The sequence below is a fragment of the Leucoraja erinacea genome, unplaced genomic scaffold, assembly GCF_028641065.1.
Source record: "Leucoraja erinacea ecotype New England unplaced genomic scaffold, Leri_hhj_1 Leri_681S, whole genome shotgun sequence".
NCBI classification, from domain to species: Eukaryota; Metazoa; Chordata; class Chondrichthyes; order Rajiformes; family Rajidae; genus Leucoraja; species Leucoraja erinaceus.
The window spans coordinates 1-72089 of record NW_026576599.1 but is presented as its reverse complement, the minus strand read 5'-3'; the positions used below and the strand labels follow the sequence as shown (position 1 = coordinate 72089).

Here is a 72089-nt window from a genome sequence, read left to right as displayed (position 1 = left end):
AGAAACGTCCTGGTGCAGGCCACCCTTCTGGACCAATCACAAGCATGCATTAAGCGTCAGTGTTCTGGAGCTCCTGCAAAAGCCCAGACTTTGTGGCAACCAGTGGGTCACAGGTGCAGAAGCTTCCTGAAACTTCTGCAAAGTTCCAGACTTAGTGGAGCAGGTCCAGCACCTTGCGAAGTTATGCCATCAGCCCATTCTCACAGACACCCACTTGCCATTTCCCAAGAACCCAAATCCCTGCATATCTACATGTGCACCGGTGAACCAATATGGTGGCGCGTTGAATGGCACTAACACACTTAACATTTTGGAAAGATATCAAGGAAAAAGAAACGCTGTGGTGAAACCCATCAAGGCAAAAGAGTCTTTGCTCCTGCTGTCTTTGTTCTTCCCATGAATTTCTGCAGAAGATTTGATTCTCATCTTTTCTCTGATCTGCAATAAACGTTTTGGACAAGGACCTCGACCCACTACAGTTCGCCTACCGCCACAACAGGTCAACGGAGGATGCGCTCTCCACTCTGCATTGGACCACTTGGACAATAAAAACATTTACATCAGGCTGCTGTTTATAGGCTACAGCTCGGCGATCAATACCATCATGCCCTTGAAGCTGGTTACCAAGCTCACGGAATTGGGTCTCTGCGGATCCCTCTGCAATTGGATCCTCGACTTCCTCATCCACAGACCACAGTCAGTTCGAATTGGCAGAAATACTTCATCCTCAGTAACAATCAGCACGGGAGCACCTCAAGGCAGCGTGCTCAGCCTCCTGCTGTACTCACTCTTTACCCATGACTGCGTAGCCAACCACAGCGCGAACTCCATCATCAAGTTCGCTGACGACACCACTGTTGTTGGATGAATCACAGATGGTGATCAGTCAGTGTATAGAAGTGAGAGATCGACCGATTGACCAAATGGTGCCAGCACAATAACCTGGCTCTCAACACCAGCAACACCAAGGAACTGATTGTGGACTTTGGTAGGGGAAGGATGAGGACTCACAATCCTGTTTACATCAATGGGACAATGGTGGAGAGGATCAAGAACTTCTAATTCCTGGGCGTGCATATTTCCGAAGACCTTCCTGGACCCAGCACACTGATGCAATTACTAAGAAGGCACATAAGCGACTCTACTTCCTGAGAAGATTTCAGAGAATCAGCATTTCAAAGAGGATTCTCCTGAACTTCTACAGGATAGAGCACGGGTAGAAAGCAAACTGACTGGCTGCATCTTGGCTTGGTTCGGCAACTTGAACGTCCAGGAGCGGAAAAGACTGCAAAAAAGTTGTGACCACTGCCCAGTCCATCACCAGCTTTGACCTCCCCACCATCGAAGGGATCTATTGAAGTCGCTGCCTCAAAAAGGCAGCCAACATCATCAAAGACCCACAACATCCTGGCCTAACTATCTTGTGGGTCACCATTGATTAAAACCTCAACTGGTTAGAAACGCTGTGACTACCAAAGCTGGTCCGCGGCAGGATATTCTGGAGCAAGAGATTCACCTCCTGATATCCCACGGCCGTGGTCATCTATAAAACACGCTGGGAGGGTGATGGAATGAATACTCTTCACTTGCCTGGATGAGTGCAATGCAGCAACTTCCAAGAAACTGAATAACATGCTGGATAGTTCATTTAAGCTTTCTTGGCTGTGGCTCCAGCACAAATCTTTAGTGACATTTCACTTCTGGTAATGGCATGTAAAGGCATTAACACACTTGACATTTTAGAAAGGCATCAGGGGAGAAAAAAAACTCTGTGGTGAAACCCATCAAGGCAAAAGAGTCTTTGCTCCTGCTGTCTTTGTTCTTCCCATGAATTTCTGCAGAAGATTTGATTCTCATCTTTTCTCTGATCTGCAATAATTGGTTATTGAAGGTTTAAAGAAAAAAGTATTAATCATAGTTCAGGTGCTTAGAGCTCATTGGGTCTTGATATGTCTTCATCTCCGTGAGAATTGCACAACACCAGGTTACACTTGCAATATCAGATGCAAGAATTAATGTCCTGAAATTGAGATTATTTTACAGAGGCAATACATTTTCCAACTGTTTTTCAATGAGTAGGTTTGGAAAGGGAGTTAAAGACATGGCTTGAACAATAAGAAGAGTTAAAGAATGATTTAAACACTGGCGATGAAGATAGAGACTGGGTTATATCTAAAGGACATCTGGAATTGTTGGATTGGATCAACGTCGAGGAGCTATAGAGCATGGAGCCAGGACCTTCAGCCCAACATGTCCATGCCGGCCAAGTTTCCTGCTTGAGCTGGTCCTACTTACCTGTGCCTGGTCCATATCCCCCCAAATATAGAATAGGATAGCACAGGAACAGTCCCTTCGTCCCTCAATGCCTATGCTGAACATGATGACAAGTTCAACTATTCAATTATGCCTGCATGTGATCCATAACCCTCCATTTCCCACATATCCAAGTGCCTATCTAAAATCCTTTTAAATGTCACCATCAGATTGGCTTCCACCACCACCCTGGCAATAAGTTCCAGACAACCAACGGTCTCTTTCTGAATACCACTGGCCACAGAGCTCCATCCACAATAACACCCTTCCACCACCACCTTCACTCTTCAATGGCTAAGCCAGTTCTGAATCCAAACTAACAAGCCACCCTTGGTGCCATGCATCTTAATTTTCTGGATCAGATGTGTTAATTGTATGTGACACTGCCCTTTCCTCTGGCAGCTCGTTCCATACATGCACCATCTTTGTATGGAAAAAGCTGCCCCGAAAAGTTCCATAAAGGTTTTGGAAAAGTTGGGTCTCTTTTAAAACTTTCCCCTCTCACCTTAAATCTAAGCCCTCTAATTTTGGACTCCCCCACCCTGGGGAAAAGGCTGTAACTATCCACTTTACTTACTTCCCTCATGGTGTTTTAAACCTCTGTATGGCCATTCCACAGCACACCAGGGATAAAGACAAGCCTTCTCAGCCTTTCATTATAACTTAAACCGGTCAGACAAGGTAACATCCTTGTAGCCCCATTCTGTCTCCTTTCCAACTAGATGACGTCTTTCCTATAGTTGGGCAATGAGACTTCATGTGTGGTCTCACCAATGACTTCACATTTGCAACATAATGCCTGAACGCCTGAGCTCAGTGCCTTGACCAATGAAGGTAAGTGCGGCAAATGCCTCATTCACCACCGTCCACCTGTGTTGCTGCTTTTGTATAAATATATGTACGTGCCCCCCCCCCCCCCCCCCAGGTCTCTCTGTTCTGCCCCACTCCCCAGAGTCCAACGTTTTGTTTTCCCTGAAGTGCAAGAGATAAAAATCAGAGGCGAAGACAGATGAGATTTAGTAAAACCCAAGCCTGAGGCATGACAAACGGCACATCCGTTCCATTGCGAAACCTCCTCAAGGTAGGTCTACTTTGAGGAAGTTCTCCTCCTCTCACCGACGAGAGTTCTGCAACATCCTCTCTCGCTGCTCCGCCTCTGTGATGTGCCTCTTGCTGTTTGACCCTACGACCACATTTTAACCCAAACTGGCTACCACAGCCACGTTTCTCGATGTTTGCCTGCGCCTCCATCTTCTACCTCGGGGGATTCCATATAACCATATAACCATATAACAATTACAGCACGGAAACTGGCCATCTCGGCCCTACAAGTCCGTGCCGAACAAATTTTTTTTTTTTTTCCCCTTAGTCCCACCTGCCTGCACTCACACCATAACCCTCCATTCCCTTCTCATCCATATGCCTATCCAATTTATTTTTAAATGATACCAATGAACCTGCCTCCACCACTTCCACTGGAAGCTCATTCCACACCGCTACCACTCTCTGAGTAAAGAAGTTCCCCCTCATATTACCCCTAAACTTCTGTCCCTTAATTCTGAAGTCATGTCCTCTTGTTTTAATCTTCCCTATTCTCAAAGGGAAAAGCTTATCCACATCAACTCTGTCTATCCCTCTCATCATTTTAAAGACCTCTATCAAGTCCCCTCTTAACCTTCTGCGCTCCAGAGAATAAAGACCTAACTTATTCAACCTCAATGGTTCCAGTTCTGGTTCCGGTCGAACTGCCGCTTTTCGCAAAGGTTCTCCTTCCGTGCCACCGTTCTACACTGACTGCGATGCGCCAGCACCAGCAGACTCGCGCTCTGACTCTCCCGTAGCTCCGGGCCTCACTCACTCACACCTGCAAAGGACCGCAACTGTACTTCATTCAACGCCAGATCCACGCCTTCAACAAACGCTTCCTCGCCTACCTGGAGTCTACTAAGTATCACAAGCTTGCCCGCCCCCAGACCGGTCCCCGAACTCTATCTCCGTTACATTGATGACTACATCAGTGTTACCTCCTGCATCCATGTGGAATGCAGAAAGGGGTGGAGATGGGAAGATGTGACTAGTGGTGGGATCCCCTTGGTGGCGAGGAAAATGTTGTATGCAACGGCTGATGGGGTGAAAGGGAGGGCTAGGAAGACTATGTCTCTGTTGCAACTAGAGGATAGGAGAGCATAGGGAGAACTGCGAGGTGTCGAGGAGACATGAGTGAGGGCCTCATCTATGATGGGAGAGGGGAACCCCTGTTCCCTAAAGAATGAGCACATCTCGGATGTCCTGGTATGGAACACCTCATCTTGGGCGCAGACGGAGGAATTGGGAGTAGGAGATAGAGTCTTTGCAGGAAGCAGGGTGGGTAGAAGTGTGGTCGAGATAATTGTGGGAGTGGGTTTGTAATAGACGTCAGTCGATATTCTATTTTATATGATGGAGATTGTGAGATCAAGAAAGGGGGGGAGAAGTGTCAGAGATGGTCCACGTAAATTTGAGTGCAGGATGGAAATTGATGGTGAAATTGATGAGGTGCGCCCAAGAAGAGGTGTTCCATATCAGGACATCCGAGATGTCCTCATTCTTTAGGGAACAGGGGTTCTCCTCTCCCATCATAAATGAGGCCCTCACTCATGTCTCCTCGACACCCCGCAGTTCTGCCCAAGCTCCCCCATCTTCCAGTTGCAACAGAGACAGAGTCCCCCTAGTCCTTCCTTTCACCCCATCAACCGTCGCATACAACACATAATCATCCAAAATTTTCACCACCTCCAACGGGATCCCACCACTAGTCACATCTTCCCATCTCCACCCCTTTCTGCCTTCCACAGAGACCATTCCCTCCGCATCTCCCTGGTTAACTAATCCCTGCCCACACAAAACCACCCCCTCTCCAGGTAACCGCAGAAGATGCAACACCTGTCGCTATCCCTCCTCCCTCGACTCTGTCCAAGGGACCCCGACAGTCCTTTCAAGTTCGGCATAGCTTCACTTGCATCTCCTCCAACCTCATCTACTGTTTCCGTTGTTCAAGATGTGGACTCTTATACATCGGCGAGACCAAACGCAGACTGGGCGATCGTTTCGCTGACAACCTTCGCACAGTCCGCCTGAAACTATCTGATCTCCCGTTTGCTGGACACTTTAATTCTCCTTCCCATTCCCACGCAGACCTTCCTGTCCCAGGTCTCCTCTATTGTCAGATCGAGGCTAAACTCAAATTGGAGGACCAGCAACTCATATTTCGCTTGGGCAGATTACAGACCAAAGGTATGAATATTGAGTTCTCTAACTTCAAGTAACCCCGACATTCCCTCTCTCTCCATCCCTCCCCCACCCAAGTCGCACCAGCTTCTCATTTACACCCAACAAAGCTAACAACGGCCTGTTTCCTTTATAACCATATAATAATTACAGCACGGAAACAGGCCATCTCGGCCCTACAAGTCCGTGCCGAACAACTTTTTTCCCCTTAGTCCCACCTGCCTGCACTCATACCATAACCCTCCATTCCCTTCTCATCCATATGCCTATCCAATTTATTTTTAAATGATACCAACGAACCTGCCGACACCACTTCCACTGGAAGCTCATTCCACACCGCTACCACTCTCTGAGTAAAGAAGTTCCCCCTCATATTACCCTTAAACTTCTGTCCCTTAATTCTGAAGTCATGTCCTCTTGTTTGAATCTTCCCTATTCTCAAAGGGAAAAGCTTGTCCACGTCAACTCTGTCTATCCCTCTCATCATTTTAAAGACCTTTATCAAGTCCCCCCTTAACCTTCTGCGCTCCAGAGAATAAAGACCTAACGTATGCAACCTATCTCTGTAACTTAGTTGTTGAAAACCCAGGCAACATTCTAGTAAATCTCCTCTGTACTCTCTCTATTTTGTTGACATCCTTCCTATAATTGGGCGACCAAAATTGTACACCATACTCCAGATTTGGTCTCACCAATGCCCTGTACAATTTTAACATTACATCCCAGCTTCTATACTCAATGCTCTGATTTATAAAGGCTAGCATACCAAAAGCTTTCTTTACCACCCTATCTATATGAGATTCCACCTTCAAGGAACTATGCACGGTTATTCCGAGATCCCTCTGTTCAACTGTATTCTTCAATTCCCTAACAATTATCATCGTCACGTTTTTGCATATATATCATTCATTGTTGTTTATCTCTCTACATCATCGTCTATATCTCTCGTTTCCCTTATCCCTAACTAGTCTGAAGAAGGGTCTCGACCCAAAATGTCACCCATTCCTTCTCTCCACAGATGATGGCTGACCCCCCTGAGTTACTCCAGCTTTCTGTGTCTATCTGCGGTTTAAACCAGCATCTGCAGTTCCTTCATACACGCTTGTAAATTTAGTTCCCAGATTGTCTGGAACACAAGGATATTTGATCCAAAGTCCAGTGTTTCTTATCACAGGCTTTAAGATTACACAATTTCCTGTTGCTCACATCAAGAATTTCCAACTGTATTTCTAACTGAAGGGCAAAGAATGAGACATCCCACAGCAGCACAACAGTGAACATTTATACAGAGAAGAATTTGCACAGTTAAAGCAGAATGAATAGCAAAGTTACTTTCACCATCCTTGCCCTCCTTGTACTTTATTCACCTTCTGCACAAGGTGAGAAATATTCAGAGTAACATCTTAATCATCATAGGGACACAAAAAAGGTGGAGAAACTCAGCGGGTGCAGCAGCATCTATGGAGCGAAGAAAAGAGGCAACGTTTCGGACCGAAACCCTTCTTCAGACTGAAGGGTTTGAAGAAATAGGCAACGTTTCGGGCCGAAACCCTTCTTCAGATTGAAGAAGGGTTTTGGCCCGAAACGTTGCCTATTTCCTTCGCTCCATAGATGCTGCTGCAACCGCTGAGTTTCTCCAGCTTTTTTGTCTACCTTCGATTTTCCAGCATCTACAGTTCCTTCTTAAACATCATAATCAGCATGTAAGTTTATAAAATGCTGCATGTGTAATCAGCCCTCGGCAAGCTTGTGGTTACTGTTTGGCAATGGAACGTGACAGGAGGATCATGTTTTATGTGGACGTGTGTGTGCATGCTCGCTCAATATGTGGCATCCTGCTCTGGTTTGAATAATCAGTAGACGATCAATGCATGATTCACTCTGGTTGCGACTGGGAATATTAGAACAGATATCGCTGGAGGGGGGAAGTTGAACTGAATTATTTCCCAGTGCCGATGGCAAGAGGTGTTCAGGTAGAATGTTTGGAAGCATGTGTTGGAAGAGCAACTGTTGGAAGAATTCCATGTTTTTTTGGGGATGAAAATGTTGAGACTTTTCATCTCTTCTTGCCATCCTGACCCTTGCCGTCTGCCAACCCCAACCGGGACAATTACTGCCCCATTGGTCTACTCTCAGTCACCAGGAAAGTGAGAGAAGAGAGAATCGATAATGGTCACTCAGCTCCTGACCTCCTTTACAGCCTTGGTCCAACAATGCACAAACGAGCCAAACTCCAGAGATGAGGGTTTGAGTCTGGCATGAAGGAGCCCTGACTAATCTACATCAATGCCAACTGGAGGAAACCCCTCCACTGTTGAAATCACACCAAGCAAACTCCAAAGAGGTACAGGTTTGTCGGTTAATTGGATTTGGTAAAAATTCTAAATTGTGGATGAGAGTGCGTGGGATAGAGCTTATATATGGGGGTGATTGCTGGTCCGCTCGGACTTGGCCAAAGGGCCTGTTTCCACGCTATATCTCTAAAGTCTACAATCTAAAGGACATCTTTGGATGAGTTCCTCAGGGTCCACAGCTGCTGACATCTTCAGCACATCATCAGCTGCTTCATTAATAACCTTCCTTCATTTAGACTGTCATAGAACAGTCATAGAGCTATACAGCATGGAAACGGGTCCTTTGGTCAACTGTCCATGCCAACTAACAACATTCTGGGCTAGTCCCATTTGCCCACATTTGGCCTGTCCCTCTAAACGCTTCCGATCCATATATCTGTCCAAATGTCTTTTGAAAGTTGTTATTGTATTCTATTCTATAGCTTTATTTAATAGAAAGTTCCAGATACAAACTAACCTCTGAGTGACACTTCCATCTCTCCCCACTCACCTTATGCTGTGCCTGTGTAGTTTCCTCTACCCTGGAGAAAGTCTGTAAGCGTTCATTTTATTCCTGCACCCTACGATTCTGTCAATGATCTTACTTCGATTGGAATGTCAGAAATGGGGATGTTTGCTGATGATCATTACATCATAAGTGTTAGCAGCAGATTTGGCCCATCTCTGCCAATAGACAATAGACAATAGGTGCAGGAGGAGGCCATTTGGTCCTTCGAGCTAGCACTGCCATTCACTGTGATCATGGCTGATCATCCACAATCAGTACTCAGTTCCTGCCTTCTCCCCATATCCCTTGACCACTATCTTTAAGAGCTCTATCATGACTGATCTATCTCTCCCTCCTAACCCCATTCTCCTGCCTTCTCCCCATAACCCCTAACTGACTGTACAGAATGCAGCACCTTTTGCGTCTCCTTATACATTCTTGATTAGAACGGGTGTCAATGAGAAAGCAGGAAAATGGGGTTTGAAGGCGGAAATCACCCATGGTTGAATGGCGGAGTGGACCCGATGGTCTGAATGGCCTAATTCTACTCCTATAACGTGAATAATGAAACAGTCAAACAATCACATGCACCACTCATGAATCCTTGGGCTATTCTACATCCCAGACCTGAAATTAGCACAATGGTGTATTTGAGATAACAGTGGCATTGCATTCTCTTGACCCAGTGTGAGCAGGCAGGCACAATGCTGCAGTAATGCATTATCAAGACTTGAGGAAGCAGATAGAGACATTGTGAATGCAGTCTTCACCCTACAGATAGTACACAATGACTTTCATGTAACAGAGGCAGACAGAAGTCAAGTCAAGTCAAGTCAAGTGAGCTTATTGTCATGTGTCCCTGTATAGGACAATGAAATTCTTGCTTTGCTTAAGCACACAGATAATAGTAGGCATTTACTACAAAACAGATAAATGTGTCCATATACCATGATATAAATATATACACACATGAATAAATAAACTGATAAAGTGCAAATAGCAGAAAGTGGTTATTAATAATCAGAGTTTTGTCCGAGCCAGGTTTAATAGCCTGATGGCTGTGGGGAAGTAGCTATTCCTGAACCTGGCATCTAGCTTTAAGTGACAGATCTTATGCAGACACATGTTTGGATGAGTCTTTCTGATTATAAATATGATTCAGTGTTCACATATCAGGGCTGCATCCTTTGAGTCTACAGAAATAGTTATACCAAAGAACTGGAACCAAAACAATGGAGCAACTTCACTTGAGCATATGCTCTAGTGGAAGAGTCTAGGACCAGAGGGCACAGCCTAAGAATAAAAGGACATGTCATTTGAAAGGAAATGAAGAGGACTCTCCTTCATCAGACGGTGGTGAATCTGTGGAACTCATTGCCATAGATGCCTGTGGAGGTCAAGTCATTGGGCAATTTTAAAGCAAAGATTTACAGTAAAGGTTTCAAAGGTTACTAGACCAAGTGCAGACCCGTTGGGTCTGCTCCCCCAATGGTGTGATCCCCCAACCCAATATTCCACAATGCACCCGTCTCCTCCAACGGAACTGAACCCATTCCCAAATGTAAGATTCCAGCACTCCACTGCCTCCCTCAGCAGTGGATTTAAAAAAAAAATCCAATTGCACCTCCCCTGGCTGCTGCAGCAGTGAAAAGTTCAGAGTGTTCCTGTCTTGCAACTTTGTATTGAAGTGTGTTGGAAGCTGATAGGAAGGAGCAGCCGTCAACGAATCAAAAGGCAGAAAGGCATCTGGACGGCAGCCGGTCGGATGGCACGAGAGTTTTATATATTAATAGGTGGGTAGAAGGCAGGAGAATGAGGTTGAGAGTGAAAGATAGTATCTATATCAGCCATGATTCAATGGCGGAGTAGAATCGACGGGTGGAATGGCCTCATTCTGATCCTATGTCTCATGAACCTATGAGCCTTGGTTCAATGAGGAGTGTAGGGCCCATGCTGGGAGCAGCACCAAGCTTGCTTAAACATGAGGTTCCACCTTGGTGAACTGCAACCCAGGACTCCACTATGACAGAGAGTAGAGCTGGCATCCAGTAGAGACGGCTGTGTGATCCCTCAACTAAATAGGTGTGAACAGTTCTCTGTGACTCTGCCTCATTGTAAATGGTGGCGAACTGTGTAACCACTAATGGTTGGAGGACAACGGCAGAGCCCAGCATGTGTGTGTGTGTGTCTGCTGATGACGAGGCTTAATCTGTGGTTACTTCTCACTGGAATTGTGAGATTTCTGGGAGACCAGACCTCAGACTTCAGAAAAAGGAACTTAGCGTTACATTTCGCCAAACACATGGCAGAGTGTGGTCCAGACACTTGCGTTCAGCTTGTGGATCCAAATGAGTAAATCCTCCTGCATTTCCCTCAGTGACGTTGATTTGATGATGTAGTCACTGATGTTGACCACATGTATGAGATTATTGACAATCTTGTGATGCTACACCATATCCTGCGGGCTTAACTCTTACAGATGAGCTTCGTTATTATTGACCGAGGGAAGTATGTTAAAGCTTTTAGTTTGTTTGGCATGAGAAACCTTCCATATTCGATGATGCACTGCAAATTGAGAGATATTACCTTAGATTTCCATCAGAAACCTGGATGCAGCCATGTACATATCACTATCATATCATACATTATATGGTTATATGGTTATATATCACCATGACTGGTTGGTGGTCCTTGTGGTGCTTGCTCTCCATAGAAGGTGCCACTAATTTTAATGCTGTTGACATATCCCAGTCAGAATTAGCTTAGCAACTAATTACTTTTTAAGCATTGCTGAAGGTTGGATTATCAAATTACACTCTCAAGGCCTTGTGTAGATATGGCCTTTTGAGAAGAGAATTCTCCCTTTCTCCTTTTCACTCTCTTTTCACTTTCTTCTGTGTAAGCTTGCATCATTTTTTTTGTGTAAGATTTTTGTTGAACTGAAAAGACCTAAACCATAGCCTGTGGATTTGTGTAACTTCATACAGGAATGGTGAAGATGGAAAAATACCTAGGAATTACAAAATGCTTATTGGAACAGAAGAGAAGCATGCAGAAGAAAGGCACTAAGGCAACATAGCAGGGTGATTAGTTGACGTTGATGGCATTTCCTGTTTAGATGTATGAGCATGTTTTAGGATGTTGATTTTGTGTGAATTGTTACGAAGCCAATACTGAGATAATCAGAAGAAACAAACAAAAAGGGAAAATTCCATGGACTATATTTGTTCCCGGAACAATGCAAATATGATTTTCTAGGATGTTTACAGCTTTGAGATGATTCCTCTGTAAGATTAAGAAGGAACTGCAGATGCTGGAAAATCGTAGGTACACAGAAATGCTGGAGAAACTCAGCGGGTGCAGCAGCATCTATGGATGTCTATGGATCTATGGATGCTGCTGCACCCGCTGAGTTTCTCCAGCATTTCTGTGTACCCTCTGTAAGATTAGACTGACTTGTAATAGATTTGTTGGAGGTAATGAGTTCACGTAAGGTATAAGTTAGGTGGCAAAGAAAGCTCCTTTAGATGATGGTTCTAGGACCAGGGAACTTGATTTGCTTAAAACATATTGGAGAGATTTCACTTCCTCTAAAGCTGATGGAATCAGGGTCATCAGTGCTTTCAATGGGGAATTGGATAGGTGGGAGAGATTACAATGTTGCTGGGCCATAAGAGCATGAGAATAGTAAGATTAAACGAGTACTTACCAGTACGAAGTTTGATCTGAATTTTATGAGGAGTTACGATGAGGGATTACGTGAAGAACCCACCCAGCGCGCAGGCGCGGCATACTTCCAAGCAGCGGTGTGGAATCACAGATAGACACTAGTTGAAGTAAAGATAGTAAAGACCAACGAGACATTAGTCCGAACTTTGATCTATATAATGAGGGTGGGAGCGGAGGGCACGTAATCCCTCATCGTAACTCCTCATAAAATACAGATCAAACTTCGTACTGGTAAGTACTCGTTTAATCTTACTATTTTACTTCGGAGTCACGTGAGTGACTACGTGAAGACTTCAAAGGTCTGTGATTTCAAACCGTGTAACAGTTATATCACTCACTGCCGAAAGATCATCGAGGGAGGAAGTGGTATCTAAAGACCAACAAGTTTGTTTAGTTATAAAAGAAATGTTTATTAACTATAACAAAAAATAGCTCCCCTGGGCTTTAAATCATAACTTTGCGGTTCCTAAAATGCTTTCCGCAAAGACGTCCTGTTCCATCAGCGGTTTTCTGTAGAATCTTTGGAATGTCGATTCCCTTGACCATCCCGCTGCTCTGAGGATGTGGTCTAGGGGAACCTGCATCCTATCCGCCGCTGAGGTGGACGCTGCCCTGGTTGAATGGGATTTAAAAACATCTGTGTTAATCCCTGCCATGTTGAGGACCTGTTTCAACCATCTGGATAAAGTCTGGCTGGTAACCCGTCCAAAAGGCTTTTTGTGGCTAACCCATAAGGCTTTCTCTCTCCCTCTAAGCGTTTGGGTAGTGTCTAAATAATGATGAAGGTGGGTCACCACACACAGCCTAGGTTCTGGAGGGTATGCCCGGAAGATCAACGGGGAGTTGGATGTACCTGGTCTACTTTGTTTTACCAACCCCGGCATGGTGAAAGTAATGGTATCTGGGGTGGTCACCATGTAGTTCAGATTTAGCTGATGCAGCGACTGAACCCTCTGAGCTGAGACAAGCGCCATGAGCATAAGGGTCTTATAAGTGGACTGTTCCAGGCTCAGGGATCCCACCGGAGGCCAACCTCGAAGGTGGTGTTAGAACTACACTCACATCCCACATATGGGTGTATCTAGATGTAGGGGGTTTGGTGTTAAAGATCCCCTTAAGGAGTTTGATGACCAGAGGGTGGGATCCCACACTATGCTGTCCTATGGGCATGAGGTATGCGGACAGGGCGCTCCGAGCTGTATTGATGGCACTGTAGCTCATCTTGAGGTCGTGGTGCAGGTGGGCCAGGAACTCCAGCACATCCGAGATCGAAGCCGTCTTGTAGGATGTCCCTGCTTCCAGACAGTACTGTTCCCATTTCCTGATGTAGGTCAGGTACTGCTTTTTGGTGGAAACTCGCAGGGATGCCGACATGGTGGTGATTGTTCTCTCTGATAACCCCAATCCCCGGTAAGGTCTGTTCAAAATCTGGAAACCAGGAGGTTCAATTTTTGGTGGCATGGATGGCTAATGCCAGTTACCGGGTGAGTCAATAATTGGGGGTGGTTATGAAGGACCATAGGTGTCTCTACCACCATGTCGTGGAACATTGGGAACCATGGTTGGGTAGGCCAGTCGGGTACGACCAGAATGCCAGAGGCTGAGTCTGCCTGAATTTTCTGGAGTACTCGACTGATGAGAGGCAGAAGGGAGGGAAAGCATAGAAAAGAAATTTCCCCAATCCAGCGTGAAGGCATCTACCGCTGCTGCCTCTGGGTCTGGTTCCCAAGCCACATACATGGGTAGTTGGTGATTTAACCTAGACGCAAACAAATCTATATCTGGCGTACCATATTGCTTGACAATTTTAGCAAATAATTTTGGGTCCAACATCCATTCGATGTTGTCATTGAATTTTCGTGACCTGGTGTCCGCCACTAAATTTAGCTTGCCTGGTAAATAGGCAGCTGATAGCCAAATATGTCTCTCGACACACCATTGCCAGATTATAGCAGTTAATTTGTCGCATGATACTGATTTTATGCCACCCATGTGCTGGATATAAGATACCGCCGTAGTGTTGTCGATCATAATTCTAACATGCACGTGCCGCATATCAGATGCATATGCTTTTAGCCCATAAAAGGCGGCGAGCATTTCCAAAAAGTTAATGCCCAGTGATTGTAGTAGCGATGCCTCTGAGTTAGTCCATCTGCCACCCGTGCTGTCTATGGAGTTAGTAGCTCCCCAGCCTAAAGCACTGGCATCCGTTGTAATGATTATGTTAGGATTGGTTACGGCGATAGGACTGTGACTGTGCCAAATATTATCAACCCACCACTGAAGTTCTGATTTGGCTTCAGTGGGTAATTCCATTTTGCGGTCATAATGTCCCCTATTAAGACGTAATGCATGAGTCGTTGCTCTTTGTAAATTTTGATAATGCAAGGGCCCATGTTGGGCAGCCGGGAATGCTGCTACTATAGAGCCAATAACTCTGGCTACATGCCGTATCTTAGGTTGCGGTGTAGCAATCAAATGGTTACAAGCATCGATGAGTGAAACTTTTTTATCTCTGGGCAGAGTGACAGTCATGTGAATAGTGTCAATAGTGAAGCCTAGGTAGTCCATGTTAGTAGTAGGCTCCAATATTGATTTATCTGGGTGAAGGATGAATCCCAAAGTTTCAAGGAGTTGTTTAGTGGCTAAAACTCCTGCGACAGCTTGTTCCCTTGTTCTCCCTAATATGAGAACATCGTCCAGATAGGCCACGACTAAATGTTTTAGTTCTCTCAATTTCTTCATGGCCACTTTAAGAATTTTCGTAAATAGTCTGGGAGCTGTCGTTAACCCATTGGGCAAGGCTCGGTACTGCCATAGCTGGCCCATCCAGATAAATTTCAGATATTTATAATAATCTTTATGAATGGGTACCAAATAGTAAGCATCTTTGATATCTATGCTTGCCATGTAGTATCCCTTGGAGATCAGTTGTCTGGCAGTGACAAATGTCTCCATTTTGAAATGTTGATACTCAACAGACTGATTAAGTGATGTCAGATCAATAATAATGCGACATCCACCATCTTTTTTGGATTTGAGAAAAATATTTGATACAAATTCTTGCGGCTCGTGTGTGGTCATTTCTATGATGCCTTTAGCCATGAGCCGATCAAGTTCAGCTTGTCCTTCTACCTTCTCAACTGCTGAGGGAAGGAATACCCTTTGGGGCATGTGCTGAACTGGCGGTTCTATGCCTGGTTTGAACTCAATTTTGTATCCACTAATACTGTTGAGTATAAACTTATTGTTAGTAAGGGAGCACCAAACATGCTTGAAGAACCTCAAACGTCCTCCTGTTAATACTACACCCTTTGTCTGTGTATGTTGACAGGAACCAGACCCACCTACCTCCATGTTTACTTGTGGGGTCGTTTTCGGTGGGTTTGGCCCAAGGTTGTCCGTGTTGGTGCTGCGGTGGGGCGGCGCATCTTCCCACGGCTCCGCCCTGGGCCCCGCTCTAAAAAAGAGCTCTGGGGGTAGTGGGAGGCGGTCACCAGGCTTTCACCAGCTCGGTACCTGCTGGTGGCTGCCGAGGCGTGCTGCCAACTGGGTGTCTTCACCCTGCTCGGTCCTGGCCCTGCCCTCATGAGGCCTACTGGTTTGGCCGCCTCTTCCAACTCCTTCAGCCTTTTGGCCAGATCTGCACCAAATAGCAGCGCCTCTCGTTCGGGCGCTGGAGCTTTGCAGAGGCCTGCATATGTTGGGTTGAGGGCAGGCCTGATGTTGTCCCGCCGTAGGCTATTTAGCTCATAGGTGGTGCTGCACATCAGTGCGAGGGCATTCTGCTGGGGTATGGTCAGGTCTTCATTCCCAACGGACCGAGCAAAGGCGGTGACGGCAGCTGAGTGGAGCTTCAGGACTCGCTGCATCTTGACTTCCTGAGCCCTGATCTGCTGCCCCAGCTGGTTCCAGATCTGCCCATTGACCGTTTTGACCCTCAGCGCCTCGCAATTCTCTGGCGCTGTGTATGTGTCAAGGGCCTGCTGGACGGCCTTGTCCTGCAGCGGGTTGTTGGACAGCCTGTTTATGCTGGCCGCCATTCTGGGTGGCAATACCATCCCAGTCGTTGGGGGCGCTGCGTATCGGCCCACTACACCCAGTAGCTCTTCTTCTAGCACGCCCGGCATGCTGATGGTATCCTCCGCCTGCCCTTGGGATAGGCCAGCCCAGTCCTGGCCTCCCTTACTGCCCTCGAACATAGAGGGTACAGAAGGGTGTGGAGAGGAGGAGGCCAAAGCCCGTCCTCCTGGGAGATGCCTAGCCTGCATCTCCTCGTTAATCATTCGCTCTAGGAGCTGCCTCATGCAGCTGATCCGAGCGTCTCCCCTTTTCGGTGGGGGAGAGTGTTCCCGTTCCTCCGATTCATCGGAGGACACCGGCCGGTCGGTCTTATGAGTCGCCTTCCTCCCTGTGCGGGGCGTTGAAATCTGCAGCACTGGGGGCGGCTCGGTGTCGGGAGAGCAGGAGCGTTGAAAAGGCTCCTCCGCTGCGAGGGGCTGCCGCCCAGCTATGGACCCGTCCTCGGGTGGAGTTGGGCAGGCAGTCCTCCTGGCTGGTCGCTTGCGAGAGGCCATAATTCTCCCTGGAGCGACTCTGTAACACAAAAAAGGCACTTACCTGAGGTCTTGTCTTTATGCTGCAGCTGGAGAGCCTGGCTCCAGCTGCTGCCGCTGTTGCACTGCTGACGTAATGCCGCGCCTGCGCGCTGGGTGGGTTCTTCACGTAGTCACTCACGTGACTCCGAAGTAAAATGGAAGTCAAACGACAAGAATGGACTCAAATGATCCAAAAGGCATTTCTCTGTACTAATTCTACAATTTATCATAGGTCCTGGGGTCTTTTCGAGTAAACCTTCTATGATTCAATATCTGATTATTTGGAAATCCTGGATTCACAGAATTCATTGGAAAATTTATTATGCTGATGTATATTATGTAAAAAATGGATATTAATGCAAATAACATCCAATAGTCCAAAACATTCTGTTAGCTTGGCACTGGCAAAGTCCAAGTGCAGGAACATCAGTATTTTACTATTTTAGCTGGATGGGTACTAACTATATTTAAGTTCACAAGAATTAGCTTCAGAAATGCATGTTTTGTGATCCAGTGTCTGAAATTGCCTTTCACACAGTTGTGGCCATTGTAACGTAATGGCCTGGAAGAAAGTGCCAGGACACAAGTTTGACATTACGTCCAGCTCTTCTACAAAGCTTCTTACATAATGATGGCTCAAAGTAGGTTTTGTAGCCAAGTAATCAGTCAAAGATTATTGTCAGTAATATATATATATATATATGGATATGGATATATATATGTGTATGTACTTGTGGGTATGTGTGTATATATACACAATGAATATTTTTTTTCTCTCTCGTTTATCATATTGTTTACAGTGTACTATGTTTCCATAGACGGTTGTGTTGCAGCAAGTAAGAATGTCATTGTTCTATCTGGGACACATGGCAATAAAACACTCTTGACTCTTGACTCTTGGCTCTTGTTCAGCTTAAAGGGCTATCTCACGGTGCGACCTGAAGCAAGACCTAACAAGTGTTTAACATCGTGGGAACCTTCTGCGATAGCAATACGGCATTCGTGGACCACCGAGGACCTCCGTGGCGCTGACGGCAGGTAGTCGTGTGACTTGGTAAGGTCGGGAGAAAATTCAAACATTTTTGAATTTCTCCAAGAGTGTCTTGAGCAGCGTTGCAACATTGTATGAGTGCAGATGCCAGTGCGATATCCATGCGATATCCGTAATGACTCTTACGAGTACCGTGGGAACTCCTGCGAACGGTAAACCCGGAAGCCTGACAGAAGGGACATAAGGTGAGGTTAAATAAATATATTTTTTACTATCAGATTGATGTCTGCAACTCTTCATTAACACATCACTACAAGAGGAATGTCTCTAATGTTGTAATCCCTCTCATGCTGAAACACAAAATAGTTGAAGGGAGGTGAAATAATCACATTTTTATTCTTTTTCATTTTTGAGTGTTGCTGAGCTATTGTACTCCAGCAGTTTGTGTCTCTTTTTGTCTGAAAGCAGTTTCTAACTGGAGGAACTCCGCGGGCCAGGCAGCATCTACGGAGGGAAATTGACAGGCGAGCCTTTCCTCGGGCTGCCTTATCTCTCTACACCCCCCCCCCCTCCCCCCAACTGCCACCCACACACACAAATGCTGGAGAAACTCAGCGGGTGCAGCAGCATCTATGGAACAAAGGAAATAGGCAACGTTTCGGGACGAAAAGTTGCCTATTTCTTGTGCATGTGTCGGAAGGAACAGCAGATGCCGGTTTAAAGAGAATGAGTAACTCGACGGCAGGCAGCATCTTTGGGGAAAGGAATGGGTGACATTCCGGGTCGAGACCCTTCTGATATGCTGCTTGGCCCGCTGAGCTACATGTTGTGTCTATCTTCGTTTTAATCCAGCATCTGCAGTTCCTTCCTGGCCGAACCCGATTGAAAGATGAGAGGCTAGGCGATAGAAATCATTAATTGAATTAAATAACTAGATACCTGTCTAATCGTATCTACAGGATTGGACAGGCTAGATGGAGGAAGAATGTTCCCGATGTTGGGGGAGTCCAGAACCATGGTCCCAGTTTTACAGTCTACCATGGAAACTCTTTAATTACAGCGGGAAACCTTCAGTTTCCCAGGGGGTCGGGACGGGACTGGAGTTGGGAGGGAAAGGTGGGGGAGTCGAGGGAGATGAGGGGGAGACAGATGGGGGTGTCTTCATTTAGTGGCGGTGGGTGTCTGTCACTGAAACAGGCAGGTGAGATTTCACATTCACCTTGTGTGTGCCTCTCTCTCTCTCTCTCTCCCTCCCTCCCTCCCTCCCTCTCACACAGGCATGAATGGATGAACTCCGCGGGCCAGGCAGCATCTACGGAGGGAAATGGACAGGCGACCCATTCTTCAGGCTGCCTTATGTCTCTCTCCCCCCCCAACTCCCACCCACACACGCGAATGCTGGAGAAACTCAGCGGGTGCAGCAGCATCTATGGAACGAAGGAAATAGACAACGTTTCGGCCCCGCTGCACCCGCTGATTTTCTCCAGCATTCGTGTGTGTGGGTGGGAGTTGGGGGGAGGGGGGGGGAGGAGAGAGACATAAGGCAGCCTGAAGAATGGGTCGCCTGTCCATTTCCCTCCGTAGATGCTGCCTGGCCCGCGGAGTTCATCCATTCATGCCTGTGTGAGAGGGAGGGAGGGAGGGAGAGAGAGAGAGAGGCACACACAAGGTGAATGTGAAATCTCACCTGCCTGTTTCAGTGACAGACACCCACCGCCACTAAATGAAGACACCCCCATCTGTCTCCCCCTCCTCTCCCTCGACTCCCCCACCCTTCCCTCCCAACTCCAGTCCCGTCCCAAGTTCGGTCTGTGAAACGCAACACGCCAGCCCCGACAACCAGCCCGGTGGTCAGTCCTTTGAAGATAGACACCAGTTGCTTGGAGCAACTCAGCGGGACAGGCAGCATCTCTGGAGAGAAGGAACGGGTGGCGTTTCGGGTCGAGAGCCTTCTTCAGACTGAAAGTTTCACCTCTCAGTAGATCATAAAATAACACAATCATCACGGTCAATGTGAGACACAGTCTTTATTCATATTTGACAAAATAAAAAGACGACTTCTTGCACATATTGAGAGAAGGTGCATCACACCAAACAACATTTGTCTAAAAAAACACAGATTATTCTTCAGCTCATTAAAGAGCTCGGGTGAAAAAAACCAATAGAGTGTGTGACAACAAAGTAACATCATTTGTGCCACATGATTAACTACACTACAGTCCACGATGTTCATTCACGATTAACGGGAAAGATCGGGAGACGGACAAGTCACTCGCAAAAATGACAGAATTGCCGAGTACCGTGGGAACTCTTTATCTACCTCCCGCTATATCGTGCGGAACTCTTACTGGACCACGACCACTTCACTCTGGTGACATCTTGCATCAGGTCGCACCGTGAGATCTAGCCATTAGTAAGAGGGAAGCAGTTGTGTACTTTGTGTCTGCATTGACAAAGTGCTTGGCAATGGGATACTGTAATGACCCCAATGCATTTAGATATTTAATTAGAAAATGTACATCACTGCAGATAGAACCACCTGAGTAATTGTTTGTCCAATGGGTTTTGTTTCTGTAGGGCTGCTGCTGATTTGCTTCCAGTTTTGTACACAAGTAGCGATCCTGCATCTTCAGCAGGACTTGTGCTCTGGTAGAACAGGCAACACCGTAGACTTGCAAGTAATGTATTTCCCGACATTTACAGGGTAATAGATTGTGACTGCAGTACTTGATTTGATATCAGCATGGCCCAACCCTATTACCACATCTTCATCACAAATGGAACTAAAGGCAGCCACTGGCTCCTTCTTTGAAGGAATTCTCACTGCTTGCAGCTTTTGGTTGATTGAATAAAAGGCTCACTGACTCCATGTTGATCATCACTCACATGTTTACACTAGTTCAATGTCGACCCACTTTCACATCCACTCCCTACAGACTCGGGGCAATTTACAGATGCCCGTTAAGCTACAAACCCCACAGGTCTTTGGGATGGGGGAGGAAACCAGATCACCCGGAGAAAAGGCTGGTGCTCACAGGGAGAATGGCACACGGACAACACCCAAGGTCAGGATCGAACCCAGGTCTCTGGCGCAGTGAGGCAGCAGCACCACCAGCTGCACCACTGTGCCATCCTATACTGGTACCTGATCGGAAGGAGACTTGATTATACAGTTCTGCTTGATTTTCAATGCTGCAGATCATCTGGTTTCACAGGGTGTGAGAGAATGGTTTAGCTGGCAGTAGAATTTTACTGAAGATACAACTACAGAGACATTTATAAACTATTCAAATTAATGCCAGCTTTCACATTGACAACGTTCCAAACAAAAGGCAAGACAAAATGTTTTGAGGGAAGGTGTCCATAACTCGCAGCCTCAGCCCAGTCCCTGTTTGAACCTGAGGGAACAGAGGACCAGCAAAGGTCCAGCAGAGGTCCAGTCCTCTGAATGTGATCCTGGTACATGGTCCTCAGATGGTGAATTAGTCAGCGCTGGTCTGTGAACTTATACAGGAGCAGTATTGAAGCAGATTTTGCACTTTAATTGGCTTGGTATACTTGTAAATTGTCCCTAGTATGTGCAGGGTAGTGTTAGTGTGCAGGGATCGCTGGTAGGCACGGACCTGGTAGGCTGAAGGGCCTGTATCCATGCTGTATCTCTAAACTAAAGTAAACTAAACTAAACATCACAGCTCTGACTCCAGAGATGCACGCGCAACTGGAAGGAGAGGAGGTGGGATAGGCCCCTCCCTTGTAGCTGCATAGTCAAAGAAAACTGGATCATCCCACCACAACTAGAGAACAGTCCTGAACTAACAACTACCTCATTGGTGATCCTCGGACTATCTTTGATCAGACTTTACTGGCTTTACCATGCATTTACCTTTATTCCCTTATCATGTATCTATCCACTGTAAATGGCTCGATTTTAATCATGTATTGTCTTTCCGCTGAATGGATAGCATGCAACAAAAGCTTTTCACTGTACATATGACAATAAACTAAACTGAATGAATATATTATCAAGACAACTTGGTACAACGTTCAAAATCATTGCTGCCAATTCTTGTAATTCTTCTTGATGATGTTGTCACTGAAAGGCCTGGATAGAGTGGATGTGGAGAGGATGTTTCCACTAGTGGGAGAGTCTAGAACCAGAGGTCATAGACTCAGAATTAAAAAATGTTTCTTGAAGAAGACGATGAGGAGGAATTTCTTTAGCCAGAGGGTAGTGAATAGAAGGCTGTGGAGGCTGTCAATGGATATTTTTAAGGCAGAGATAGATAGATTTTACTTCGGAGTCACGTTAGTGATTCCGTGAAGATCCCAGCTCAGTGCGCAGGTGCGGCATTATCGCACAGCTGTGCAACGCGGCCAGCGGGAGTCGGGCGCTCCCGCATCCAAGGACGTGAGGTAAGTACTTACCTTAATCGGGCCTTGTGGTTTTTTGCTCCAGGGGGAGCAAAGTAGCAGAGGAAGCGGCCCCCGTTCGACTCCAGCGAAGGAGCCGACAATGGAGGGGGAAAGGCGCAAACGGGACCGCACACGCTGCGGACTGCTGCAGGGAGCTGCGCTGATGCCGGTCCGCTGAACAGCTGTTTGGTTAACAGCAGCGGACCGGCGGGAAATTTAAAAACCCGACCGGCAGCCCTGCAGACTCCTGACAAGGAGAATCGCTGCCCGGGAACCGCTACAATGCCGCCTGAAAAACGGCAGGCAGCCTCTACATACAGGTAAGACAAAATCTTACCAATTTACAGGTTCTATAGGAATCAACTTCCTCCAACACTGGAACAGGTTGGAGACAGCAAAAATAAGTATGTCTGTCTCCCCAAGCCAGAGGAGGCCATGGAGTTTTTAAAAAACCTCCAGGGAAAAGGGGGCACTGGCTGAATGCCAAAGGAGCTGACACTCCTACCTCAGTGCTATTGCACTAGCATCTCCCTTATCGAGGGATTGATGCAACAACGGAGTTTGAGCTATGCCTCCTCCAATGTATAGCACACCCTTTTGCTCCCTCTTTTGAGGCTAGCTAAGGAGGCCAGGGCTGGGCTGGCTTAAACGCTGGGCAGGCGGACGAGAACAGCAGTATGCCAGGGGAGCAGGATCAGGAAGAGCTACTGGGTGTCGTGGGCCACTACATGGCTCCTCCACGCGACCATCTTCCCAACAAAGCCCTGCAGGAGCAGGCCTTTCCAGAGGCAAATCCGCAGGCAGCTGGGTCAGCAGACTCGCAGACAAGAGCTAAAAGCAGCAAATTCTGAAGCTCCTAACAGAAGGGTCAAGATGTCACCGCCTTTGCTCGTTTTCCACGGATCATACTCACCTGGCAGGCGAGACGCCATGATCACCAAGGTGGTTCTCCCAGGATGAGACTATCCCGTTGCACTACGAGTGTGCTGACGCCTAAGATGTTCCCAAATTTGGGATACTCGACTAACATTGGTGCATATAAGACCTGCCCTCAACCCCAAGTATACGGGGCTATGCAAACCGCTGCTGCGGGAAGAGAGGCAGCTAAACCTGTGCGCCTCATGAGGGCAGGCCATGGAACGAGCAGGACATCGCATCCAACACCCAGCTGGCAGCACCCCTCGGCATCCACCAGCAATATCAAACAAGGACTGGTGAAAGCCTGGCGACCGCTTCACATTACCCCCAAAGTTCTTTTTAGACAGGGGCCCAGAGCGGAGCCGTGGGAAGATGCGCCGCCCCACCGACAGCACCAGCATACCAGCAAACTAGGCCTTCATGAAAAAACAATAAACATGGAGGTAGGTAGTCTGGTTCCTCCCAGTTTACACTAAATAAGGGTGTTCTACTAACTGCGGGGGGGGGGGGGGGAGCATTTACACTTGTTGATAAAGCATGGGTGCAGTCACAAATAACTAATATATACTCAACAGTATTAGTGCATATAAACTTGAATTCAAATTGGGCATATTACCGCCAGTTCAGCAATGCGCCCAAAGGGCATTTTCTCCCTCTAAAAAAGAGAAGTGAGAAGGTCAAGCTGAACTAGAAAGGCTCATTACTAAATGGATCATGGGAGTAAACATGAACCATTGAAATTGTATCGAATATATTCACTAAAACTACAAAAGATGGTGAATGTAACATCATCATTGATCTAATATCACTAAATAAATCTGTTGAGTATATACACTTTAAGATGGAGACGGGTTTTGTCACTGCCAGACATCTGATCTCCAAAGGATACCTTAAGGCGAGCATTGATATGGAAGATGAAAACTATCTTATACCCATACACTAGGATCATTGTAGATACCTAAAACAAAACATTTTACCTGGATAATGGATATCCCGGTTAGGGCAACTATGGGAGTATAGAGCATTCCCAATGGTCTAACCTCAGCCCTAAACTATTATAACTATTAAAAATAGCCATGAAAATATTAAGAAAACAATTAAATTGAATTTGAATCTAATCATGGCATATATTGGATGATATCCTCATATTAGGGGAAACAAAGGGATTAGCTGTGGCAGCAGTTCTAGCTACGAAACAGCTCCCTAAAGCACTGAGGTTCATCCCACGCCCAGATAAACCAGTATTGAAGCCGTTAACTACCATGGATTATCTGGGCTTCAATATCAATTCCATCCATATGACTGTTACTCTGCCAAGGTGCTTGGGTCACTATAATCAAATCATGAATGTACCCACTGAAGCTATATCACAATTACAGTGGTGGGCAGACATATGTTTGGCATAGTTTTCAGCCCTATTATTGTCACCAATCCCAACTTGGTTATTAAAAACCGATGCCAGTACTTTAGGCTGGGGAGCAACTAAACTCCATATCCAGCACAGGTAACAGATGGACCAATTCAGAATCATCGTTACTACACACACCGGGCATCAATAATTTGGGATTGGTGATCGCCTATTGGGCTAAAAAGCATATGCATTTCAAATGCAGCACGTACATATGCGGTTACGGATTGATTATACTATGGTGGTGGCTTATATCAACCATATGGGGAGCACAAAATCACTATCGTGCAACAAATTGGAAACAGATCTGGCAATGGTGTGTCAAAAGACATTTTAACTATCAGCTGCCTATTTCCTAGGAAGCTAGAACAGTGGGAAACACCACGTCACGAGTAAAATTTATGATAACATTGAATAGATGTCAAACCCAAAATATCTGCTAAAGGTATTAAGCAGTTTGAAAGCCAGATATCAATTTGGTTGCACAAGACGGAATCACCAGTAACCTATGTATGTGACTTAGGAACCAGATTAGAGGCAGCAGCGATAGATGCCTACACGCTGGAAGGGGGAATTTCTGCTTTGCCTTCCTCCCTTCTGCCTCATTAGTCGGGCACTTCGTAATACAGATGGAATCTGTCTCCGAGATATTGAACGTGCTCGACCGGCCTACACAGCCATGGTTCCCAGTTCATCACGACACGGTGGGCGAGTCACCTATGGATTTCCCTAGTGGACCATGGTTGCTGACTCAACCCAGTATCAGGCACAAGCCACCCATGCCAGGAAAACATCAAACTCCTGGGTGCAGGTTTTGAATAGACCTTACCAGGGACTGCGATTATCCAAAGGAACCATTACCACCATGTCGGCATCCCTGCGAACAGTCACCAAGAGCTAACATGGGTAAAATACTGCCACGACGCAGGGACAACATACCAAACTATTCAACCACTGACGTATTGGAGTTCCTGGAACATCTACACCATGACTAAAAGGTGAGTTACAGTGCCGCAAATACAGCATGGAGCGCCTTGTCTGCTTATCTAAAACAGCATGACAGCAGAGCTTGGGATCCCATCAACTGAAGATAAACTTATGAAGGGCAACTATAATAATAAGCCCCAAAAACCCAGGTATACCCATGTATGGGATATTGGTGTGATATTGACATATCTCAGAGAATGGCACCAGCCAGATCCCTCAGCTTGCTCAATCTATGTTAAAAACGCTCATGCTTATGGCTCTCGTATACGCTCACAGAGTCCAATCACTCCATAAAACTAGACTGAATAACATGGTGATTACCCCAGACGCATCACGTTCATATTCTAGGTCTGGTAAAATCTAACTCGCAGGTATATGGGACTAGGCGAGATTATGAGTTCGGCACGGACTAGTAGGGTCGAGATCGCCTGTGTTTTTCCGTGCTGTAATCGTTATATGGCTATATGGACCAGGAATGCCCAATTCACTGGTGGGATTCCGGGCCTACCCACCAGAGTCCAGGTTGAGTGTGGTGACCCATCTACTACAATATATAGACACAACCCACAATCTTAGAGGGAGAGGAAAGCCTATGGGTCAACCACAGAAACCCCAAGACGGGGTACGAGCCAAACCACTCCAAGGTGGCTCAAACAGGTACTGAAAGCTGCCAGAATAGATAATAATACATTTTAATCCCATTCCACTAGGGCAGCATTGATATCAGCGGCTGAACGAATGGACATCCCGGTTGACCACATTCTCAATACGGCAGAATGGTCAAGGGAACGACGTTCAGAACATTTTTATTGTAAACCGTTGATAAACCTGATTTAATTGCAGAAAGAATATTACAAACTGCAATATTAATTTAAGCTCAGGGGAGCTCTTTATGTTGTTATTGTTAACAAATACCTTTCTGTTTCTTGTGAAAGCAGATCCATTGGTTGATTACGATAACACTTCCTCCCTCAAAAACTTCGGCAGTGAGTGATATAAAAACTGTTACACGGTTTGAAATCACAGACCTTTGAAGTCTTCACGGAATCACTCACGTGACTCCGAAGTAAAATAGTAAGATTAAACGAGTACTTACCAGTATGAAGTTTGATCTGTATTTTATGAGGAGTTACGGTGAGGTATTACGTGCCCTCCGCTCCCACCCTCAATATATAGATCAAACTAATAAACTGATGTCTCATGATCTTTACTATCTTACTGCAAATATTGTGTCTATCCTGTGATTTCACACCGCTGCTTCGAAGTATGCCGCACCTGCGCACTGAGCTGGGATCTTCACGTAATACCTCACCGTAACTCCTCATAAAATACAGATCAAACTTCATACTGGTAAGTACTCGTTTAATCTTACTATTCTTGATTAGTACAGGTGTCAGAGGCTATGGGGAGAAGGCAGGAGAATGGGGTTAGGAGGGAGAGATATATCAGCCATGATTGAATGGTGGACTAGACGAATGGTCTAATTCTGCACCTATCACATGAACTTATGAACTATTCTTGATGATCAGTGTGGGATCTTACAATGCACCATCAGAATTCTTGGGACTTTATCCTTTATACAGTACTTCTTCTATCTCTGCCTGGAGAACATTGTAGACTCATCTAGGTACAGGACCTCAGCCCTTTTCTCCATTTGTCGACGTGCCAGGATCACTGCAGAATATGGGGATGTCCAACTTTGCCTCTAAACGGCCAAGACTTCCAGAAGTTCCAAAGACCCGGAGAATGACCTCCACCTGCAGTTGCAGCAACAAAGCACGTCGCCTCTCAACTCCAGGGGCATCTTTGTAATCCAGTGCCACTACCCTTGTGGAGATGCACCAAGGTGTGGTTAGAGTGGATGGTTACTGACGTCATGCTACTGATACTGCAGCTGAATTTCTATCTGCACCTTGCACTGTCAACCACACATCAATTAATTATATTTTGCAAACTTTTAGAACCATTTCCTTGACTCTCCAATGTAATCACTTACCGGTCTGGGCAAGATTCGACAGGTCAGCTGGCAAGGGAACAATCAGTTAATATACACCATTCCCTTAACTAAATGATTCACCCTGTGTCACAATTTATCCACGTCACTCGATAATCAACTTGATTGGAGCAACCGCATTGAAGCAACAGTTTATCCGTATTATCCTCTAAGATTAGAGGGTAAAGCTTGCAAAGTGAGTGGGAAGGTTAAAGGGGATGTGTGGGCCAAGTCTTGGACAGAGTATTGTGGGTGTCTGGAAGCTGCAGGCAGGGTGGTGTTAGAAACATATACGCAGTGGCGTTTAAGAGGCTTTTAACTGGTCACATGGATATGCAGGAAATGGAGGGATTTGGATCATTTGCTGCCAGAGGTGATTAGTTCAACTTAGCAACATATTCAACACTGACATAGTCGACCAAATGACCTGTTCCTGTGCTGCATTGTTCCACGTTTCTCTTTGCCTTTGCCATAAACAAGCCAAGACAAACTTATTCACAGAAATAGTTTTCTAAATGCTCTTTCAAAATGAGACCCATCAAGACGGCTCTCAAACTGGTATGACTTGGGTGGGGGAGGGATGGAGAGAGAGGGGGGAATGAAAGGGTTACTTGACGTTAGAGAAATCAATTTCTTTCCACCGGGTTGTAAGCTGCCCAAGCTTGTCTTGTGTAGTCTCCTTGTCTGTAACTTGGTCTCAACTAACACCCAGCTAGCAATGGCCTTTATTAACATTACTCTTTTGTATATCTTTCATTCATTTCTTCTATATCTCTCTGCATCATCGTCTGTATCTCTCGTTTTCCTTTCACCTGACTCCCAGTCTGAAGAAGGGTCTCCTATTCCTTTTCTCCAGAGATGCTGCCTGACCCGCTGAGTTGCTCCAGCTTTTTGTGTCAATCCCCAACTTCTGTGCTCAGTTCCCTTCATCTCCCTGTCTGCCTGTGATGCCACTTCCAGTGAACTATGACCTTGTATTCCTAGATCCTGCTGCTCCACAAGGATCATAATGGCTCTGCTCTGTTTCCCAACTTCCCAAAATGCACCAACCCACAATGATCTGAAGTAGATCCTCAGCCCACTTGCCCACCTGATCAAGATGCCACTGTAATTCCTGCTTGCTTCTTGGTTTCTTGGTCCTCCAAAATATTCCAAATGGAATTTAAACTGGAGGTGGTGAAGGGAGGGCTTAAGCCAGAAAGGGTTATTGGGAAGAAAGAGCTACTTTAAATTTAGTTGCATCTGGTTGGGTAACTATAGTTGGGTGGAGATTATTCCATGCTTTAATTGTGCGGGGGAAGAACAAATTGCTGTCCACATCTGTCTTGGTAGCTGGGACCACAAATTGGATCGAATGCCCTCGTCTGCTCCTAATTGGTTTGGGTTTGGTGTAGGTCTTGTAGTCTATGTCGAGCTGACCATTTAACATTTTGTAAAAACAGGTCAAAGGGTGAGCTTCACGTCTGTCTTGGAGAGGGTTCCACCCCAGAGAATCCAGAAGTTTGGTGACACTCGCTTCTCTCTCATAGGTGTTAGTAACAAATCGAGCTGATAAGTTTCTTCACTCTCTACCATAGCACCTGTCACCTGCAAGCTTACTAATCTCCGGAGGAGGCGCTGTCCTGAACGGCTGCCTGTCCTGCAGCTGTCCGTTTTTTTCCCCTTCTTTTTTGTTATTTTTAGTTCGTTTAGTGTACAGTCAGGGGGTCTAATCTTTTTATGTGTGGGGGGGGGGGGGGGGGGAGGGGGAAACTGCTTTTCCAAGTCCCTACCTGGTCGGAGGGGTTGCCTTCCTCCGAGCAGCGTCTTCGACCCGTCCTCGCGGCCTACCAGCGGGTCCTGGAGCGACGTTTTCCTGAGGGCCTGCCCAGAACATCGGCTTTGGCGGCGGCGCGGCGCTGGAGCGCTGTCGCGGAGCGGGCGATGCCTTTCCTGGGTCGCCGCGCTGGAACTCCAGTATGCTGGGACTGCCGAAAACATCATCGGTGAGCCGCGGTTCTGCGGAGCGGCCAGCTGCGACGTTGAACCTACATCCCGGAGCCTGGGATCTCTCGCCGAGATCGCCAGTGTGTGGAGCTCCGTCCGGCGCGGTCAGTTTGGCTTGGAAGCCGCGGGCTCCGTTGGGAAGGTGGCCGTTCCTGGCACCTCAAGCCGCTGAGGGTTCTCCCGACGCCGGAGTACCATCACCCGGCGAGAACATCGGGCGCCGTGGCGGCGACTGTGGAGGCCTCAATAGGCCCGACTTTGGGTGGACAAGAGGATGGGGACTGGACTTTGTGCCTTCCCCCACAGTGGGAATCACTGTGGGGGGATGTTTTATGTTTGGTGTTGAATTTCTTCATGAATACTATGTTGGATTTTTTTTATTAGTGTGCTGCAAGGACATCAGAATTTCCCCTTGGGGATTAATAAAGTTTATTCAATTCAATCTTGCCTTCTACATTCTGATCAATATCGTTGATATAAATTAAAACGGTATCTGCCCCAGCACTGATCCCTGAGGCACATCACATGCCTCCACCCATGTCTAATGATGATTCATGTATCTCAGCCAAGCCACCCGCAATTGTATTCTGTTGTTTCCCACAGTGTCTCCGGATGTAGCTGATCAGGCTCGGGAGACTTATGCACCTTCAGGACATTTAGCAGACTGTAATACAGACTGTCCTCAAGACATCGTCATTAACTTTTCCTAAGTTCCTTAGTCATCATATCTTTTTCCATAGAGGAGAAATATTCATTGACCTGGCCTATCTTCTGCAGCTTCACACATGTACTGAGCGGCCCCAATTCCCTCTATAGTTACCCTTTTCCATAGTAATGGAATCACACCACACGGAAACTGGATCTTAGCTCCAATTTGCCCATGCCAACCAAAATGCCCTATCTACGCTAGTCCCACCAGTCTGCATTTTGGCCCATATCCCTCTAACTCTTTCCTATCCATGTACCTGTCCAAATGTCTTTTGAATGGTGTCATTGAATCTGCCTCAACTACCCCCTCTGGCTGCTCATTCCGTATTCCCACCGCACTCTGTGTGAAAAAGTTGTCCCTTAGTTTCCTTTTAAATCTTTCCCCTCTCACCTTAAACCGATGCCCTCTGGTTCTTGATCCCCCGCTCTGGGTAAAAGACTATTTGCATTCACTTTACCTGTTCCCCTCATGATTTTATACATCCCCATAAGATCACTCCTCAGCCTCCTGAGCTCCAAGGAATAAGGTTCTAGCCTGCCCAACCTCTTCCTATATCCCAGCCACTCAAGTCCTGGAAATAAGATTTCCTTAACGTACGAGCTATCTCTTGCCACTGTTTTGCCTGCCTGATCTTCTATACACACCCAGAGGTGGAACGTGTTTCCAGCTTCAGGTTTCTGGGGGTCAACATCTCCGATGACCTCTCTTGGACCCACAATACCTCAACTCTGGTCAAGAAGGCTCACCAGCGTCTCTTCTTCCTGAGGAGACTGAAGAAGGTCCACCTGTCTCCTCAGATTCTGGTGAACTTCTACCGCTGCACCATCGAGAGCATCCTTACCAACTGTATCACAGTATGGTATGGCAACTGCTCTGTCTCCGACCGGAAAGCACTGCAGAGGGTGGTGAAAATTGCCCAACGCATCCCCGGTTCCTCGCTCCCCTCCATTGAGTCTGTCCAAAGCAAGCGTTGTCTGCGAAGGGCGCTCAGCATCGCCAAGGACTGCTCTCACCCCAACCACAGACTGTTTACCCTCCTCCCATCCGGGAGGCGCTACAGGTCTCTCCGTTGCCGGACCAGCAGGTCCAGGAACAGCTTCTTCCCTGCGGCTGTCACACTACTCAACACTGTACCTCGATGACTGCCAATCACCACCCCACGGACACTTCTTCCACCAGGAAAAAAGTAATTGCACTACTATGTCTGTATGCAAGTAAATATATTTATTTATTGCTCATATCGTATGTCGCTCTTCTAGGGAGATGCTAACTGCATTTTGTTGTCTGTACTGTACACTGCACAATGGCAATAAAGTTTGAATCTGAATCTGAATCTGGGATGCTCTTTATCCCAGCTGCTTACTCCTTACCATGCCCTCTTCTTTTTCCTGACCAGAGCTTCAATTTCTCTCATCATCCAGGATTGCCTTGTCCGTTTACACTTTGGAACACGTCCTACTTTCCAGGTGACCCTTTGCCCGCAAACAACCTGCTCCGATCAACTTTAGCAGTACCTGTGTAATTCCATTCAAATTGGCCTTGTCGTGTTTAAGAACTTTAACTTGTGGACCACCCCTACCCTTATTTTAAAGCTAATAAAACTGTGGTTGCTGGTCCCAAAGTGCTTGCCTGGCCCATTGATAGTTAGGTCACTTGCTCAGCCCAACTCTTCAAACTTAGTTCATGCTTTGCTCTCTCGCAACAACTCTCGAAGGCCCCTCTACATATGGCCTGAGGAAACTTTCCTGAGCATGCTTGACAAATTCCATCCCATCTGAGGCCTTGGCACAATAGCAATTCCAGATTAAATTGGGAAATTTTTAAATCCCCTACCATGACAAATCTTATTAGTCTTGCAGTGTCAACAATCTCCCAGCACATTTGTTCTTCTAATTTCTGTTGAATATTTGGGGCATTATAGTACAATTACAGCTAAGTCATCATCTGCTGTTTATTTCTCAGCCCCACCCATATTGTTGAACAATCCTTCAGTAACGTCAGCAGGGCCGACTGTCACAATGTTCTCCTGAATCAATGAAGCAACTCCACTCCTTTTACCCCCCCCCCCCCCCCCCCCCCATCGTTAACTCACCTGTAGCATCAGTACTCAGGAAAGACCAAAAATCGTTTTGTGAGGTGCACATAATAGATTACTGCACTGAAACCTTGAACTGTGCATTCACTTCAAAATTACTGGTTTAAAATTAATTACAATCACTGCCAAAACAAAGAATCTGTCCTGAATCGTCACCTATTCATGTCCTCCACAGATGCTGACTGACCCATTGAGTTACTCCAGCGCTTTGTGTCAGAGTGTCATAGAGTGTTACAGTGTGGAAACAGGCCCTTTGGCCCAACTTCACTTCACTTCACTTCACTTCACTTCACTTCACTTCACTTCACTTCACTTCAATTCAATTCAATTCATTTGTCATTTTGACCCCTTGAGGTCCAAACGAAATGCCGTTTCTGCAGCCATACATTACAAACAAATAGACCCAAGACACAACATAATTTACATAAACATCCATCACATCGCTATGATGGAAGGCCAAAAAAAGACTTATCTCTCCACTGCACTCTCCCCCCCCCGATGTCAGAGTCAAAGTCAAAGTCCCCGGCTGGCGATGACGATTGTCCCGCGGCCATTAAAGCCACGCCGGGTGATGCAAGGTCGCACACCGGGTTCTTGGTGTTAGAGCCCCCGGCGTGCACTCACAGAGTCCCGTGGCCATTCCAAGCCGCGCCGGGCGGTGCTGTAAGGCCCCGGTCCAGGAGTTCTTCGACCCCGCAACTCGGGCGGGAGAAGTCGCCGTTGCGGGAGCCCTGAAAAGCGGTCTCCCTCCAGTGACCCGCGGGCTCCTGGTGCCGCCGTCCGCCAGACCCGCAGTTGCAGCCTCCAAATCTCTGGAGGTCGGGCCGCAGCAGCAGCAGTGCTCCACCACCGCTCCACCCGCTCCGGACTCGGCCAGCTACCAAAACTTGCCCACACCAGCCAACAATGTCCCAGCTACACTAGTCCCACCTGCCTGCGCTTGGTACATATCCAAACCTGTCCTATCCATGTACCTGTCTAATTGTTTCTTAAACGATGGGATAGCCCCATCCTCAACCACCTCCTCTGGCAGCTTGTTCCGTACACCCACCACCCTTTGTGTGAAAAAGTTATCTCTCGGATTCCTATTAAATCTTTTCCCCTTCACCTTGAACCTATGTCCTCTGGTCCTCGATTCCCCTACTCTGGGAAAGAGACTGTGCATCTGTCCGATCTATTCCTCTCATGATTTTGTCTCCCTCTATAAGATTAGCCCTCATCCTCCTGCGCTCCATGGAATAGAGACCCAGCCTCTCAACCTCTCCCTATAGCTCACACCCTCTAGTCCTGGCAACAGTCTTGTAAATCTTTTCTGAACCCTTTCAAGCTTCACAACATGCTTGTTTTTTAAAATCAGCATCTGCTCAATGTCTTAATTAGAAAGGCGAATGGAATGTTGGCTGAGGGTTGCAATGTGAAATGGGGGAGATTTTGTGCAGAATTTTGGGGAGGTCACAGCTGTGTACAGTTTTGGTCTCTTTCATTAATGAAGATGTACTTGCTTTTGAAGCAATGCAGCAGAGACTCAACAGGTTGACTCCGGGGGCTATGTGGATTGTCCCTTGAGGGCCAATGGAGCAGGGTAGGCCCATGCACTCTGCAGTTTAGAAAATTGCGAGCTTCTTGCATTGAACCATATAAGATGTTGGGAGAGCCTCACATGGCAGATGGTGCCAATCGTCTCCTGTGACGTACAGCCTGGGATCAGGGTCCACACTTGATGCAGGGGTTATGTGGATATAATAAGTATATCTTTATTATCATTTTCCCGAGTACTCACATACCCAGAGGAAACGAAAAAACGTTGCTCAACCAGTGTCCATTCAGTGTGCAGTAAAATTAAATAGAAATTCCGGAAGTGGCGGCGCGGCTCTGGCTGCAGCGGCTCATCGGCAGTCCTGTTTGTTTTGTGTTTTTTGTGTTGTTTATTTTGTTTGGTTAGTCTAGTTTTTGTTTTTTTAGTGGTGTTTTGGGGGGGGGGGGGGGTGGAACGGGGTGTGCAGTCTCTCCCTGCGGGGGAATGCGACTTTTCTGTCGTATTCCCCTTCTCTGCCTCCGTCGGCGCTGAGGCCTAAATGGAGCTGGCGACCTCGAGGCTCCGGAGGCAGAGACCGTCAGGACTCGCCCTGAGTTCGCTCCCGTGAGGGCGGTCCGGCACAGGAGAGGAGCGGCCAGCCCGAGATGGAACGAGGCTCCCGTCGGAGCGGCCGAGCTCGGGGAGGTGCGGCGCTCGCAGCCCGAGGGAGGTTCGGCGCCCGTGTCGGGGCGGCCCGGCCCGGGGAAGAAGCAACGCCCGAGTCGGGGCGGCCCGGCCCGGGGGAGGTTCGGCGCCCATGTCGGGGCGGCCCGGCCCGAGGCTGAAGTCGACAGTTACTCACGTGAGGGTGGCTGGGACGGTGTTCTGGCGGCGGTGGCCTGAATCCGGGGTTTGGCCGCGGGCCAGCGGCTGCATCTGCAGGTCTGGGTGGGCTGCAGCTACGACCACCCCGGGTGTTTGAGCCGCGGGACTGTTATAACATCGCCCGGGGGGGGTATCGCCCCAGCGCAGAGGGAGAAGAGGGAGAAGAGGGAAGAGACTGCAGACCTAAGACTTTTGCCTCCATCACAGTGAGGAGATGTTGGTGGCCTCACTGTGGTGGATGTTAATATGTGTTTATTGTTGTTTTTTATTGTATGTATGACTGCTTAAATTTCGTTCAGATTTCGGTCTGAATTACAAATAAAAGGCTATTCTATTCTATTCTATTCTAAATAAAAATACATATATCGTGACAAATTAAACTCTACTCTCTACTAAACATCAACAGGCGTTCCGATCGGCAGCGGCACGACAGTGGCTCAGCTGCAGTGTGTCCAGGTTGGTGGTTGGTGCGCGATACTTTGGCAGGGGGCAACATCCGTTTATCAGTTTTATAGCCTGCGGGAAGAAGCTGAGGAGCATCCTGCTGGTTTTGCAGCTAATGCTCCTGTACCTCTTCCCAGATGGTAGGATGGAGAATATGTGATGCGATGGGTGGTAGGGGTCTTTGATGATGGAGATGGCTCTGCTGATACATCTCTTCCTGTATATGTCCAGCAGGAAGGGGAGTGGAGCACCAATAATCCTGCTGGCAGACTTCACAATCCTATCTAGTTGGTGCCGTTCGTACGCCTTGCAGCTCCCGAACCAGGAAGTGAATTTTGAGTTCTCTACTCCGTCTGAGGAGTGTGAATGCTGACGTACTGACTATATTCCAGGCTCAGATTGATGGCTTTTTAGAATCTCAGGTAATCTACAGTTAGGCAGTGTTACGACTCCCGAATGCAGGTACTTCAGAGCCGCGCAACATATTTCAAAAACCAGGTTCAAGTTCAAAAATAGTTTTAATTATTCAATGGAACACAAAACCCAAACCTGATTCAAACAACCCAGTCAGGGAGATGGATGGACTGACAAACAATTTAACAATGCTCCAGCCAGCCACGTGATGGACCGTCGAACCGGAGACTCTAAAACCTGCCTAAAGAGATATAACCCTGAAACAAAATACACGAAAACACTAAGGTCAGCCCTTATCCATCCCAATTCAATATTTGTTAACAAGTCATGGTGAAAGTACACAAAGTTATATGCCATGTGGCCAGGCCTTCCGCAGCTCACACCAGCAGTCTGCTCACAAGTCAGGGTCGACAAAGAAGAGAGAGAATCCTGGGAGACTCTGGTAGTTAAGCTTCAGATGAGTCACCCGTCATCTGACGCAGCTTGGCCAATCGGGTACAGGAGCTTTTAACCCCTTGATTCCAGACTCATGGCCACGAGCAAAGATCTTATAGCGAAGCAAGATAGATTACTCTCACGCAAACGTGAGGTACGCTCATGGGCGGTTTCATGGGTGATTATAGGACACATTTTAGCAACCTGACTGCGCCATCTTGTTCCGCTTTCTTGCTCCCGCCTTCTTGCTTCCGGCCAAAGATTGGATCCGTAGCGGGGAGAGAGAGTGCGGGGCCCGGGGCAGCGGGGAGAAGGAGTGCGGGGTCCGGGGCAGCGGGGAGAGAGAGTGTGGGGAGAAGGAGTGTGGGGTCTGGGGCAGCGGGGAGAGAGAGTGTGGGGAGAAGGAGTGCGGGGCCCGGGGCAGCGGGGAGAGAGAGTGCGGGGCCCGGGGCAGCGAGGAGAGAGAGTGCGGGGCCCGGGGCAGCGAGGAGAGAGAGTGCGGGGCCCGGGGCAGCGGGGAGAGAGAGTGCGGGGCCCGGGGCAGCGAGGAGAGAGAGTGCCCCAAGACAATGTTTCTTATTTACAATGTTTCTTATTTACAATGTTTCTTATTTAATGTCCCTTGTCTAGTCTGAAATAAAGTTCATTATTGGATTAGAAGAAATATAATTGTGTGTGTTATATACATTTATATAATTTTCATGTATGTGTGTTTATAAACATTTTATTCTTTAACAAGAATCAACAGAATTATGAACTAACAGAATTATGAATCTAACCCTATAATCACGCACAAAAAGTCCCCCCCTGTCAATCACCCTGCGAGTCGGGTCGGTTCCGGTTACTACAAAATCAACTCAAACACTGTTTGTGAACCATTTAAAAAGAAATGATTTAAAAAACATTAAAAAAGACAATTACCAGAATCAAATTTTATTCTTGACAAGTTTGAACTGACAGATTTATGAATCTAACCCACACAAACTGTTGCCCCGCAACATTGATTACAGCGCGAGTCGGGTCGGGTCAGGTAGGCTCAGGTTGCTAAAATGGGCGTGGAAAATGCCCATGATCCCCTCCATAGCGTACAACACGTCAGCCCATTGCATTTAGCAGGAGTAGCCTATCTTGCTTCGCTATAAGATCTTTGGCCACGAGGCCTGCACTCGGGAGAGAAACAGAGAAAGGTAAGCACATAACATTCACCAGGGGGGGGGGAGCACCTAACAGGCAGCAAACTAGAGTTGAGGTTAAAACCCAGGCATGATTTTCCTGGATGATTGTTGTGCTTCTACTTCTGATGTTGACATGCTTCCTGCAGCTCTTTGACCACCACTGTAAGGGTTCTCCCCACAATTCCCCCCCCCCCCCCCCCCTCCTCCACCTCCCCTCCCCACCCCCCTTGGACTTGGACTTATCTGACCTAGTTGCAGAGTGCACTCATGTTTGACCTCAGAATTGCTCTTTCACCCTTGCTGACCCCTCATGCTCAGTGACTTATGATGTCCCCCACAGCATTCAATGTTGTGCTGGCACTATCTAGTCCAGTAAACCTCTCCTCCACCTTATCAACCAAAGTTATGTTGGAAACAGGGCACCCTCTCACATATATGATCAGCTATGGCTTCCCGCAAGGTGATACAATGATTTCCACACTGGTTGCAGTCCTCAGATATTAGCCCTTTAAAAGGGCTGGCCTGAATCAGCCAAAATGTAGAAACAAAGAACTGTAGATGATAGTTAATACACAAAAGGACACAAAGTGCTGGAGTAACTCAGCAGGTCAGGCAGCAACTCTGTAGAACATGGATAGGTGATGTTTTGGGTCGAGACCCTTCTTCTGACTGGTGACGATTTGGGTTGGGATCCTTCTTCAATTTGAAGAAGAATTTTCGACTGGTAACATACCTATCCACGTTCTCCTGACCTGCTGATTTACTCCAGCACCTTCTGTCCTTTTGTGGCGTGAATCAGCTGTAGTTTACTTGAACTGCTGCCTGTTGCTATAGAATCCGGCTCAATTAGTTAAATTAATCAATAAACAAAATTAAGATTAGTGCTGGCTGGTCACTGAAAACTATTGAAGTCAGAGCATTAATCAGGTGTGTTTCTGCACTGTTGCGTGCATTACATCACGTCTCACAGTCCCAGTACATATTTTCCACCTTATCCTATTTCTACCTCATTGGTTTTGTGACAACTCTCACACAATTCTTCACTGTACTTTTTGCTCTTTGGGAAATACACTGAGCTCAGACTGAATGTATTTGTGTGTACCTGCAGCCAAAACATGACATTGTTCGATGGCATTCTTCCACATATTCATGGAAAATTTCCAGTTCCATCATTTGACAAATATAACAGCTGCAAACATCTAAAATTTCCTATGAGTTGTGGTTTCAGTGGGAATAACAATACAATACAAGCATGTCTAATACAAAGCTTGATTCATGCAAAACAGTTTAGGAGAATTAAGTTCCGATCAATGACAATAAACTTATGTAGATATTTATTCAAATTATCTAGGCAAATTATAAAAAATACACAAATATATAATTTATAAAAATGTATTCAAATTATCTACACTGCGAGCATTCAATTATTTGGAACTAAATCTATGTTTCATCTGTAATTACACATCAACATGAATGTCCTGGTCCGATTAGCTTTGTTTTGAAATAATCATATTGAAACTTCAGAATGTTTAATTGAAACTCTTAATGTAAATCTATAGCTTGCTTTCAATGTGTATTCTTGCTTGCAATCTCAATGAGGGAGAGCTTCAAAATATGTTTAAGGCTATGATTACATTTACTAATTATTTTATCCTTATTAAGGTGAGAGTGGGGTTGGGTAGTTTGGGAATAAAGCCAAGAACACGTTTAACTTGTACCAAGTCCAGTGGGGTAACTTTTCCATTTCACTGGGCTAACCAATAGAATATGGAATGTCATACGAATGTTCTTTTACTCACACTCTCGGGGTAGGGGAGTGTAGAATTAAAGGGCACAGGTTTAAGGAGAGGAGACAAAGATTTGAAAGGGATGTGAGATTTTTCACACAGAAGGTCATAGGGTCATAGGTCATAAGTAATAGGAGCAGAAATAGGCCATTTGGTCCATCAAGTCTACTCCGCCATTCAATCATGGCTGATCTATGCCTCCCCCCTAATCCCATTGACACTTTGATCAGCATGGACAGTTTGGGCTGAAAGCCCTGCTTCTACGATGTTAAATTCCATGATTCTATGACTATAATACTAGCTGCTTTTATTTACATTCCATTGGACATGTTCAGACTAGTTAAGCAAAAACAAATGCCTGTAGTTCAATAAAAATGAATATTATTTAATTGCTTTAACTCTAAATACACTGGAGCGTAACATGAATGTTTCAAAGTAAAACTAGTATTTTTAGCAATGGATATTTAAAACCATATCAATAAAAAATCAGGACAATTTAGAGTTCACGTGAATAATCCTGAGGGGAAACTATCAAATTATCCAAACACCTTTTTTTTCTTGAGTCGAAGCATCCTGCTGTGAAAGCATTGACTCATTCTCAGCCCATCATCTGTAATAGTATTTCGTAATGTCCGGGGAATTTTCAATGATATCATCTCACAAGTTCGTAACAAGGTTCCGACTATAAGTAGAGAGCCTTAACCATGACAGTTAGAAGCATCTTCAGCAGCTCAAGAGTAGTGAGCAGAATAGTTGGAAAATTGTTGAAGCAAAGAAAATGAACAGCCAAATTCTCCTCACCAGCCTGACCATGTTTGTACTCTATGTGGCATCTACACAAGGTAAGCAATTACCTGGCTTTATCTTTAACCAGCAATGTGCAGAATTTACAATGTTGTGAAAACAGTTAAAATTGTTTATTTAATACATTTAATAACAGTTACTATAACTATATGACTCCAAAGTGTTTTTATAAGAATTTAATTTTGACACAAACATCAAAATATATTAACCCTTTAAGAGACAATAATATTTATTAATACTTGACTGCATTTGCAGTTTATAATATAGTAGACAAAGTTCACAGATGGACTCAAATAACACTGATAATGTGTAACACGCAGCTATTGCAGTTAAAACACAGATTACGGGAAACTTTTCCTTTAAGTAGTTTGAAATGTGAATCAAAGTAAACTTGGATGGATTTAGATTATTTACCACTGACTGATTCAGCTATAATTACATAATTGAAGGACCACAATAACCACAGTTCTGCTTTGGTTCAAGGAAGATGCTCCATGTTTCCTGTTCCAGGCGATTAAAATCTGTTACTGCTATTCTCCCCGCAAGGCCCCTTGTGTTGAGATAACACAATTCATTGTAAAGTTATGTCATGGCCTTAGTCAAATTAATTAACAGGCCTACTATCCAGTCGCTGCACAGTGGGCAGTTTGGAGCCATTAGTGCTGAAGAATATATTGACTAGGATCAAGGGTTAGATCAATCGGCATCCAGAAAATACTGCACATAAAGATTGTTGAGGTTGTCAAAGGTCAATCATCTCTGCCTCAGGGCTGGGCAGTGTCCGAGCCCCAATTATTTTCAGTTGTTCCATGGATGACCACCCTTCCATAATGAGGTTGGATGTGGAGATGCTTGATGCTGATGGCATAATGCATCATTATTCCATTCACAACTCCTCAGCAAATGAATCCATCCAGGTCTCATGTGCAGGGAGGCTTAGAAATTATTTAGACACGGGTTGATAAGTAGTAAATAAAACCCATACCACAAAAGTACCAGCCAATGACTATCTCCAAAGATAGACACAAAAAGCTGGAGTAACTCAGCAGGTCAAAGAGCATCTCAGGAGAAAAGGAATAGGTGACTTTTTAGGTCAAGACCCTTCTTCAGACCCTCTCCAACAAGAGGGTCTATATCCAACTATCTCCAACAAGACAGAACCTAACCACCTGCCCTTAGCATTCAACGGCAGGAAGAGGGAAGGAGGTACTAAGCACACCAACTTCTAATCCAAAGGCAGGAATACCCACAACAGCATCATTTGTTTTCTCATTGCCGTACATCAGGGGATATGGGCTTTGGTTTTCCAAAGTGAGAATCTGATTTTATGGTACGAGGTATCTAGATAAATTATAGGCCTTGTTGTACATAGATAACTTAAGGAGCCTCCTTGTAGTGGTGACATAATTTCCCCCAAAAGGTAAATATAAATATATAATAAGATTAAAATTTCAAGCGACATATATAAAATGTTTACAATTTGTTCCTTCCACAGCTGCATCTATTGGAAATTCAAAAGTGAGTCTTCGCTGCCAGTGCATCAATACACACTCCAAATTCATCCATCCCAGGCGCATGGAGAATCTTAAAATTATTCCAAGTGGTCCACACTGCTCACAAGTTGAAATCATGTAAGTTTTAATTAGTAGGACGGAATTGCACATGTAGGTTTAAATTGAAAAATAGATACAAAAAGCTGGACTAACTCAGTGGGTCAGGCAGCATCTCTGGAGAAAGGAATAGGTTACATTTTGGGTCGAGACCTTTCATCGGTCTGAAGAAGGACCCGAAACAAAACCTATTATTTTTCTCCAGAGATGCTGCCTGATCCGGTGAGTTACTCCAGCTTTGTGTGTCTATCTTAAATTGTAATTAGAGTGGTTATTAATAAACTTAGTTTATGTGAATAATATCTGCACAGTATTCATGGCGCATTATTATATTTTTAATTGAAATAATTGTTATCTTTTACTTCCTTCAGTGCAATCCTTAAAAATGGTTCCTTGGTGTGTTTGAATCCTCAAGCTGTTTGGGTGAAAAAAATCATTGCCATGATGACCAATAGGTAAGTTTCAGACCTTACTTTCTACTAAAAGCTTTGCACTCAGGTGGTGGTGGGTATATGGAGTGAGCTGCTGGAGGAGATAGTTGAGACAGGTTTATTAACAACATTTAAAAGACATTTGGACTGGTACATGGATGGGAAAGAGTTAGAAGGATATGTGCCAAATATGGGCAAATGGGATGATCTTAGATGGGGTATCTTGGTCACCATGGATAAGTTGGGATGAAGGGCCTGTTTCCATACTGATTATCTCTGTGTCACTCTGTGATTCTAAAACATAGGCTACAACAGGGGATAAGAATAGACCAGAAATAAGGATTGAATTTAGTTAACTAGCTCTTGCAGGTACAATGTCGAAATCATAGGAAAGAAAAACATAACATTTGCAGAATGGCTTTTTTACTTTCTCCATCTGGAAGGTTGCCTGAATTTTACGCAAACAACATTGGAACTGGGAATAAATGTTAAACACATGTGTTCCAGCAAATGGTCCCTATGTGTCAGGCAGACATTTATTTCACGGAGCAGAAACATTATCAATTTAATTCAAGAAGAAGGTTAGGAAAATGGAAAAAGGCAAAATGAAGTGAGGATGTATTTATAACCTATTATAAAATAGGTTTAGAAAACCAGGATTGAAGTATCATAATATCTAATAATTTTCATAATTTTTTATATTCTCTACAGTTCTTAGATGACTAATGAAGCTCGCTCTTCAAAGATCAAAGGCTGAATGTCAAGTGTGTTATGCTCATTCGAAGTCGAGATTCTGGACCAGCTCAGGAATGTACTTTTATACTCAGGCCTGTCACGGATTTACATCGGCCTGTGAAAGAATGGCTCGTTTAAAACAGTGTTCATCTTTTTCTTACTAATTAGGACACTCAGACTATCTACACCATTTGTTTGCTATCTCTAATCTGAGGTTTTGTAACTTAATATGTATTTATGTATTAAATTATTTGAGACATTGACTGCTTGAAAACTGAAAGTGGCACCTTGTAAAGGATCTGTAGTGAGAAATTAGTTGGAAATGGATTAACTGTGGAAAAACAATGTGTTTCTCCATGAGTGTGTTAATCCCTGCTTACATGTTGGCAAGAGATGAATGAAAACTCAGGACACAGGTGTTCCCTTTGTTGAGGTTTCATTTGTCCATGTAGTGGCATCCAGAGCTTACACATGGACTATGCCGTTAAATACCTGGAGTATTTTTTATTCTGTTATCGCACTGGCAGTTGCTAAATGTCAAGTTATGGTTCTGCAGAATTTGGCAGAAAAGGAATTGTAAGTTCAGCAAAGGACCATGCCAGTAACGGCATTGGTTTTTATTGTAATTTGTTCCACTTGCACTTAATTTATTTGCCTTTAATATTTATAAAACGCCTTATTTATGTGTATTTATGTCTTCCTGTGAAAGTAATTAATTGTTTTGATGTTATTTAAATCTGTATTTGTGCAATTGATCTGTAACTTTCTTTTGTGGTAAATGAGTATTGTGAAATATTGGAGCCAAAAACAAACTGCTGGAGGAACTGAGATGATCAGGCAGCAGGAGGGTGGTCAATGTTTTCTATCCAAGCTCCACATCAGGATTGGAGCAGGGTCTTGACCCCAGGAGTCAACCATCCCTTTGCTCCACACATTCTGTCTGGCTTTTTAAACTCCTCCGGCAGTTCTTTTATTCTAGATTAAAGTAACTGCTGTCTCTTGTCTGTCCATTGTGAAATATTTGTATTTGGATAAATGAAGAATTATTTTCTATCTTTATTAAAAAATATTAAACCTACCAGTCTAGAAATTCTGTTGTGCCACACAACATTTGTATGCACCATGTGGGCGATGTTTATCATAAATATATTGTGTTTGTTTAAGATGTTTCTACAAGTTCAATCCCTGTCCTCCATTGATGTGTTACATGTGGAAATGGAAGATCCAATCTCCCCGTGGCCTTGTGTTAGGAAATACTGATGTCTCTAGATAATTCACATCCCATTAGTTCAGTAAATGTTCTAGTATTTTAGAAATATCACATCCAATATAATGACGGAAATGTCTGAGAGAATCATCACCACAATTTCCATCTAGATTCTTGCACATGATTTCAGTTTTGTCCTCTGACACAGTTGAATATCCCTTGAGACAAAACGCAAAAGGTGGGAACATAGATTGGAAACACTAATTGTCAATCACATTGGTATTGGATCAGTGTGAGCTGTGATAGTTGCCACTGAATAACCTCCAGTTCCATGCTGCATGTTCCCAATCATATGCAGAGGACTGGATCATCCTTATCCTTTCATTCTTATCCTTGACACAGTTGCACAGCTGGTAGTACTGCTCGCTCACACTGCCAAAGACTTGGGTTCGATCCTGACCTCGGGTGCTGCCTGTGTGAAGTTTACATGTTCTTTCTGTGACCATGTGGGATTCCCCCAGGTACTCAGGTTTCCTCTGTCATCCCAAAGACGTGCAAGTTTATAAGTTTATTGAACTATGTAAATTGCCCCTGGTGAGTGTGGAGTGAATGAGAGAGTGCGATAATATGGAACTACTATGAATGAGTGATCGATGGTCTGTATGGACTGGATTAAATTATTTTTTTTTATCATCAATCTACACACAATACCTCATAATAAAAAAAGGAAAACAGGATATTTAGAATTTTTTTCAAAGTAATTGAAAAGAAATAACTGAAATATTACATTTACATAAGTATTCAGACCCTTTGCTATGACACACAAAATTGAGCTTCGTTGCATCCTGTTTCCACTGATTATCCTTGAGATGTTTCTGCAACTTGATTGGAGTCCACCAGTGGTAAATTCAATTGATTGTACATGATTTGGAAAGGCACGCACCTGTCTATACAAGGTCCCGCAGTTGACAGTGCATGTCAGTGCAAAAACCAAGCCATGAAGACAGAGGAATTGTTCGTAGACCTCCGGGACAGGATTGTGTCGAGACACAGATCTGGGAAAGGGTATAAACCAATTTCTGCAGCATTGTAGGTCCCGAAGAGCACAGTGGCCTCTGTCATTCTTAAATGGAAAAACTTTGAAACCACCAGGACTCTTCATAGAGCTGGCCGCGCAGCCAAACTGAGCAATCGGGGGAGAAGGGCCTTGGCCAGGGAGGTGACCAAGAACCCGATGGTCACTCTGACAGAGCTCCAGAGTTCCTCTATGGAGATGGGAGAAACTTCCAGAAGGACAACTATATCTGCAGCACTCCACCAATCAGGCCTTTATGGTAGAGAGGTCAGAGGGAAGCCACTCCTCAGTAAAAGGCACATGACAGCCCGATTGGAGTTTGACCAAAGGCACCTAAACATTCTTTGGTCTGATGAAACCAAGATTGAACTCTTTGTCCTGAATGCCAAGTGTCACGTCTGGAGGAAACCAGGCACCGCTCATCACCTGGCCAATACCATACCTACAGTGAAGCATGGTGGTGGCAGCATCATGCTGTGGGGATGTTTTTCAGCGGCAGGAACTGGGAGACTAGTCAGGATCTAGGAAGCCATCCCCCTCCCCCACCTTGGTCAGTCTGATCACGTCTCATTGTTCCTGCTCCCTAAGTACTCCCCACTCATCAGACGGGTTAAACCAACTGTGAGGACAGTTAAAGTCTGGTCAGAGGAAGCGGACTTCACACTTCAGCAGTGTTTTGGAAACACTGACTGGAAGGCGTTTGCAGCCCAGGCCACCCTTGACTCTCACACGGACATTGATTCCTACACATCCTCTGTTCTGGACTTTATAAACTCCACCATCAATAGTGTCACCTCCCTCAAACAGGTGACCATATACCCGAATCAGAAGCCATGGATGAACAGCGAGGTCAGGCTACTGCTCTCAGGTCAGGCGATGCTCGAGCCTACAGTTCATCCAGGGCTAACTTGAAGAGGGGCATCAGGAAGGCCAAGCACTGCCATAAGCTCAGGATTGAGGAGCACTTCAACAACAACTCCGACCCCTGACGCATGTGGCAAGGCATCCAGGCCATCACGGACTACAGACCCTCCAACATCACCCCCACATCCAGCGACGCCTCCTTCCTAGAGGAGCTTAATCACTTCTATGGCCGCTTCGACAGGGACAATCTAGAGACAGCCATCAAGGCTGTGCTACCTGCCGATCACCAACCCCTCACACTCACGCCCTACGACATATACCCCCTACGACATATACGTGGCACTGAGTAGGACTAATGCACGTAAAGCTGCTGGCCCTGACGGCATCCCCGGGCGCGTGCTCAGGGCCTGTGCTGCGCAGCTGACAGACGTCTGGACTGACATCGTCAACCTGTCACTTGCCCAAGTAGTTGTCCCCACTTGCCTTAAAGCCACCTCCATCGTGCCAGTGCCAAAACACTCCACTGCGGCAAGCCTCAACGACTTCCGCCCAGTTGCACTTACCCCCATCATCACCAAGTGCTTCGAGAGGCTGGTCCTGGCACACCTCAAAAGCTGCCTACCCAACACACTGGATCACTATCAGTTTGCCTACCGCAAGAACAGGAGTACGGAGGATGCCATCTCAACGGCACTTCACTCCGCCCTCTCCCACCTCGACAACAGAGACACTTACGTAAGAATGCTGTCGATCGATTACAGCTCAGCATTCAACACCATTATACCATCAAAACTAATCACCAAACTCGGTAACCTGGGCATCGACCCCTCCCTCTGCAACTGGATACTGGACTTTCTAACCAACAGACCCCAGTCTGTGAGGTTAGACAAGCACACCTCTTCAACCCTCACCCTGAACACCAGTGTTCCACAGGGCTGTGTGCTGAGCCCCCTCCTCTACTCCCTCTTCACCTAAGACTGCACACCTGTACATGGTACTAACACCATCATCAAGTATGCAGATGATACAACGGTGATTGGCCTCATCAGCAACAACGATGAGCTAGCCTACTCTTGGACCCACAATACCTCTACTCTGATCAAGAAGGCTCATCAGCGTCTCTTCTTCCTGAGGAGACTGAAGAAGGTCCATCTGTCTCCTCAGATCCTGGTGAACTTCTACCGCTGCACCATCGAGAGCATCCTTACCAACTGCATCACAGTATGGTATGGCAACTGCTCTGTCTCCGACCGGAAGGCATTGCAGAGGGTGGTGAAAATTGCCCAACGCATCACCAGTTCCTCGCTCCCCTCCATTGAGTCTGTCCAAAGCAAGCGCTGTCTGCGGAGGGCGCTCAGTATCGCCAAGGACTTCTCTCACCCCAACCATGGACTGTTTACCCTCCTACCATCCGGGAGGGCGCTACAGGTCTCTCCGTTGCCGAACCAGCAGGTCGAGGAACAGCTTCTTTCCGGCGGCTGTCACTCTACTCAACAACGTACCTCGGTGACTGCCAATCACCACCCCCCCCGGACACTTATTATTATTTATTCAAATCATTTGCTATGTCGCTCTTCCAGGGAGATGCTAAATGCATTTTGTTGTCTCTGTACTTTACACTGACAATGACAATTAAAATTGAATGTGAATCTGAATCTGATCGAGGGAACGATGAAAGGAGCAAAGTACCTAGAGATCCTTGATGAAAACCTGCTCCAGAACGTTCAGGACCTCAGACTGGGGCAAAGGTTCACCTTCCAACAGGACAACAACCCTAAGCACACAGCCAAGACAACGCTCCCCATCCAACCTGACAGAGCGTGAGAGGATCTGGAGAGAAGAATGGGAGAAATTACCCAAATACAGGCGTGCCAAGCTTGTAGCATCATACCCAAGAAGATACTGAAGGTATGAAAGTGAATTAGGTGTCAAATTATACTTCTTTTTATGCTTTATCTGATGGGATAAATTGCAGACTTGATTTTTTAAATCTCAACATTTTGTAACATTGCTATAAATTGCAGCATCTCCACACATGTGGAATATAACACGGGTGATAAAAGTTTGTGTGCCTAATTATGTCCTCTTCCATATCCTCCACTGTTCATATCTTAAGTCATTCAAGATTCAAGATTCAATTTATTTGTCATTTGGACCCCTTGAGGTCCAAACGAAATGACGTTTCTGCAGCCATACCTTACAAACAAATAGACCCAAGACACAACAACACAACATAATTTACATAAACATCCATCACATCGCTGTGATGGAAGGCCAAAAAAACTTATCTCTCCACTGCACTCTCCCCCCCCCGATGTCAGAGTCAAAGTCAAAGCCCCCGGCTGGCGATGGCGATTGTCCCGCGGCCATTAAAGCCACGCCGGGTGGTGCAAGGTCGCACACCGGGTCTTGATGTTGGAGCCCCCAGCGTGCACTCGCAGAGTCCCGCGGCCATTCCAAGCCATGCGGGGCGGTGCTGTAAGGCCCCGCTCCAGGAGTTCTTCAACCCCGCAACTCGGGCGGGAGAAGTCGCGTTGCGGGAGCCCTGAAAAGCGGTCTCCCTCCAGTGACCCGCGGGCTCCCGGTGCCGCCGTCAGCCAGACCCGCAGTTGCAGCCTCCGAATCTCCGGAGGTCGGGCTGCAGCAGCGCTCCACCACCGCTCCGGACTCGGCCAGCTCCGCGACGGTGAGGTGAGTCGTCGGCACCAGAGCCCCCGGTCTTCCTGTTGGAGGCCGCTCCTCGTTGCAGCCCCAACGACAACGGAGACCCGACAAGGAAAAGGTCGGGTCTCCCGTGCAGGGAGAGATTAAAAGTTACCCCCTCCCTCCCTCCCCTCCCACCCCACCCCCAACCCCTCCCACACACATACCCCAACAAAAAATAACAAAAACTACATAAAAACAGACAAAAAATAATAAAAACGCAGACGGGCTGCAGAGGCCGCTGCTGACGAGAGTCGCGCCGCCTACCGCATATGGTCAACCATGCAGCATAAACACAGGCCCTTTGGCCCACGTTGTCCATGTTGACCAAGATGCCCCATCCACGCTAGTCTCACCTCCGTGTTTGGCCCATATACTTCTAAGCCTTTCCTATCCATCAGCCTGTCCAAATGTCTTTTAAATGTTGTTATAATATCTGCCTAGTGTCATATATCACCCCCCCCCCGTGTGAAAATGTTCCTCAGGTTTCTATTAAATCTTTCCCTTTTCATTGTAAACTTGTCCTCTGGTTCTTAACTCCACTCCTTTGAATAAACTACTGTGCATTCTCCTCTATCTCAGTGATTGATCTATAATTAAGGTATTGATGAGGTGCCTCCTGTCCCGCTGAATTACTCCAGCACTTTGTGCTTATCTTCAGTGTGAAGCAAAGATCCTATAGCGGAGCAAGATATGCTACTCCTGCGAAATGCAATGGTATGACGTGTAGTATGCTACGGAGGGGATCCTGGGCATTTTTCCCAGCTCATTTTAATAACCGGAGCCTACCTGACCCGACCCGACTCGCAGTGTAATCAAAGTTGCGTGGCAACAGTTTGTGTGTGTGATATAGGGTTAGATTCATAATTCTGTCAGTTCATACTTCTATTAATTCTTGTCAAGAATAAAATTTGACTCTGGTAATTGTCTTTTTAAATCATTTCTTTTTAAATGGCTCACAAGCAGTGTTTGAGTTGATTTTGTAGTAACCGGAACCAACCCGACCCGACCCGACTCACAGGGTAATCAACGTTGCGGGGGAACAGTTTTTGTGCGTGATATAGGGAGGCTTCACGGCAGTCGGGTCACAACCCATGACCCGTACTGTTGCTAGGCTACTCCAAATGGATTACACGCGATGTACTGCAGGTAGGCACTTACCATTGTTTCCAGCGTAGCGGGCCCGTTAAAACCCGCTGAAATTGTCGATTTTTGCGCTGTAAATAATTATGGAAATCGGGATAAGCGTGTGAGACATTTAGCCTACTTCAGAATTCCAAAAGTGAGGAGAAATGATGGTAGATAGAAACAAGAGCTGAAGGGCCAACAACAGACAAGAGTGCTTAGCGAACATTGGCCGTTTGCTCACTGCATTTCATCAACCAAGGCATTATTTGTGTTTTTTCTTGATTCCTTTGGCATCTAAAAAGTTTCAGAAGTGATAAATCTGGCTGTAATTTTTTTAAATCGCCCATGGTTCTCGTGGGTTTTTACATACAAAATGAAAACGCATCTGAAGAAAAATTTACAACCAGATTTATCACTTCTGAGAATTTATAGATGCCAAAGGAATCAAGAAAAAACACAAATAATGCCTTACTTGATGTAATGCAGTGAGCAAACGCGATAATTCCCAATATTTTCAATGTTTACCAAGCACTTTAGCTGCTGTAGTCCCTTCAGTTCTCGCTTCTCTATACCTTCATTTCGCTTCACGTTTGGAATTCTAAAGTTGGGTACATGTCGCTCACACTTACCCCGACTCCCACAATTTTTTTCAGCGCAAGAATTCAACATTTTGGCGGTTTTTAACAGGTAGGAAAGTACGCGTTTCTAGCATTAATAACATATACCGGAAGTGACGGATGTCTTCCAGTTGGATTTAGCGGCTCCGTGCGTCGAGCCCTATGACCCAGTGACCTTCCGTGCAACCACCCTATCGGGTTAGATTCATAATTCTGTTAGTTCATACATTTGTTAATTCTTGTTAAAGAATAAAAATGTTTATAAACACACATACATGAATGTGATATAGATGTATATAATCATATAACACACACAATTATATATCTTCTGATTTTTATATCCAATGATGAACTTTATTTCAGACTAGACAAGGGACATTAAATAATAAACATTGTAAACCTCCCCGCAACTTCACACACTAGGCCTTATCCCACCCCCCAACTCTCCCCTCCCCCCCCCCCCCCCCGGTACTCCCTCGCCTCCCCCCACACTACAATGTATCCCCCCCCCATGCCCCTCTCCCCCACTGCCCCGGGCCGCACACCTCCCTCTCCCCGCTGCCCCGGGTTGCACACCTCCCTCTCCCCACTGCCCCGGACCGCACACCCCTCTCTGCTATAGGGTGATTGCACGAAAGGTCACTGGGTCATAGGTCTTCACGCACGGAGCCGCTAAATCCAACTGGGGTACACACGTCACTTCCGGTACATGTTATTGATGTTACAAACGCGTACTTTCAAACCTGTTAAAAACCGCTAAAACGGTTAATTTTTGTGCTGTAAATAACTGTGCAAGTCGGGGTGACCATGAGACACAGCTATCCTACTTTAGAGTTCCAAAGATTAAGAAAAACAAAGGTAAAGAGAAGAGAGAGCTGAAGGGGCAACAACAGCGGAAGTGGTTAGCGGACATTCGCCGTGCAGATATAAAGATAGAAAATATCGGGAATTATCGCGTTTGCTCACTGCATTTCATCAAAAGTAAGGCATTATTGATGTTTTTTCTTTATTCATTTGTTACATAAAAAGTTTTAACAGTGAAAAATCCATCAGTAAAATTGCAAAATCGCCCATGGTTCACAGGTGGGTTTTAACATGCAAAAAGAAAACGCTTCGGATGCTAAATTTACCATTTAAATAATCGTAAACCATAAATGCATTTTGAAATAAATTTTACTCAGATGCAAGCTCATGGCCGGTTCTCACGGTGCGGCCTGACGCAAGATGTCACCAGAGTGAAGTGGTCGTGGTCCAGCACGAGTTCCGCATGATATAAGGGGGGGTAGATAAAGAGTTCCCACGGTACTCGGCAATTCTGTCATTTGTGCGAGTGACTTGTCCGTCTCCCGATCTTTCCCGTTAATCGTGAATGACCATCGTGGACTGCAGTGTAGTTAATCACGTGGCACAAATGATGTCACCCCGTCGCAAAAGGTATTATTAGTTTTTATGGCCTTGTATAATAGTTATAGAATTGGCTCATTTGCAGACATGCCTATACAAAGTTGGTTCGAGTACAGGCTGGTTGTTATTTTCATTGTCTGTCTGTCTGCCAGCCTCTACTTTTACATTGCAACTGCAGGGAACAGACAGACTTATAAGATAAATTAAAGGTAACTGCAAAAACAGCACTTTTACATCTGTAGCATTGTATGTTTTTAAATCATGGATAACATTAAATTGTTCTCCTGTACATAAACTAATATATTGTTATAGTTACTCACATGAGCACCGGGTATACTCCGCAGCCTTCGTCTCCAGCAGGTTGCGCTTTCTCTCCCTATTTCTATAATCCTCTCTGGATTTGTCATACAGAATCTCATTGCATTGGTACCACTCCATCAGTTCCCCCTCTTGTTCCTTGTTGAAGTTATATGGCCTTACCTTCTGCCATCTTACCTTTATGTTATCGTCTGCTGAGGATATTGGGGAGGCAACAGCTACTGGGGAGGCAATCTCAAATTCACCTTGATCACCCTCTCCCTGCTCCAAGGAGCCCACAGGCAGTGGTATCTCTGGCATCTCCTCTTGCCTCTCCACCTGTCTCTCTTGCTGAGTTTCTTCCTCAATTACCTGCATGGCTAAAAACGTTCTGACTTTCTTTGACCCCTTTCTTTGCGCTTTTCTGAGAGGCAACTCTGCAAGTCTTTTTACTGTGAAAAAGATTCTCAAACAATGACAATTAGGTGGGACGTCCTCAATGGACACATGGTCCATTGGCGATATTGAGACCACCTTTTTTACTCACCTTATGTCCCTTCTGTCAAGCTTCTGGGTTTACCGTTCGCAGGAGTTCCCACGGTACCCGCAAGAGTCATTACGGATATCGCACTGGCATCTGCGTTCATACAATGTTGCAACGCTGCTCAAGTCACTCTTGGAGAAATTCAAAAATGTTTGAATTTTGTCCCGACCTTACAAAGTTACACGACTACCTGCCGTTAGCGCCACGGAGGTCCTCGGTGGTCCACGAATGCCGTACTGCTATCGCAGAAGGTTCCCACGATGTTAAACTCTTGTTAAGTCTTGCTTCAGGTTGCACCGTGAGAAAGCCCTTTAAGGAATGGGATAATTGTCAGCTGTTAATTGGACATAATCAACTTCAGCAAATTTACAATCATTCCATGCTGCAGGCTTGTCTGTTATTGGATGATAAATAAATAAGTAGTTTGGGTGATTGTGCAGGCTTTAAACAAGAAACATTGAGAAATATATTTTGGCAAATAATAAAATGTCCTGACAGCTTAAACACCCACTCCCTTTCAAAGATATTGTAAATTTGCTGAAGTTGATTATGTCCAATTAACAGCTGACAATTATCCCATTCCTTAGCTTGCATCCGAGTAAAATTTATTTCAAAACGCATTTATGGTTTGCGATTATTTAAATGGTAAATTTAGTTTCCGAAGCGTTTTCTTTTTGCATGTTAAAACCCACCTGAGAACCATGGGCGATTTTGCAATTTTACTGATGGATTTTTCACTTTTAAAACTTTTTATATAACAAATGAATAAAGAAAAAACATCAATAATGCCTTACTTTAGATGAAATGCAGTGGGCAAACGCGATAATTCCCGATATTTTCTATCTTTATATCTGCACGGCGAATGTCCGCTAACCACTTCCGCTGTTGTTGCCCCTTCAGCTCTCTCTTCTATTTACCTTCGTTTTTCTTAATCTTTGGAACTCTAAAGTAGGATAGCAGTGTTTCACGGTCACCCCGACTGGCACAGTTATTTACAGCGCAAAAACTAACCGTTTTAGTGGTTATTAACAGGTTTGAGTACGCGTTTCTAGCACCAATAACATGTACTGGAAGTGACGTATGTACCCCAGTTGGATAAAGCGGCTCCATGCGTGAAGACCTATGACCCAGTGACCTTTCGTGCAACCACACTATAGTCAATCATGCAGCATAAACACAGGCCCTTTGGTCCATGTTGACCAAGATGCCCCATCCACACTAGTCTCACCTCCGTGTTTGGCCCATATCCTTCCTATCCATCAGCCTGTCCAAATGTTGTTATAATATTAGGTATGTTGCAAAACCTACCTGAATCATCGTTGAGAATCTGTCCCAGCCCGTGTGCGTGATTTTGGCGCTGTTTAGAGGGGGCGGGTTTAAAACGCGATTTTTACTAGGCTGTTGCAATCGAAAATGTTCAGCCTAGTAAATCATTAACGAAAAATTGCTGAAAGACCCCGTCGCAAAAGGTATTATTAGTTTTTATGGCCTTGTATAATAGTTATAGTAGTTTAAAAATCACTCTCTAAACCCGCGACCTCTCGCAGCCCCAGGGTTTTATAAAGCAAACAATTAAAGGTATGTACCTTATTTTTACATTAAAAGGGGTTTCTTAAGAACCCTGTATATAAAGTTTTCTATAGCGAGTAGCTAATTTTGGGCTCTTTATATCCCGCAGTATTTTTCTGGGCATTTGAGGGCACAAATCCACTGCAATGTGAACGTTCTAAACCAGCGCGTTCACAGGATCCCAGTAGAAAGCTGATTTAAATGGACTTTAATTTACAGCAATTGAACACTAAATTCCTTCCATTTGGCCTATAAATTAATGTAAATGAGATTTTAAAATCATGTTTTATTGTGAATTATTTATGAATATTATTTGGACACTTGGGGTATTTAAAAACGTTAATCATTTATTAAGAAATGGATAGATGTTTAGATCTAGTAATTGAAGTTTGAAATTTGCTACACTTGGGTAAATAACTAATTATATGTTTTAATTTCAGGTCATCCAAGTTAGATTATTTTATGTTTGTTTCAGAATGGTTCAATCTACGATAACTGAAAATTTCATTCAGTTCTCTTAATTTTTAAGAAGGTTATGGCCTTTTAACAGCACGCGATCACAGAATTTTTGTTATGTCCATAGAAAATCAAGATGCTAATTTCCGAGTATGAAAATGGCCATAACTTTTTAAATACTTGAGATATGAAAGTGAATTAGGTGTCAAATTAAACTTCTTTTTATGCTTTATCTGATGGGATAAATTACAGACTTGATTTTTTAAATCTCAAAATTTTGTAACATTGCTAATAATACCTGCCTCAACGACCTCCTCTGGCAGCTCGTTCCATATATTCCCACCCTCCCCCCCCCCCCCGTGTGAAAATGTTCCTCGGCTTTCCATTCAATCTTTCCCTTCTCATTGTAAACTTGTCCTCTGGTTCTTAATTCCCCTCCTTTGAATAAACTACTGTGCATTCTTCTCTATCTCAGAGATTGATCTATAATCAAGGTGTTGATGAGGCGCCGCCTGTCCCGCTGAGTTACTCCAGCACTTTGAATTGAAGCAGCATCTGCAGTTGCTCCCGACGTAACCGACACCGGACTGCGCGTGCGCAACAACAACAACAACAACCGCCGCCCGCCCGCCCGGGCTCTGACGCGTCGCGTGGTCGCGCACGCGGGATGTCTCGGGCTGCGGGTCCGCGCACGCGTGGTGTCTCGGGCTGCGGGTCCGCGCACGCGTGGCGTCTCGGGCTGCGGGTCCGCGCACGCGCGCTGGCGGCGAGGAGCGGGCGGCGACATGGAGGGCGGCTCCGGGCGGTTAATACAGAAAAGGTAAAGGACAGAGCAACCTGGTTACAAACATTAAACGTTGAATCATTGAACCAGCATGGTTGTGGAAGGAGGGCCGGGTGTCCGTATTGTCGGAGGGTTCAGGTCGGCGCAGGCTTGGAGATGAGGCCCGTGAGTTGATAGGCCCGAGTTAGAGCTGTCAGTGGCAGAGAACGGCTGAAGGAGGGGACGAAGGATGCTTGAATAGAAACATAGAAAACAGATGCAGGAGTAGGCCATTCGGCCCTTCGAGCCTGCACCACCATTCAATATGATCATGGCTGATCATAGCTGTAATAATGTTGTTTAGAAATCCTCTTGCACTTTGCTTAAGCTCAAGAATGCCCACAGCCTGCAATCATGAGCAATCAAGACAGTCTACACGCACAGTGATTTTCTCCAGGCTTTATTGAGAAAATCTGTTTCTTGTCCTTCATACGTTTTCTTATTTATACATACAAGCAGTAATCTATTTTTACAATCATTGAAAATCAAAAATGATAAGAGTGTCCTAGAACAAAGACCCGATGCACGGCTACACAGTTTCCTGACAGTGGTGGTACAGTTAAATAAAGTGGTGAAGAAAAATCAGAAGGCTAAGCTTGCCTTCATCAGTGCAAGAATTGGGACGTCATGTTGTAACTGCATGAAGATACACAAAAATGCTGGAGAAACTCAGCGGGTGCAGCAGTATCTATGGAGCGAAGGAAATAGGCAACGTTTCGGGCTGAAACCCTTCTTCAGGCTGCGTGATGATGGTGAGGCCTCACTTGGACTAAGGAAGGGTCCAGAGGAAGGACTGTCCATTTCCCTTCATAAATGCTGCTGGATCTGTGGAGTTTCTCCAGTAGTTTGCTTTTTATTTGTGCCAGATTAGGCACAAATTAGATTCATAAAGCATAATTTAATTCATAAAGTATTAGCTCATAACACTAATATCAAACCTACTTTTGTCACTGTTACAGATTATTTATGCTTCACAAATGGACCAAGGTTATTCTTTGCATTCGTACATCACTTTCTGCATACATGCAGTTTTATGAAAACACACAATCTGAAATTGTCAATGTGTAGAAATTAACTGTTTTCTGATTTGAGACTAAGAGGTGGATAAGCAAGTGATCTCTGCCCTGATTTGATTTCCCAAATGCAATACCTCATACTTATCTGAATTAAACTCAGTTATCCATTCCTCAACCTGTTGGCCCAGCTGATCAAGATCTCAATGTAATTCTTGACAACCATCTTCATTGTCTACGAAGATAGACACAAAAAGCTGGAGTAATAGCGGGACAGGCAGCATCTCTGGAGAGAAGGATTCGGTGACGTTTCGGGTCATGACCCTTCTTCAGACTAGTTAGGGAAAAGGGAAACGAGAGATATAGATAATGAAGTAGAGAGATAAAGAACAATGAATGAAAGATGCAACAAAGTAACAATGATCAAGGAAACAAGCCATTGTTAGCTGTTGGGTGAAAACAACAAGCTGGTGCGATTTGTGTGAGAGAGGGAATGCCGAGGTTACTTGAAGTTAGAGAAATCAAAATTCATACCACTGGGCTGCAAGCTGCCCAAGCGAAATATGAGGTGCTGTTCCTCCAATTTGCGTTTAGCTTCACTCTGACAATGGTGGAGACCAGGTACGTGGGGAGGGGGTGGGAAGGGATGAGTTAACCAGGGAGTTGCCGAGGGAACAGTTGCTGCGGAAAGGGGTGGAGATGGGAAGATGTGACTAGTGTTGGGATTCCGTTGGAGGTGGCGAAAATGTCAGAGGATTATGTATTGTATGTAATGGCTGATGGGATGAATGGTAGGGATTAGGGGGACTGTTGTGACGAAGATGAGCAAGGGTGGAGCTACGGGATACCGAGAAGACACGAGTGAGGGCCTCATCTATGATGGGAGAGGGGAACCCCCATGCCATAAAAAATTAGGACATTTAGGATGTCCTGGTATGGAACACCTCATCTTGGGCGCAGATGCGGCGTAGACGGAAGAATTGGGAGTAGGGGATAGAGTCTTTGCACGAAGCAGGGTGGGTAGAAGTATAGTCGAGATAGTTGGGAGCGTCAGTGGGTTAATACACGTCTATATCTCCTGTGAAGGAGACAGTGAGATCATGAAACGGTGGGAGTTGTCGGAGATGGTCCAAGTGAAAGTGTCTACGATATCACCTATTTTAGTGTCATCTGAAACTTTCTAATTATGCCATGTACATTCTCATCCAAATTGTTGATGTAGATGGCAAACAAAAATGGGTTCAGCACTGATCCATGAAGCACACCACTAGTCACAGGTCTCCAGTCCGAAAAATAACCTTCCTATCACAAAACAAATGATTTATCCAATTAGATAGCTCTTCCTGGATCTAACCTTACAGAGCAGCCTACCATGCTGAAGTCCATAGAGACTGCGTCTAAAGCCCTGCCCTCTTCAATCATCTTGGTTATTTCACAAAACTAAAATCAAATTTGTGAAACATGATCTCCCACATGCAAAACCATGCTGACCAGATGTTAGATCTATGGGTCTATACTACCCACGCTTTTCTTTGAAGCTCGGAGGCATAGCACCAGCTACCCTCTGGTTGTCCAGCACCTCGACCGTGCCTCATGTCGGACACGGAAATTGCTTTCAAAACATGCGGGGGACACAATCTCCTGGCGGCTGCATGCGCGGATTTGTGCGCACACACATGCATACGCGCGCGCATGCGCACACATGTGAGTCTTTGGCCATGGGTTATATTGGACGGTAACATCGGGAGCGGACCTGGTTGGTGACCAACTCCGAACTCCAGCAACAGCAGCTTCGTCCATCCCGAATCATGGGGCTTAAATCGGCCCGTACACGGGGTCTTTCATCGGCCAGCGGGGCTTCAACATCGGGGGCCTCGACCGCCTCGATGCAGCAGTTTGATTTTAAGCCGCGCCGGACGTTGAAGGGCCCCGCGAACGGGCCGATTCAGCCCTTAGAGAGCATCTGATAAAGTTTGGATTACAAAACATGGGGGTGGGGGGGGGGGGGGGGGGGGGGTGCGTTACCAACTTGTTTCGGATACACCAAAATTCTGGAGGAAGGGGGGGGGGTGGGGGGGGGGGGGGGGGGGGGGGGGGGATTGTCCCCCACCTCTCAAAGCAGTGGGGGTAGGGAATGTGTCCCCCCAGGATTTCCGCCCCTGCTCATGGTGATTTGTATATCTCAGCCAGGGCTCTTGCAATTTTTCCTCCAGCTTCCCACAGTGTCCTTGAATATATCTGATCAGGCCCAGGAGATTTATCTACCTCCATATCTCTTGGGATATCCAGCACCTCTGACTGTAATAACGACTGCCCTCAAAACATCTCCATTAAATTAAGTTCCTTAGTCTTTGTGTCTTTGCACTAAATGCAGAGGAGAAATATTCATTGAAGGATATTGCCCATTTCCTACGGCTTCACATATGGATGACCACTTGGTTTCTGAGTGACCCTATTCTCTCTCGAGTTCCCTTTTATATATCAAATCAATCTTAATTAATTATACCAGAAATTTCTCCCTGATGAAAATGGTTCCTGTCTGATAGAGAAAGCTTGATAGCTTGTGTAGGAAGGAACTGCAGTTGCTTGTTTACACCAAATATAGACATAAAATGCTGGAGTAACTCAGGCAGCATCTCTGGATAGAAGGAATGGGTGACGTGTTAGGTCGTGACCCATCTTCAGACTTGTACCTTGTAGCTTTGAGGAATTCTATAATTGGTATAATTCTTTAATTAACTGTGATATGGAGGCTGTTTATAAATACACCATGTGTTCTTTACTAACAAGATATATTCTCTACAGTGTTAAAATTGCAGCTGGAGCTGTTGTTTGCGTTGAAAGTGAAATCAGGGGAGATGTAACTATTGGTAAGTAATGTTTAAAAACAATGAATTTTGGGATGTTAATGGTTGATTCTAGGAAATTTCAGTTTAATCAGTATTATGCAGGAGCTGGCACATACAACAACTGCGTCAACGAAATAGCTTAAATTCCATAATATTTAATTTATCTATAACATTACAATGTAATTCATGGCTCTCTTGTGATATCTGGGTTGCATTTTGCTGCTAACATAACAATCAGTCTGATGGTGTTTATTTATTTATTCTGAATGCTATTTTTAACAACTGCATGGATGCAGTTAAATTGTGCAAATCTCTAAGCTGCTATCCAGTATGCCCTGTTCTGCCAGGAATCTGAACATCTGTTACATGATGTTCAGTGTCAAGAGTTATTGGGAAGTGGGAGAAAAGGGAGGTTGGGTCCAAGATCACATTAGACATGGTCTTATTGGAAGGTGGAGCAGATGGAAGAGATTACGTGGACGACTCCTATTCATGTTTCCTGTGTCTGAAACATTCTATAGAGGCGATTGCTTTTCTGGTGGTTCATCTATTCAGGTGATAGGAACCTCAAGAGTCAAGAGTCAAGAGTCAATTTAATTGTCATTTGGACCCCTGGAGGTCCAAACGAAATGCCGTTTCTGCAGCCATACATTACACACAAATAGACCCCAGACACAACATAATTACATTTTACATAAACATCCATCACATAGCTGTGATGGAAGGCCAAAAAAACTTATCTCTCCACTGCACTCTCCCCCCCCCCGATGTCAGAGTCAAAGTCAAAGCCCCCGGCTGGCGATGGCGATTGTCCCGCGGCCATTGAAGCCACGCCGGGTGGTGCGAGGTCGCACACCGGGTCTTGGTGTTGGAGCCCCCGTAGCTGCGCTCGCAAAGTCCCGGGAGGCCATATTCCAGCCGCGCGCGGGGCAGTGGTTCTTTACAGGCCCCGCTCCATAGCTCTTCGACCCCAGTGTTAAAACAGCTGGAGCGAGAATTCGCCGTTGCAGTGAGCCCCGAAAAGCGGTGTCCCTCCAGGGATCCGCGGGCTCCCGGTGCCGCCGTCCGCAGATCCGCAGTAGCTGCCTCCGCATCAGCAGCAGCAGCGGCATCGGCAGCAGCAGCGGAGCTGGCAGCATACAGCAGCACAGCAGCAGCAGAAATAGCTTCCACCGCTCCACCCGCTCCGGTCTCGGCCATTACGCGTAATTCGGCTCTCGTGATATCTGGGTTGCATTTTGCTGCTAACCAATCAGTCCCGGCTTTATTTAGGTTTAATTCTGAATGGAGGCCGAACTGCATGTATGCAGTTAAATTGTGCAAATCTCGCTGCTATCCAGTATGACCCGCCGAGAATCTGTACATCGGGTTACATGATGTGCAGTGAGAGTTATTCAAAAGTGGGAGAAAAGGGAGGTTGGGTCCCAAGATCACCCCCCACACATGGTCTTACCCCAACATATGGAAAATAACGGGGAAAACTACTGTTAAAAACACAGTCTGAAACATCTAAAACGCGGACAGGCTGCAGAGGTTCATCTGCTGGCCAGAGCCGCGCCGCCTACCTGTGATGCCTAAGGCTGTGGGTAAGTTTAACATAGATAATCCAGTCTATAGTTATCTGCTTGTAGTTCCGTTGTTCTTCAAACAAAAATTGAATCTGCTGATATTTTCAATTCAGTAAAATGGAAGTTTTCATTCTAAAGATTGATATATATACTTGAACCCACCCCCCAACGGGTCCCACTTGGTCCAATAATATATAAATGTCAATATTTTTTTCTCCTTGAATTAACTTGATTTCTTTTAAAATTGTCAATTCAAATTTCAAAATACCCTGGGTTTTTTTAAGGGCATTAATCCTTTGAGGATATGTCAAATCACTTCCGTTGGATGGGCAAGTTTAATTAGAACATTAGATTTTATGTTAGGACTTGGATACATTTGATAGAACACAAATCCGTTTCATAGAATAAGACTATTGCATTCCCTATATGGTGTATCATGACGGTGAAATGCAGTTTTCTTTAGGTTCTAGGACAGTAGTTCATCCTAAGGCTCGCATTATCGCAGAAGCAGGACCAATCGTCATTGGAGAAGGGAACTTAATTGAAGAACAAGCATTTATTATTAACAGGTACGTGTGAGACCAATTGCTAAGTAGCTATTCGTATATAAAAATTCCAGAGATGTAACAGAAAAATGATTTTGTTCATGTTGTTCTGTAACTATTTACTTACACATTGGGAAGAACGAGAGAGGTGAGGCCTGTTGGAATTTGAAAAGAAGGGTGACACTTTTAAAGAAAGAGTTAAGGTCCTGTCCCACTTGGGCGTAATTTGCGCGTCATTTACGCGACATCCTAAAAATTGGTTGGTACTTCATGACTCGCTCGTGATAAGGCCTGGTGGCATATGCAGTGACGCGCGGTGTTTCCCAATCGCCCCAGGATTTTGGAATGTTCAAAATCCTCGTGCATCACCTGCGTGAGGTATCCCTTACGCATGCTGACGTACTGATGGCGTATGCTAACGTACTGATGGCGTACGTGTAGTGCGTGATGACCCATGGTTATGCACGGTGACGTACGAACATTGCCTATGCTAATTTATTATGCGTCACCGTGCGTCAATGTCCGTAACCGTGCGTCAACGTCTAAGCATGCGTTGGCGCGCCATTTGCACGTCATTTAAACACGTGATTACCCGGGTATGAAGCGCGTCGAGTTTAGAATTTTTTTCACTGGGAAAATCCTTGCCACGTAGACTGGCGCTACTTGGCGGGCGACTGTCGTACTGCTAGACGATTTTCGCGCGTCAGTCACTGCCGGCCTGTCGCGTAAATGACGCGCAAGTGACGCCCAAGTGGGGCAGGCCCTTTACTGATTAATTTTAAGCAAGTGTACAAAAGTAAATAAAGTGCTGATGAGTGAATGGGACTTGGTATATCTTATGTGATGAGTAGCCGAGATTTGAATGACCTCACGTTTGTGAAGGATAAAAAAATGAGGGCTAGCTGGAAGTATAAACTTGAATAATCAAGCGTATGGTACAAATGGTTTCACCATCATATATCCAATTGTATGATGAACACAAAAAGACGGAGTAATTCAGCGGGAAAGGCAGCATCTCCGGCGAGAAGGAATGGGTGACTTTTCAGGTCGAGACCCTTCCTCAGACAAGTTAGGGATAAGGGTATGTAGAGATATAGACGATGATGTAGAGAGATAAAGAACAATATTCTTACCATTGAGGGAGTGCATCCTAGGTTCATGAGGTTAATTCCCGGGATGGCGGGACTGTCATATGTTGAAAGAATGGAGCGACTGGGTTTGTATACACTGGAATTTAGAAGAATGAGAGGGGATCTTATTGAAACGTATAAGATTAATAAGGGATTGGACACGCTCGAGGCAGGAAACATGTTCCCGATGTTGGGGGCGTCCAGAACCAGGGGCCACTGTTTAAGAATAAGGGTTAAAATTCCACTAGTAGTTCCTGGAATTAAAAAGGATAAGATTGGTGAGTGAAGTTTCATGCATTTGGAAGAAACTGGAAAGACATTGAAGGAGGATATTTATTTTGGATTGAAATGGAGGAAGTGCAATTGTTCACCTTTATCAGTCATGTAGTTTTGTTTGAGACTTTGAGAAGAGCTATATATTAGAAGGAAGTTCCCAGGAAAGATTGAAATGATAGTAGAAGACAGCAGCTGGGTAAAAAGAGTTTGGGGATATCCTGGTAGTCTGGTAATGGGCTCACTGATTAGTTTGGGACATAAGCAGAAGGTCCAGAGTGCAAGCTGTATGTGCAGCCAGAGCTGGGGAGCTCAAAATACTGCTGGGGGCTGGATGTAAGGCCAGAGCTGGAAATGGGGCCGATAACACCAGGATTTGCAGTTTGAGAGATTCCAGAGTGCTTATACATTACCTGCTCTAAATTCATCATATTCACTCGAAAAATTATTATATTACTGTGTAACATGAAAAAGTGAAGGAAAAGAGTGTTTGGATATTAATGGACATTAAAGTCTAAAGGTTGCCAAATTATCTGTTTTATTGTTTTTCTGTTTTACTGTTGCTATTTTACTATTTCTAACTTTTTGCAAAACTCTTCCTAAACCTCTTAATTTCCCTTTCAAAATCTGAAAACGTTCTTACACCCTAGATTTAAATGCCACTTCAGACAACCCCCAACCAAGAACATTGTATAAAATGGCTTTGTGCCTGCTGTTGTGTTCTTTTCCTTGTTGAGCTTTCTGCTGTTCCAATCCTTAAGGACCTGTCCCACGAGCATGCGACTGCATGCGACAAGCAAGACCTAACGTGGTCACTTGAGCCGTACGGCCTCGCGGGGCCGGTCCCACTTCGATCGCCGCCGTATGGAGTTGTGCGGAGCTGGTCCCAACATCGCGCGGGGCTCCGAAAAACTGACACTGTTCAAAAATTCCGCGCGGCAATGGTCTTCCGCATTGTGGCCGTACACACCGCCTCGATGGGCGTGCGCAGCGTCTCGATGCCGTACGCAGCGTCTTGACGCCGTACGCAGCGTCTTGACACCGTATGTCACGCGCGAACTTCCCGCGGACTTCGCTCGAACTTCACGTCAACTCGTACGGGATCACTCGACCTCCGCGTGGCCCCCGCTTCCGGTTTGGTCGCGCATGCTCGTGGGACAGGCCCTGTACGGGGATCACTCAACCTCCGCGCGGCCCCCGCTTCCGGTTTGGTCGCACTTGTCGCATGCTCGTGGGACAGGCCCTTTATAGGTTGGTGGAGAGCAATTTCTATCTTAACCGTGCAACAATAAAAGTTGCCATTATCCTCTGAGACAAGATCTTGTGTCCTATTTTAAATAGAAATTACAGGTTGTTACTTTTTTCCAGCTATCCAGAAAATCTTGTGCCTCAAAAGGAAGATATTGAACCTAAAGCTATGACCATTGGAACAAACAATGTATTTGAAGTTGGGTGTCGTATCCTTTCTTATAAATGATTCTCAATTGGATTTGCTTTGAAATTATTATTATTAACCTTCAGGTGAGTTCTATGAATTCATGTTCCTCAAACGATGTGGTTTCCAATGCCATAAGCAAAATCAGGAATTGTTTGTTGTGTCTGTTTCCAGCTGAGCTGTAATTAAATAGATAGGAACGGCAGATGCTGGTTTATGCCGCAGATAGAAATAAAGGGCAGGAGTAACTCAGCGGATCAGGCAGCATCTCTGGAGAGGTTTCGGGTCGGGACCCTTCTTCAGGCTGAAAGACCCATCCTTTTTCTCCAGAAATACTGTCTGACATGCTGAGTTATTCCAGCACTTTGTGGTCTATATGAGCTGTAATTTAATTAGCTTAAAGACATTTTATTATTATAATTTGGTTAAAATAGTCTAATTAATGTTATCTACAGCTCAATAACAAGATTCTTTATTTTTAACTTTTTTAAGTAGCTCCTTTAATCTATTTTTGTAATCAAGATTCTTGATTGCTTGATGTGGTCAGAACATTTGTAACTGGGACAAATTCCTTCCCAATTGGTGATGTCTATGCAACAACAAACACCTACATTGTGAATTATGACATCATAGACACGCTATCAAGAGATCTGCCACTTTCTGTTTTTTTTAGATTTTGTTTCCAATCAGGATCAATAACCAAGTGGTTGGATCCTTGATTTATATAATTAACAGATACAATAATAAGTTTGACATCCTTTTGTTAAAGTTAGCAAAAGTGGTTCCTGCAAGCAATGCAGTGTTCTATGCACAGACGATAACATAGGTAGTAAAAGCTTGCAACTGTTCAGCCAACCTGGTGTTTCATTGTGTTTTAAACTCAGTCTTGTAAATGCATCTGGCCATACAATCATGCTAGGGTTTCTTTTGAACATGAACTCTAAAGGAAGAGCTAAATAACCTGAATTGCTACTATATAAACAGCATTATACTAAGAATGTCAAAAAAAAAAGGAAAATTGATTTTCTTTTAAGCTTGCAGGCATGGGTTTAACAAATTGTTAAATTATTTTCATCCAGCTTGTGGGCAGAGCACATTTAAGCATGTTCTGCCAGGGTCTTGCTGTCGGGACTTTGCAGCAAAATCTCATGAGGGGTCATTTGCAAAATAAGAGCTTTCTTTCGGTTAGCAGTGAGCTGCATTGATTTGGTTGCTAAATGCATTTTTTTGAGCTTATGAATTTTTGTTTGTTTGTCCAAATGTTTCATAGGTTTTTCCAATACTGATGCTAGCAATAAGTTGCCAGGGTAGGAGCACCCGCGCTACGCCGCAAAGCGCTGCGGAGTTACGGGCACGGAGACCCGGTTTTTTGTTGAGTAGGGGACTGGAGATCAGCTCAATAGTCAAAAGAACTTAAAAATATGATCAAAGAGGCAGTACACAATTCTTATTGTGATTATTGTACATGGACGGGAATTGGCTATTGGAGTAATGAGAGAATTTTGCTTCAGTTTTTTATGGACTTCAAAAATTTCACTGTGTTATGATCAAAATTTTATTTGATACAGAGGCCAAATTAATTTAATCTCAGCAATGCAACACTGGGGGATAGAATTAGCTAATGTATCTAAGATGAGGATATCTAAGGATGAGGGGGGAACCTTATTGAAACTTACCTAATAGTGAAAGGCCTGGATAGAGTGAAATAGGAGAGGAAGTTTCCACTAGTGGGAGAGTCTAAGACCAGAGGACACCGCATCAGAATAAAATGACGTACCTTTAGAACGGAGATGAGGTGGAATTTCTTTAGTCAGAGGGTGGTGAATCTGTGGAATTCATTGCCCCGTCTTAGGGTATTTTTATAACAGGAAATTGATAGGTTCTTGATTAGTACGGGGTGTCAAAGATTATGGGGAGAAGGAAGGAGATTGGGGTTGAGAGGGAAAGATTGATCAGCCATGATTGAATGTTGGAGTAGACTTGAGGAAACCCCCCGAATGGCCTAATTCTGATCCTAGAATTTATGAACATGGAGAGAGCTGGTGGGAGGGAAAGGACATCCATGAGTGATACTTTAGCATGCCTCAGGATGATGCATTATCTTTGAACGAGAAAATTGACCAGAAACAACATGGTGATGTTGATTTTCTTTAAGTATATAAATCGAGATTTTGAAGCTCTGAAGATTGGAGATAACAATCGTAATTGAATCTAAAGGTGAGTTTATATTTGAGAAAGAAAAAAACTAATCTTGATCAAAAGGCTTGAAATAAAATAATAGTGGTACTAGCTGTCTTATCCTGCCATTGACTTGTGAATGTTTGAATATAAGTTATTCCCCAATTATCCTTGAGATTTTTGTCGAGAAATGTGTGACTGGCTATGTTAATGAAAATGTCTCTATCGTCAAAATTAACGTGCTTTGTAATATTTTTTTTTAAACTACTGATTTGATCATTAGAATTTCTTTTGTTAAAGGGTTGACCTAATTTAATTCCCATTGGTATCTATATAATGCCAATCGATGTACCTCGCTGTCTAATAGGGTGTTCGAAATATAAGTTATGTGCAAATAATCTTAGCCCAGCAAAATCAGAATGGTTAAAAAATGTCCTCCATAAAGTAAAAAATATTGAAAATTGTACAATCATGCTGGAAGAAACATTCAATATTTTGAATGTATAGGAATGAGAACATAGATTAGAAAAAAAATGTTTTTAACAATAAAGAAATTCTTACTTAAATCACCAGATAAATATCCTTGCTGAAGACTTATAAATTTGGTGACCAACTCCGAACTCCAGCTTCGACATAGAGCTTCGCACCCGCTGAGTTTCCCGAATCGTGGGGCTTAAATCGGCCCCGTACATGGGTCTTTCAATCGGCCAGCGGGGCTTCAACATCGGGGGCCTCGACTGCCTCAAATGCAGCAGGAGACATTTTTAACCAAAAAAGTTTGAAGCCGCGCCAGAACACTGACAGGCTCCGCGAACGGGGCTGACATTTTCACGCCCTTAGAAAAGCGGCTGATAAGTCCGGATTTTACAAACATTTTCCCAGTTATGGGGGGGTATTTTACAAGGAGGGGGGTGGGCTGTTGCTGTTGCGGGTTTAAACTTTGGTCTGGGGGGGGGGGGGCGGGGGGGGGGGGGGGGGGTCCAATTTGGGGTAACAAATTCAGGGGATTGTCCCCCACCTCTCAGAAAGCAGTTGGGGTAGGGAAGTTGTGTAAGTTCCCCCAGGATTTCCTCCCCTGCTCAATGGAAAATTGATTTGTATATCTCAGCCAAGGGCTCTTGCAATTTTTTCCTCCAGCCTTCCCCACAGTGCCTTGAATTAATCTGATCAGGCCAGGGGGATTATCTACTTCCATAAATCTCTTGGGATATCCAAGCACCTCTGACTGTTAATAACGACTGTTCTCAAAACTTAAGTTCCTTAGTCTTCTTGTCTTTGCAGTAAATGCAGAAGGAGAAAATCCTTCATTGAAGGATAATTGCAACCAAAATTTCCTACGGCTTCACATGCTGGATGACAAGGGGGGTTTGGTCGTCTGAGTTCATAGATATTAGAAACAGTCATAAAGAAAATTAGTCAAACACAGATGAAATCTCCTGCTGCAGAGAATAGTAAAAACCTAAGGTATAGCTCATATATTAGGCCCAAAGTCTGAAAAAATGCATCCATCTGGATATAGAAGCTGTGTGGCAATTATTAACAAACCAAAAAAAAACCGTCATGTTTATGTTTCACTGCAGGATAGCAAATGAAATGCGAGTCGCAAAATTAAAATTAAGGTATAAGAGCAGTGATCATTAAATAAATTAACCATTAACAGGCGTTGGGCTAAATATTCCAAAATAAGGACATTAGGACATGCCACAGTTCTATGAAATCACACGGAAAATCAGTGAACTGGGAAGACTGCAAAAACGAGCATATTAATACGTATGAAAATGAAGTGGGTTTGGAAAAGACTTGGAAAGTTTGCCAAGTTGACAGCAATTCTAATAAGTGTGTAGGGAGGACTGCAGATGCTAGTTTAAACTGAAGACACACAAAAGGTGGAGTAAACTCAGGTCATTTGGCATCTCTGGAGAAAAGGAATAGGTTTTGTTTCGCATCGAGACCCTTCTTCATACTGAGTCAGGGGAAAGGTAAACAAGAGAGCTACAAAAGGGTACCAATAGGAGAAATGAATGGATGATATGCAAAAAGTACTGATAATCAAGGAAATGTGGGGCAAACAATAGGCCATTGTTTGGGTGTGGGAAAGGTGACAACGTGAAAACTAGGAGCGAACTCAACAGGACGACCGTAAAACTATTATTATGACGGGTGGGAAAGTGCCTACAGAGAGAGAGGCTGATGCACGCTGGTTAATTGAAGTTAGATTTAATTTAATATTCATACAGCTGGGTTGTAAGCTGCCCAAGCAAAATATTAGATATTGTTCCTCCAATTTGTATTTGGCCCCACTCTGGCAATGGAGTATCATGGCAAGGGAGGCCCAGGACAGAAAGATCAGAATGGGAAAGGGAGTTAAAATGTTTTGGCAACTGGTAGCTCACACTCAGTTCTCCGCGGATAAAGAAATGACAAAGTAGCTTAAAGAAGGCAAATTGTTGTAGATATATGAAAGTGAAAAAGTGAATTTTTGAGAGATATTCTGGAGATTTTATTCAGAGTAAGAGACAGTAAACCATGACGCAGCAAAAACAATTTTGGGCATTGATGTTCACTGATTGAAAACTAGTGAATATATACCAAAAAGTAATCCTTCCACAGAATCTATTCAGAGCAGGGAACACTGGGAAGCTTCAACAGGAACCATCGAGCCCCCCAGTATAAAAACACGTAATCATTTCAAACATGGGGATCCTGACAGAAGACCTCCACGTGGGCGATCCCCAGCAACGACGACAACGATGCACTCTGTGACGCGTTGATTGGACCAATTCTGGTCAACATGTTGGACGACAACAGAAGCCAACCGTGAGCTATAACGTCGTCTGACCCACCAAGCGAACGAAACAATTTCAAACTTGAAAACTGTCAATTATTTTTTTTTTTTAACGACTCTCTTATGCTATGCTCTTGCAACACTAATTTGCAGCTTGCATATCTTTGAAGTACTTTGAGATGACTCCAATTTGTTTCACATTACCCACTACTTTACAGTTTTAGTGGCCTTTATATGAATTTTTTGATACTTTTGTTTGATTGGTGTTCACACGTTTATGGTATTTTAAGATTTTGTATTATTTGTCTTGTTTGCTGAGAGAAATTGATTGAAATTTAGAGGTTAACAATGTCATAAAATTTTTTTTTTGGTTCTAGCTGTCCTTGGCTTACCATTGACCTCTCATACTCTGAGGCATCGAGGTAGATGTTGCAGCTAGACCCAGTCTTTTTGTTTAAAATGTGGGTTTTTCTTTTAAGCAATTTACTTTAGGTTCGATATTTAGATGTTTCCGCGATACCTTGAGCATTTTTTTTTTTTTGGGTATTCAGCATATATAGGTAGAAATGTTATCCTTACCATTGGCTGTATTTATTGGAGGCCTGCTGTCTGTAATTCCCCTGTGAAGTTCTTCCAGAAAATCCAGTTAATCTATGGTGTTTGCTTGTATGCTAAGAGTCCATCCCGAACAGGGCCACAGTTAAGATGTTTGAGAGTGTTAGTCGTGATACATTTCATTTTCCAGGAAAAAAATCAACCCACCCATCTGCTCAATACTTCACAATTTCCATTTTTATTTCGCCCATATTTTCAACAATTCCTCCTAAATTGTACCATGACCTGCACATTAAGGGCAATTTACACATGGCCTTAATCTATTCACTTGCATGTCATTGTTAATAGACAATATTTGGGTCAGGATAATGTGCACACTCTACACAGGACAGATGTTGGTTTTGAACCCTGCTCGCTGGCCCCGCTGTGAAGCAGAGAGTCTACTAGTTTGCATACTGTGGGCTACATTTTTTTTACACTGTCTGCAAATTGAATTCACGTTCATACATACCATGATAAAATTTGAAGTTCTGATTGCACAAATTTTTTAATCCTAATACTTTACTACTGGGTTTTCCAACACCCAGTGAACCTTTTGCCAACTATGTACCCAGATGCCAGGATCCTTGCGTGCCAATGTAGCTAGTTAGATACATGAATTGATATTTTTTGAGAAGGAACTGCAGATGCTGGAAAATCGAAGGTAGACAAAAATGCTGGAGAAACTCAGCGGGTGCAGCAGCATCTATGGAGCCAAGGAAATATCCACCGTTTCGTGCCGACACCCGTCTTCAGAACTGATTCGAGTGGCGGGATGGGTCTGCGGACAAGAATGGAAAAAGCGGAGGAAAGCCCAAGTCTGGTGGCGGGTAGGAGACAGCAGGCTTGACTGAGGAATGGTAGTGAACAGCAAGGACTAACAACATTGGGATAATTCGATTTCTCATCCGCCCCCGTATGCCGACTCCTCAAAACGGAATTATGAGGTGCGTTTGGGGAGTCTTCATCCTGGGTGCCTGAACCTCCGAATTCTCCCATTTTGGTATCCTCCTCCTTTTTCCTTTCTTGTTCCCCGCCCCACCCCCGCCCCCGATCATTCCTGAATAAGGGTTTTCGGCCCGAAACTTTTGCCTATTCCCTTCGCTCCCTAAGATGGCTGCTGCGCACCTGCTTAGTTTCTCCAGCTTTTTTTGTGTAACATTAAATTGGGAATACTGTTGCAACGTTTTTTTTTGCTTTGCACCTTACAAAGAAAGTATTTATTTGGTATAAAGGAGTAAAATTCATAGCATCCAAGTAACAATGACATCAGAGGCACGTGTTTTCTGGCCGGTAGCAATTGGTGCCGGGCGCATTGCCACCAAAGCTTTCCACTATAATGTGCAAGTTCTTTTACCCTCAAGTGCCTAATTGTTATTTATAAGCATCAACATGTTTATCTAATAGTCCTAACTTTAAGAATGAAGAAATATTTTCTGATTACTCTTTTTATTTCATCTATCCTTAATTTTCTCAGCCTTCAGAACAATTGCTCCCACGTATATATGAAGAATTACTAGTATGTCAACTGTCTCCTCTGCCACCATGGATGAAACAATAATTTTATTGTTTTTTCATTCTTCCTCATACGTTTCCCATTTTTCTGGGATGATTTTCTGTAGTCTCTTAAAAACAAATCCTATCAAAAGGTTTATTGGCTGTCCAATACTGCAGTTGCTTACTAGGTTTTGAAGCACAAATTGGTGGAGCCTGTTGTTTTACATAATTGTTTTACAAGGCGGACCCTAAAAAGGAATAGATGGTTCCCTATCCAAGTCTATTTTACACACTATACATCGATAGTGTACTGTTCCTTCCACCTCAATGAAATAGTTTTTTCCTGAAGTGGTTTAATAGTTTATAGGCAAATATCCATTTACTCCGATAATTGGTGTTCACCATCGCACCCTATAGTCCATAAGTTCACAAGACTGGGAGACCTGTAACTGCAGAAAAGCCAGCATCGTGTGTTGGAGGCTCTTACGAGGAAAATCTGTATAGACAATTTTCAACATTTTGACAAGCACAATTAAACACACACTTAAATTATCCAATACACAACACTTCAAATTAAGTGCATTAACTGTTATGAATTGGAAAATCTTAGTTTTAACCAGTATAATCAAATTAAATCACTTGTGATTGACATAGATGTTGATTCATAGAGCAATACTAACAGGTATGGAGAGGGCATGGAGAGCTCGCAGGTATTGGCCATTTCTCCTTCCAAATGACTGACAGCCAAAGCAGAGAACTCGAGGTAACAACCACAATCAGGAAAGAGAATAGAGAGTAATAGGACAAGGGCAGCGGCCTTAGAACAGAGTGTAAGAGACCAAGAACTTCTGCAATGCCTAGTAATACAACCCAAAAGGACACAAAGTGCTGGATTAAAACAGTGCAGCATCCGTTGGAGAACATGGACCCTGATAGTTCGAGACTATACTCTTCTTTTCATAGCAAGTTAGCAATACATAGAGTGAGTTTGAATGAACAAAGAACTTTTATGGGAGTTGTGCACCAACAAACAATGTCTTCAATAAGTTAG

General features: G+C 44.9%; 2 protein-coding genes and 1 pseudogene across 2 annotated transcripts in view; 2 read left to right on the top strand and 1 right to left on the bottom strand.

The window, feature by feature from the left end:
* Positions 1–821, bottom strand: part of LOC129694472 (interleukin-8-like) — a 5081-nt gene extending 4260 nt beyond the window's left edge. The window contains exon 1 of the mRNA XM_055631189.1: positions 1–821. This exon is cut by the window's left edge and continues 1413 nt beyond it. The gene's annotated coding sequence lies outside the window, so the exon portion shown is untranslated.
* A 38615-nt stretch (positions 822–39436) lies between these two features.
* Positions 39437–43769, top strand: LOC129694473 (interleukin-8-like). The gene is made up of 4 exons (XM_055631190.1): positions 39437–39746; positions 41204–41339; positions 41690–41773; positions 42461–43769. The coding sequence occupies exons 1-4, from the start codon at positions 39683–39685 to the stop codon at positions 42465–42467; spliced, it is 291 nt and encodes a 96-aa protein (XP_055487165.1). The 5' UTR covers positions 39437–39682; the 3' UTR covers positions 42468–43769.
* An 11237-nt stretch (positions 43770–55006) lies between these two features.
* On the top strand, positions 55007–69613 carry LOC129694474 (dynactin subunit 6-like; annotated as a pseudogene).
* Positions 69614–72089: the final 2476 nt, after the last annotated feature.

What these genes read in the sequence shown, in the direction of transcription:
- LOC129694473 (XM_055631190.1), top strand. Translation starts at nt 39,683, where the DNA reads ATGAACAGCCAAATTCTCCTCACCAGCCTGACCATGTTTGTACTCTAT. An exon ending in CTATGTGGCATCTACACAAG is followed by an intron (nt 39,747 to 41,203) that starts GTAAGCAATTAC and finishes TTCCTTCCACAG; the next exon opens with CTGCATCTATTGGAAATTCA. An exon ending in TGCTCACAAGTTGAAATCAT is followed by an intron (nt 41,340 to 41,689) that starts GTAAGTTTTAAT and finishes TACTTCCTTCAG; the next exon opens with TGCAATCCTTAAAAATGGTT.